The sequence below is a fragment of the Ranitomeya variabilis genome, chromosome 1 (genome assembly GCF_051348905.1).
Source record: "Ranitomeya variabilis isolate aRanVar5 chromosome 1, aRanVar5.hap1, whole genome shotgun sequence".
NCBI classification, from domain to species: Eukaryota; Metazoa; Chordata; class Amphibia; order Anura; family Dendrobatidae; genus Ranitomeya; species Ranitomeya variabilis.
The window spans coordinates 36,544,827-36,600,765 of record NC_135232.1 but is presented as its reverse complement, the minus strand read 5'-3'; the positions used below and the strand labels follow the sequence as shown (position 1 = coordinate 36,600,765).

Here is a 55,939-nt window from a genome sequence, read left to right as displayed (position 1 = left end):
TTTAATTTTTTTTATAGTTGCCAAAATCCTAATTTTGTAGCTTAGTAGCAAAGGTCATTGTGGGGGGAGGGAAGCCATTACCAGTACTGATTTTTTTGATCCAGAGATTTGTATCAAATAAATCAGAAGTTAACCTTTTCAAAATGAAGAGATTATTTTAAGATGTGTATGAATAAATAGTCAAGAGCGCAAAAGGAGATTAAAAAATGCATTAATAATAAATCGAAATGGAGATTAAAAAAAAATTAATAAAAATATCTGAAAAACAAGGTTTCCTTTTACCAAAAAACAAAGGGTCATGTTCATGGAAAGCGATGAGGTCTAAAGGCAGCATCGCTCCTATGGATAAATTGTGTCTGATGTCGCACTTCAGCCCCATTCGAGCGAATATAATCAATGGACTGTTAAAGGGGTTGTCCGGCGTTGGGGCTCAAGTCTGTAGTCACTCTATGTGAATCCTCAAAGCACGGACACTGAATGCTGTCAGGATTCTCTGGTGCCGGCACCAGGAGCGAGCAGTCAAGTGACCGCAAATATGTGATTTGCATACTTCAGGACACATTCCAACTAGACGTGTCAGGCCTCACTCCATTCGCTTGTATAGAGTGAGGCCGCACACTTCTAGTTGGCACCAACATCCCATTTCCGGCACCAACATCGGAGAATCCTGACAGCGCACATTGTATGTGATGTATCTGCAGTCACATAAATTGACTGCAGACTTCAGCCCAAAGCCGAAGGGTTATTAGTGCCGTCAGAGTAGACGCGGGATTGGAGGCGGGCAGTAGCTGTTACAAGGGGTGAGGACATTTAAGGAGGAGATGGGGGAGGAGTAAAGTTTATAAGGGATGGCCATGTGGGGTTGGGTAGCCATTTTAGGTTCCCGACAGACAGTAAGGATCTCCCACTCACCCTCCCTTCATTTATGTTATGAAAATGACTTATGGGTCATCGTATTGACGAGTGTTTGTTTAATTGTTTGCTTTGTTACTTTTGTAACATTGTCATGGCAGGAGGTCCTTGAAATTGTTGGATTTGATTAATGGTGGATCGGTGGCGGGGGGAACCTTAGGAGGTTCTGGATCCTTCTAGGTGGAATTAAGTGGTGATGGATGTTAAATCGATGGGAAGGGATTGGAGGCCTCGAAGACATTGACCTCTTAGATTATTGGCCTGGTTGTTCAATTGGTACCTCCGAATTGGTGCATAGAGGTTGAAGATGAAAGCAAACCTGGGCAGAGGCAACAAACCAGACCTAGTTTTTGTTAAGTTTGGGGATTCGAGGACCGTCCCTCTAGGAAGTTTCTTATAATGTTATATGTATTGTTAATAAAAGGATGCTGTGGCCAAATAGTCCCACAATCAGGGGTGGTGTGGTTATTTTGCCGAACCTTTATGGGAGGGCGAATGGGTGTCACTTGACTTGCTTATACCCATTGTCAAGCTAATATAACAGATGTGTGCAAAAAATCAGTACTGTTTGTGACACGCACACTTTGTACTACATGTAGAGTGTAAGTTTTTACCTTTCCGCAATATTCCTGGTTTGCTTCTGCATGAATGCGAAAACAAATATGATTGAACTGCAGGAACATTGGAATCACACTGATCAAGCTAGCAGGAGCAGCTCCCAGCCACGTGTCCCCCCAACATTGCCTAAGAGTTAGAGATGAGCGATCCCAAACTGTAACGTTCGGAACACGGACTTCTGCTGGAAGTCCATTTCACAATTCGAGAGTTCAGTGAGGAGACACAGAGATTTTCCACTTCCAAAATTAGGGTACGCATTGATTTGTATGGGATTCGTGTTCAGGTTGAGGTTCAGGTATGAATCTGGTACCCGAACTGATCTTTGGACAACAGTTTGTTCGAACCCGACGAATGCAAACTTCCACGGGTCCGCTCATCCCTACTTCCAATATATATCAGACACAGTGACTTTCGTATCTTTCTCTCTATCAATTCAATCTGTATAATTCTCTTTTCCTCACACACTCATTTTCCTCACTGCTGTGCTGTCACACACTATCTATACTGTTCCTTTTGTGTTTTATTGCTTACATTCCATATTTTTGTGGCTGTGAGCCTCTGAATTATCTAGATTCACCACAAAGTGCCTGCTGCATTCCCTGCCTTGGCTTTTATACAGGCTATGATAATCACTATTGATAGGCTGTGGTATACCATGTCATGTGATAGCTACAAGACCTTATGGGGAAAAAGCAAAGACAGAAAAATAATGACAAAATACCCTGCAGTAAGTAAACAGCATAGTGCATGAAAATAATATACGGTACTTAGTTACTATGTGTTTTTATGAAAAAAATGCAAAAGCCATCCCACCACTCCATAATTGGGACAGTCCTAACTCTAATATTAAAAAGCCACTTCATATTTTGTCTACCGATTGAGGATCCAGAACAAGGACACCTCATCATCATCATCCAAAAATTCCCTAAATATGATATATAAAAATACATTTTTTTTAAAGCCAGACTTTCTCTTTAAATTATACTACAACATTTTCTGTTTCTGCATAGAATTCTAACTTACGCTATACTATTATATATTATTCTAAACAATTCCCCATTTTCGGCACAGCAGAATACCCTAAGATTGCTCGGTTCCGTGATTTCGATTTTCCTAGAAATGAAAATTAAAATAGGTGAAGAGTCAAAGTGATCTTTAAAAATTTAGCAGAAGCTTTGACCCATGACATAAGCGTTAGCACAATGTCAGTCTTGAGACACCTCTGGTATAATCTTCAGAGATCTATTATATTCTAGTCTTCTCATAAATGTGATCTCTAGAATAAGACGAAAGTGCAACCGACAGAAAGAACTGCGTTCTTCATTACATGCAGAGATTGATTAATTAAAGATGTGCTGGAAATTACATTTTACGCTAAAAGAAAAAAACATTAAAATTTAACACCTTAACCATTATATTGTTTATTTGACTTTTTGTAGCATTTTCATCCAAATAGTAACATTATAAATACAGAACAGTGTAATTAGTGTTGCTTTAATCATACACAATGTTTCCGTTTTCTCCTCTTTTATTTTCAGTTGTCTCTGAGCTGGTGGGTGCAGACTAGCTGCTATGATGTCTCCCATACACAGAACACACAGACAAGAGTGATTCCTGCTCTCCTGTTTCCATGTGGTACATATTCAAAAGCAGGAGCAGGAGCAGCATGGAGAATATTATGCAGCAGTACTGATTCGTGTAGCTGTGATTCCAGCACTGGGGTAAGGTAAGACACTTAAAGGGAACCTGATGGCTTCCCCAGGTCCCCTAGAAAGTCATTGTGTATTTATTGTTAATACTCTCCTAACAATTAGTGTTGAGCGATACCGTCCGATACTTGAAAGTATCGGTATCGGAAAGTATCGTCCGATACCGGCAAAGTATCGGATCTAATCCGATACCGATACCCGATACCAATACAAGTCAATGGGACTCAAGTATCGGACGGTATTCCTGATGGTTCCCAGGGTCTGAAGGAGAGGAAACTCTCCTTCAGGTCCTGGGATCCATATTAATGTGTAAAATAAAGAATTAAAATAAAAAATATTGCTATACTCACCTCTCCGACGCAGCCTGGACCTCACCGAGGGAACCGGCAGCGTTCTTTGCTTAAAATGCGCGCGTTTCCTTCCTCCCGTGACGTCACGGCTTGTGATTGGTCGCATGCCGCCCATGTGGCCGCGACGCGACCAATCACAGCAAGCCGTGACATAATTTCAGGTCCTGAATGCCTATTACTGCATTCAGGACCTGAAATTACATCACGGCTTGCTGTGATTGGTCGCGTTGCGGTCACATGGGCGGCACGCAACCAATCACAAGCCGTGACGTAATTTTAAAATGCGCGCGTTTCCTGCCTCCCGTGACGTCACGGCTTGTGATTGGTCGCGTCGCCCATGTGACCGCGACGCGACCAATCACAAGCCGGAACGTAATTTTAAAATCCTGAATGCCTAGAATTCGGCATTCAGGACCTGAAAATTATGTCACGGCTTGCTGTGATTGGTCGCGTCGTGGCCACATGGGCGGCACGCGACCAATCACAAGCCGTGACGTCACAGGAGGAAGGAAACGCGCGCATTTTAAGCAAAGAACGCTGCCGGTTCCCTCGGTGAGGTCCAGGCTGCGTCGGAGAGGTGAGTATAGCAATATTTTTTATTTTAATTCTTTATTTTACACATTAATGTTGTTTCAATACCGATACCCGATACCACAAAAGTATCGGATCTCAGTATCGGAATTCCGATACCCGCAAGTATCGGCCAATACCCGATACTTGCGGTATCGGAATGCTCAACACTACTAACAATCCTTTTCTGTTGTCTAACTTGATTTCTAAAACAATTTTAAAACTGTGTTCATGATATGCTAATTAGTGGGTGACTAGTCATGGATACGTTGTGTTCTCAAGACTACCCATCCCTTTAATCAAATTATCACATCCCTCGGGGCCTGAGTAAGATGATTTGCAAGAGCAGCATCACTACTGGCTGGCTTCCACCCCTCAGTGTCTTAGGATGCAGTGATTGACAGATCAGTCATCCAGTCTAGTGCAGGGGCGTGCTGAGCTCTCTATGTTTTGATTGTCAACTTGGCTGTCCAATCTGAGACTGGGAGGTGCTGAGCTCTCATCAGGTGTTCCCTGTTCCCCTGATTCCTTAGATAGCTACCAACCATAGCTACAGCTCAGTGTGGTTTGTTTTCTCTGTGCCTAGTGCTTTACTTGTTGATCTATTGCTGCCTGATCTTGGACCATCCATTTGTTTAACCCCCTTTTTTCTGATCTGCCATCCTCCTAGTGTTTTGACCTTGAACCAGTACCTGATTATGTCTTTCATTCTTCTCTCTTTTTATGACCCTCCTGGCTATTGACCTTGGACTCATTGACTATCCCGACTCACGGCTTGTGACTCAGTGAAAATGTTTTTCCTCCATGACAATGTGCTGCATGTTGGGTGAATGCACCCCACTTTGCATGTCTAAGGAGGTTGCAGTGACGTAGGACACATCCAGCTGCAATCAGGGGTGTGATAACATGATTAGTGGGATAACTTGTGGGGAAAACAACATCCCTGTGACTAGTTACCCACTAAATAGCATTTCACCAGCACAGTTGTAACATAGTTTTTTGCCAAATGTAGAAATCAATTACCTAATAAAGGAGGCTTATTAGGCAGAGTATTAACAGAGCAATCAAAACATGGTGGCAGTTTGGGGGACCCGGAAAGCTGTAAGGTTCTTTTTAATAAAAAGTAGCAGCACCATTTGTCTCTGTGTGTCTTTTTGCATCTCTCTTTCACTCTGATTCTCTTCCCGCCCCCTCTCCATAGACTTCAATTAGCAGCTGTAATATGATCCCTCAGTGAGTTCACAGTCTGCTTTGCTTTGAACAATGATGAGTTCATTGGGAAATATTTAACTGATAAGATATATTATAAATGTTCTTATTAACATGTGTTACTCACCCCTCTAATTTCGAGGTTTGCTTCATTCCTCTATGGCTGGTTTTCTTTGTGCTAGTTCGCGCTAGGGTAACCTGGTAAGCATCTCTGATGTAAGCACCCATGGCATTTTAAGGCAACTATGCACTGCCTGGGAATTAAGTTGATGCAGTTCACTGCTACTACACAGTAGTCAGGTGTTTATCTTCACCTTTCCACTTGGTTCAGATCTCTCCAGGTGTCTAATTATCTTATGAGCTACTGGTGACTTCGAACCTATCACCAACGTTTATAACTAAGCTCAGTCCAGCTTCTGTAGGTATGGTTCACAATTCCAACACTGCTGAATCAAGATTTCAGATTGCCAAAATATTTCAACTATTCTTGGTGCTATTCACACCTTCATCTCTGCTATCAAGGTACCTGACGAGTCTCTGCTAGCAAGTTACGAGTTTTCCTATACATCTCCGCTATTTCTGTGTGCAACCGCACTTCTATTAGCAAAATACCAGTTTGACTATACATGCCTGGATGTCAAAGGCATCTGTATCCTCAGGATATAGATACAGTTGAATATAGTCATGGAGAAGGCAGCACATTGTGGAAACAGGGCTAGGTAAGTAACATTTAACTTATTTTGATATCACAACGTGTGAGGATTTGGGGGGCATGATACAGTATGGGGGTTGTGTGGGAATCATACTGTTTAGGTGGGCTGTGATGGGATTATAATGTATGGGGTGGCTGGGGGCATCCTACTGTGGGGGATCAAAGTGGGGATATAATATTGTGGGGGCCTCATAATCTGTGTGGGGGACTGCAGTAGCATCATAATGTGCTGGGTATACTGTATGGTGATCATATGGTGTTTGTGGGGGGTACTGTGAAAGCAAATTGTGGGGATTGGGTGGGTGTATCATACTGTATGTTGGGGGTATTTTCGAGGAACTGCATGGGGGACAGTAAAGGGGTAATGTGGATGAGTGCTGACAGATTCACTTTAAAATGAATAGGTCTGCAATCTTATACGCAACCTGTGCATTGGTCTTGCATCAGTTTTAGAAGAAAGTAGTTTGTCAGTCTGGACAGCCCCTTTAAGGCCCTCTTTGCTCCACGTGAAGCTTTATTATACTCAATGAATGATCTTTTCCGATTATGTTAATCTCGGAAAATGCAAAAACAGCAGAAAATATTTAAACGTATTCATGCATAAGAGAAAAGTAACATGACGAGTCCATTTTGTCAGATATAGCAGGGGAAGATGTGTTTTTGGATCAATTTTACATAGGACTGCTGGTATAGCTAATATCATATAATAGAAATGAGTATTGTATGAGTATGGCGAATTCTAACAATTTGCAATTCGAAAGGTGCAAATCACAAAAAAAATGCTACTGCCGAATTAGGGCTCGTCGGTGTCAGCAGTGATTTCTACTGGATGTGCGTCCTTGATTGCACATACAGTTGAAAACTATTGAGGAGCATAGAGACACTGTCTCCCTGACCAGCACCTGCTCTACAACTGAAGGACTATCGGAGGGCTGAAGCTACAGACCAACCCAGTGTCACGTCTCTTGTGGTACAATGAGGTCACTCACTGGGAGGTATTGCTTATGGCGGTAGAAAGTTAAAGACAAAGCTACTCGATGTGAGAGTGGGGACAGATCAGTGATGTGGTCGTTGTTATTTTTAATAGTTGTGTGAGGGCCAAAGGGGGAGACATTACACTGTATGTAGGCCAAATCAGCTCCATTACTACTGCATGGGGACCATAGATGAGGACATTATTACTGTATGGGGGCACTAAAGGAGGACATTAAGCTACATGGAGGCCACATAGAAGGACATTATTAGTATATGGGAGCCACATAGAAGAGCATTATCACCATATAAGTGCCACATAGGGGAACATTATTCCTGTATGGGGGCCCCAAAAATGACAAAAGAGAAAACGGAGATGTCACTAGTGAGCCTCTAGAGTAACCTGTACTGCATATACTGCTACCTTCCACTATATGGTTAATGCACGGGGTTAATATTAGTGCTAGTATGGCGGTTTGGATTAATACTCAGTATGGTGGTATTATTGGGTTACTCTTTAGTGATATTATATGGTTATAGTGGAACTTTATTTTTATTATTTGTAATATTAGTCCAATGCAAACTCAATCAACACCACCGGGGTCCATGCTGGTAGTGGGGGCTGCAGGTCCACATTTTGCCCTGGAGCCCATAGGACTTTAGTTATGCCATTCTCCATTAGTACTGTCCACTATAATAACCGCTTCCTTTTAGCGTCTTTCAACATTTACAAATGAAGCGGATCTATTTATTTCAGAAGGCAAACAGTCACTGATGGTCAGGAACAGAAGCGATGCGAGTGTCCTGAGCGTTTCGCCTTAATGCTTTCTCATATGATCAACAGGAAATGTCTTATTAATCCCTAATAGATCGATGTCATTGACAAATGGGGGCAAGCATTTCCTCTATATGAGCAGGTTAAGCTCAGAAAGAGAAATCTTTTTTTTTTTTTTTTGCAGAAACTCTGACGTAGGGAAGCACTGATGTAGCAGAGCCGAACTTGCCGCTTAACCGTTTCTTTTCCATATATTCGGAGACATGTGCTCGCTGAGTACGTCTATGAATGTGGACACTTTAATGCTAAATTGAAAACCTAAGAGGGTTGCAGAAATAGTCTGTCAATAGCACTTATCAGCTTCATTGAGAGCACTTAGATGGCTATTTTGTGCCTGACAGGCGCATTTAAAAGGATGAGGACACCTGGACGGGATTCACTGACTGATTTTAATTAAATGAATGTATTTTTGGATTAAGGGTATTTGTTCTGATTGGGTTTCATGATGCATTTTGCTCTGATTGCCTTTATCACCTTCTTTTGCTTCCCTTCACTTGTCAAGCAACAGGACGAGTTAAGTGAGAATCTGTCGGAGAGCTCAGTGTGACGCTTCTTTCTCATTTATCTTGTTCTGAAACTGACTTCGCCAATTGATGACCACTGAACACACGATATTTGAGCATAACATTAAAAAAAAAACCTGCTGAAAATGATAAACTACCCCAGTAGTTAGTGGCCATAAAGCAGCATAGTGAAGTTCAGAAAAAGACAGTTTCAAAAGGATTTTTAAAAGGATTTTTATCTGCGTTTCCTGCCAAGAGGTGCAGATTCTGTGCGGAAAATTCTGCAGACAAATCTGCAACGTGTGCACATACCCTAAAATGTTGCAAACTCCCCATCAGAAAAATTTCGCTTATAGATTCTCAGTTAACTCAGAGAGTTGTAAAAACCAAAGGTTTTATTAAACTATTACACCCAGCCCCACAACTTCCCAAAATCCCAGTCCAATTTTCATCTGTGAATCTCTGTCCATTTTCCCCTTAGGGCAAGAAAGTAAGGCACGCTCCTCCACACCTTTCTCAGGCCATAGGCCTCAGACGTTGCAGGATGAACCACTGAAATTCATCACGGCCGTCCTCATGCTGCTCCCTTTCCATCAGAATCCACGTGACCTTAAACCCTTTGGCCCCGAACACCTGCTGCTACAACTCTTACCTCCTTGAATCAGAACTATCCCCAACTCTATCCTATAGCTAAATCTTAACATATGTCCTAATCTTTCCCTTTCCCTATATCTAATACATTTATCAGAGCACATTGATTCATCCACACATTATAGCAATACATTAACCTTGCAGCTTGGTGCCTATAAGGTTCTATGCAGCATAAAACACTTTTTCGTATACACAGGTTATAGCCATTTTTCCAATCATTGGAGAAGCACATGACCGTCCCAGTCACCCTTTTACAGAGACACAAGTGCTGATTTTCCTAGGGGCACAAGGGACCTGACAGGATCCTTTTAAGGGATAAAGGTTAATATAAAACAATAATTAGTATAATTATTATTGGTTGTACTCTAGATTTTGTGCCTTTATTTCACTGAGTGCTGTGTGGCATTGATCACGTATTGATTATTTCACAGGGTGCTGTGTGGCATTGATCATGTATTGCTTATTTCACTGGACGTTATGTGGCATTGGTCACGTATTGATTATTTCTCTGGGCTCTGTGTGGCATTGATCATGTATTGATTATTTCACTGGGTGCTGTGTGGCATTGGTCACATATTGATTATTTCACTGGTTGCTGTGTGGCATTGATCACGTATTGATTATTTCACTGGTTGCTGTGTGGCATTGATCATATATTGATTATTTCACTGGGTGCTGTGTGGCATTGATCATGTATTGATTATTTCTCTGGGCTCTGTGTGGCATTGGTCACATATTGATTATTTCACAGGGTGCTGTGTGGCATTGATCACGTATAGATTATTTCACTGGGCGCTGTGTGGCATTGATCACGTATTGATCATTTCACTGGGTGCTGTGTGGCATTGATCATGTATTGATTATTTCACTGGGTGCTGTGTGGCATTGATCACGTATTGATTATTTCACTGGTTGCTGTGTGGCATTGATCACGTATTGATTATTTCACTGGGCGCTGTGTGGTATTGATCACGTATTGATTATTTCACTGGTTGCTGTGTGGCATTGATCACGTATTGATTATTTCACTGGGCGCTGTGTGGTATTGATCACGTATTGATTATTTCACTGGTTGCTGTGTGGCATTGATCATGTATTGATTATTTCACTGGGCGCTGTGTGGCCTTGATCATGTATTGATTATTTCACTGGGTGCTGTGTGGCATTGATCACGTATAGATTATTTCACTGGGCGCTGTGTGGTATTGATCACGTATTGATTATTTCACTGGGCGCTGTGTGGTATTGATCACGTATTGATTATTTCACTGGGTGCTGTGTGGTATTGATCACGTATAGATTATTTCACTGGGCGCTGTGTGGTATTGATCACGTATTGATTATTTCAGTGGGCGCTGTGTGGTATTGATCACGTATTGATTATTTCACTGGTTGCTGTGTGGCATTGATCATGTATTGATTATTTCACTGGGTGCTGTGTGGCCTTGATCATGTATTGATTATTTCACTGGGTGCTGTGTGGCATTGATCACGTATAGATTATTTCACTGGGTGCTGTGTGGCATTGATCATGTATTGATTATTTCACTGGGTGCTGTGTGGTATTGATCATATATTGATTATTTCACTGGGTGCTGTGTGGCATTGGTCACATATTGATTATTTCACAGGGTGCTGTGTGGCATTGATCACGTATAGATTATTTCACTGGGCGCTGTGTGGCATTGATCACGTATTGATTATTTCACTGGGTGCTGTGTGGCATTGATCATGTATTGATTATTTCACTGGGTGCTGTGTGGCATTGATCACGTATTGATTATTTCACTGGTTGCTGTGTGGCATTGATCACGTATTGATTATTTCACTGGGCGCTGTGTGGTATTGATCACGTATTGATTATTTCACTGGTTGCTGTGTGGCATTGATTACGTATTGATTATTTCACTGGGTGCTGTGTGGTATTGATCACGTATTGATTATTTCACTGGGTGCTGTGTGGCATTGATCACGTATAGATTATTTCACTGGGCGCTGTGTGGTATTGATCACGTATTGATTATTTCACTGGGTGCTGTGTGGTATTGATCACGTATTGATTATTTCACTGGGTGCTGTGTGGTATTGATCACGTATTGATTATTTCACTGGTTGCTGTGTGGCATTGATCATGTATTGATTATTTCACTGGGTGCTGTGTGGCATTGATCACGTATAGATTATTTCACTGGGTGCTGTGTGGCATTGATCATGTATTGATTATTTCACTGGGCGCTGTGTGGTATTGATCACGTATTGTTTATTTCACTGGGCGCTGTGTGGCATTGATCATGTATTGATTATTTCACTGGGCGCTGTGTGGCCTTGATCATGTATTGATTATTTCACTGGGTGCTGTGTGGCATTGATCACGTATAGATTATTTCACTGGGTGCTGTGTGGCATTGATCATGTATTGATTATTTCACTGGGTGCTGTGTGGCATTGATCACGCATTGATTATTTCACTGGGTGCTGTGTGGCATTGATCATGTATTGATTATTTCACTGGTCACTGTGTGGTATTGATCACGTATTGTTTATTTCACTGGTTGCTGTGTGGCATTGGTCACATATTGATTATTTCACTGAGCGCTGTGTGGCATTGATCATGTATTGATTATTTCACTGGGTGCTGTGTGGCATTGATCACGTATTGATTATTTCTCTGGGCGCTGTGTGGCCTTGATCATGTATTGATTATTTCACTGGGTGCTGTGTGGCATTGATCACGTATAGATTATTTCACTGGGCGCTGTGTGGTATTGATCACGTATTGATTATTTCAGTGGGCGCTGTGTGGTATTGATCACGTATTGATTATTTCACTGGGTGCTGTGTGGTATTGATCACGTATTGATTATTTCACTGGGTGCTGTGTGGTATTGATCACGTATTGATTATTTCACTGGTTGCTGTGTGGCATTGGTCACATATTGATTATTTCACAGGGTGCTGTGTGGCATTGATCACGTATAGATTATTTCACTGGGCGCTGTGTGGCATTGATCACGTATTGATTATTTCACTGGGTGCTGTGTGGCATTGATCATGTATTGATTATTTCACTGGGTGCTGTGTGGCATTGATCACGTATTGATTATTTCACTGGTTGCTGTGTGGCATTGATCACGTATTGATTATTTCACTGGGCGCTGTGTGGTATTGATCACGTATTGATTATTTCACTGGTTGCTGTGTGGCATTGATCACGTATTGATTATTTCACTGGGCGCTGTGTGGTATTGATCACGTATTGATTATTTCACTGGTTGCTGTGTGGCATTGATCACGTATTGATTATTTCACTGGTTGCTGTGTGGCATTGATCATGTATTGATTATTTCACTGGGCGCTGTGTGGCCTTGATCATGTATTGATTATTTCACTGGGTGCTGTGTGGCATTGATCACGTATAGATTATTTCACTGGGCGCTGTGTGGTATTGATCACGTATTGATTATTTCACTGGGCGCTGTGTGGTATTGATCACGTATTGATTATTTCACTGGTTGCTGTGTGGCATTGATCACGTATTGATTATTTCACTGGTTGCTGTGTGGCATTGATCATGTATTGATTATTTCACTGGGCGCTGTGTGGCCTTGATCATGTATTGATTATTTCACTGGGTGCTGTGTGGCATTGATCACGTATAGATTATTTCACTGGGCGCTGTGTGGTATTGATCACGTATTGATTATTTCACTGGGCGCTGTGTGGTATTGATCATGTATTGATTATTTCACTGGGTGCTGTGTGGTATTGATCACGTATAGATTATTTCACTGGGCGCTGTGTGGTATTGATCACGTATTGATTATTTCACTGGGTGCTGTGTGGTATTGATCACGTATTGATTATTTCACTGGTTGCTGTGTGGCATTGATCATGTATTGATTATTTCACTGGGTGCTGTGTGGCCTTGATCATGTATTGATTATTTCACTGGGTGCTGTGTGGCATTGATCACGTATAGATTATTTCACTGGGTGCTGTGTGGCATTGATCATGTATTGATTATTTCACTGGGTGCTGTGTGGTATTGATCATATATTGATTATTTCACTGGTTGCTGTGTGGCATTGATCACGTATTGATTATTTCACTGGTTGCTGTGTGGCATTGATCATGTATTGATTATTTCACTGGGCGCTTTGTGGCCTTGATCATGTATTGATTATTTCACTGGTTGCTGTGTGGCATTGATCACGTATTGATTATTTCACTGGTTGCTGTGTGGCATTGATCATGTATTGATTATTTCACTGGGCGCTGTGTGGCCTTGATCATGTATTGATTATTTCACTGGGTGCTGTGTGGCATTGATCATGTATTGATTATTTCACTGGGTGCTGTGTGGCATTGATCACGTATTGATTATTTCACTGGGTGCTGTGTGGCATTGATCATGTATTGATTATTTCACTGGGCGCTGTGTGGTATTGATCACGTATTGATTATTTCACTGGTTGCTGTGTGGCATTGATCACGTATTGATTATTTCACTGGTTGCTGTGTGGCATTGATCATGTATTGATTATTTCACTAGGCGCTGTGTGGCCTTGATCATGTATTGATTATTTCACTGGGTGCTGTGTGGCATTGATCACGTATAGATTATTTCACTGGGCGCTGTGTGGTATTGATCACGTATTGATTATTTCACTGGTTGCTGTGTGGCATTGATCACGTATAGATTATTTCACTGGGCGCTGTGTGGCCTTGATCATGTATTGATTATTTCACTGGGTGCTGTGTGGCATTGATCATGTATTGATTATTTCACTGGGTGCTGTGTGGCATTGATCACGTATAGATTATTTCACTGGGCGCTGTGTGGTATTGATCACGTATTGATTATTTCACTGGGCGCTGTGTGGTATTGATCACGTATTGATTATTTCACTGGGTGCTGTGTGGTATTGATCACGTATAGATTATTTCACTGGGCGCTGTGTGGTATTGATCACGTATTGATTATTTCACTGGGCGCTGTGTGGCATTGATCATGTATTGATTATTTCACTGGGCGCTGTGTGGCCTTGATCATGTATTGATTATTTCACTGGGTGCTGTGTGGCATTGATCACGTATAGATTATTTCACTGGGTGCTGTGTGGCATTGATCATGTATTGATTATTTCACTGGGTGCTGTGTGGCATTGATCACGCATTGATTATTTCACTGGGTGCTGTGTGGCATTGATCATGTATTGATTATTTCACTGGTCACTGTGTGGTATTGATCACGTATTGTTTATTTCACTGGTTGCTGTGTGGCATTGGTCACATATTGATTATTTCACTGAGCGCTGTGTGGCATTGATCATGTATTGATTATTTCACTGGGTGCTGTGTGGCATTGATCACGTATTGATTATTTCTCTGGGCGCTGTGTGGCCTTGATCATGTATTGATTATTTCACTGGGTGCTGTGTGGCATTGATCACGTATAGATTATTTCACTGGGCGCTGTGTGGTATTGATCACGTATTGATTATTTCAGTGGGCGCTGTGTGGTATTGATCACGTATTGATTATTTCACTGGGTGCTGTGTGGTATTGATCACGTATTGATTATTTCACTGGGTGCTGTGTGGTATTGATCACGTATTGATTATTTCACTGGTTGCTGTGTGGCATTGGTCACATATTGATTATTTCACAGGGTGCTGTGTGGCATTGATCACGTATAGATTATTTCACTGGGCGCTGTGTGGCATTGATCACGTATTGATTATTTCACTGGGTGCTGTGTGGCATTGATCATGTATTGATTATTTCACTGGGTGCTGTGTGGCATTGATCACGTATTGATTATTTCACTGGTTGCTGTGTGGCATTGATCACGTATTGATTATTTCACTGGGCGCTGTGTGGTATTGATCACGTATTGATTATTTCACTGGTTGCTGTGTGGCATTGATCACGTATTGATTATTTCACTGGGCGCTGTGTGGTATTGATCACGTATTGATTATTTCACTGGTTGCTGTGTGGCATTGATCACGTATTGATTATTTCACTGGTTGCTGTGTGGCATTGATCATGTATTGATTATTTCACTGGGCGCTGTGTGGCCTTGATCATGTATTGATTATTTCACTGGGTGCTGTGTGGCATTGATCACGTATAGATTATTTCACTGGGCGCTGTGTGGTATTGATCACGTATTGATTATTTCACTGGGCGCTGTGTGGTATTGATCACGTATTGATTATTTCACTGGTTGCTGTGTGGCATTGATCACGTATTGATTATTTCACTGGTTGCTGTGTGGCATTGATCATGTATTGATTATTTCACTGGGCGCTGTGTGGCCTTGATCATGTATTGATTATTTCACTGGGTGCTGTGTGGCATTGATCACGTATAGATTATTTCACTGGGCGCTGTGTGGTATTGATCACGTATTGATTATTTCACTGGGCGCTGTGTGGTATTGATCATGTATTGATTATTTCACTGGGTGCTGTGTGGTATTGATCACGTATAGATTATTTCACTGGGCGCTGTGTGGTATTGATCACGTATTGATTATTTCACTGGGTGCTGTGTGGTATTGATCACGTATTGATTATTTCACTGGTTGCTGTGTGGCATTGATCATGTATTGATTATTTCACTGGGTGCTGTGTGGCCTTGATCATGTATTGATTATTTCACTGGGTGCTGTGTGGCATTGATCACGTATAGATTATTTCACTGGGTGCTGTGTGGCATTGATCATGTATTGATTATTTCACTGGGTGCTGTGTGGTATTGATCATATATTGATTATTTCACTGGTTGCTGTGTGGCATTGATCACGTATTGATTATTTCACTGGTTGCTGTGTGGCATTGATCATGTATTGATTATTTCACTGGGCGCTTTGTGGCCTTGATCATGTATTGATTATTTCACTGGTTGCTGTGTGGCATTGATCACGTATTGATTATTTCACTGGTTGCTGTGTGGCATTGATCATGTATTGATTATTTCACTGGGCGCTGTGTGGCCTTGATCATGTATTGATTATTTCACTGGGTGCTGTGTGGCATTGATCATGTATTGATTATTTCACTGGGTGCTGTGTGGCATTGATCACGTATTGATTATTTCACTGGGTGCTGTGTGGCATTGATCATGTATTGATTATTTCACTGGGCGCTGTGTGGTATTGATCACGTATTGATTATTTCACTGGTTGCTGTGTGGCATTGATCACGTATTGATTATTTCACTGGTTGCTGTGTGGCATTGATCATGTATTGATTATTTCACTAGGCGCTGTGTGGCCTTGATCATGTATTGATTATTTCACTGGGTGCTGTGTGGCATTGATCACGTATAGATTATTTCACTGGGCGCTGTGTGGTATTGATCACGTATTGATTATTTCACTGGTTGCTGTGTGGCATTGATCACGTATAGATTATTTCACTGGGCGCTGTGTGGCCTTGATCATGTATTGATTATTTCACTGGGTGCTGTGTGGCATTGATCATGTATTGATTATTTCACTGGGTGCTGTGTGGCATTGATCACGTATAGATTATTTCACTGGGCGCTGTGTGGTATTGATCACGTATTGATTATTTCACTGGGCGCTGTGTGGTATTGATCACGTATTGATTATTTCACTGGGTGCTGTGTGGTATTGATCACGTATAGATTATTTCACTGGGCGCTGTGTGGTATTGATCACGTATTGATTATTTTACTGGGTGCTGTGTGGTATTGATCACGTATTGATTATTTCACTGGTTGCTGTGTGGCATTGATCATGTATTGATTATTTCACTGGTTGCTGTGTGGCATTGATCACGTATTGATTATTTCACTGGGCGCTGTGTGGCATTGATCACGTATTGATTATTTCACTGGGTGCTGTGTGGCATTGATCATGTATTGATTATTTCACTGGGTGCTGTGTGGCATTGATCACGTATTGATTATTTCACTGGTTGCTGTGTGGCATTGATCACGTATTGATTATTTCACTGGGCGCTGTGTGGTATTGATCACGTATTGATTATTTCACTGGTTGCTGTGTGGCATTGATCACGTATTGATTATTTCACTGGGCGCTGTGTGGTATTGATCACGTATTGATTATTTCACTGGTTGCTGTGTGGCATTGATCACGTATTGATTATTTCACTGGTTGCTGTGTGGCATTGATCATGTATTGATTATTTCACTGGGCGCTGTGTGGCCTTGATCATGTATTGATTATTTCACTGGGTGCTGTGTGGCATTGATCACGTATAGATTATTTCACTGGGCGCTGTGTGGTATTGATCACGTATTGATTATTTCACTGGGCGCTGTGTGGTATTGATCATGTATTGATTATTTCACTGGGTGCTGTGTGGTATTGATCACGTATAGATTATTTCACTGGGCGCTGTGTGGTATTGATCACGTATTGATTATTTCACTGGGTGCTGTGTGGTATTGATCACGTATTGATTATTTCACTGGTTGCTGTGTGGCATTGATCATGTATTGATTATTTCACTGGGTGCTGTGTGGCCTTGATCATGTATTGATTATTTCACTGGGTGCTGTGTGGCATTGATCACGTATAGATTATTTCACTGGGTGCTGTGTGGCATTGATCATGTATTGATTATTTCACTGGGTGCTGTGTGGCATTGATCATGTATTGATTATTTCACTGGGTGCTGTGTGGCATTGATCACGTATTGATTATTTCACTGGGTGCTGTGTGGCATTGATCATGTATTGATTATTTCACTGGGCGCTGTGTGGTATTGATCACGTATTGATTATTTCACTGGTTGCTGTGTGGCATTGATCACGTATTGATTATTTCACTGGTTGCTGTGTGGCATTGATCATGTATTGATTATTTCACTAGGCGCTGTGTGGCCTTGATCATGTATTGATTATTTCACTGGGTGCTGTGTGGCATTGATCACGTATAGATTATTTCACTGGGCGCTGTGTGGTATTGATCACGTATTGATTATTTCACTGGTTGCTGTGTGGCATTGATCACGTATAGATTATTTCACTGGGCGCTGTGTGGCCTTGATCATGTATTGATTATTTCACTGGGTGCTGTGTGGCATTGATCATGTATTGATTATTTCACTGGGTGCTGTGTGGCATTGATCACGTATAGATTATTTCACTGGGCGCTGTGTGGTATTGATCACGTATTGATTATTTCACTGGGCGCTGTGTGGTATTGATCACGTATTGATTATTTCACTGGGTGCTGTGTGGTATTGATCACGTATAGATTATTTCACTGGGCGCTGTGTGGTATTGATCACGTATTGATTATTTTACTGGGTGCTGTGTGGTATTGATCACGTATTGATTATTTCACTGGTTGCTGTGTGGCATTGATCATGTATTGATTATTTCACTGGTTGCTGTGTGGCATTGATCACGTATTGATTATTTCACTGGGCGCTGTGTGGCATTGATCACGTATTGATTATTTCACTGGGTGCTGTGTGGCATTGATCATGTATTGATTATTTCACTGGGTGCTGTGTGGCATTGATCACGTATTGATTATTTCACTGGTTGCTGTGTGGCATTGATCACGTATTGATTATTTCACTGGGCGCTGTGTGGTATTGATCACGTATTGATTATTTCACTGGTTGCTGTGTGGCATTGATCACGTATTGATTATTTCACTGGGCGCTGTGTGGTATTGATCACGTATTGATTATTTCACTGGTTGCTGTGTGGCATTGATCACGTATTGATTATTTCACTGGTTGCTGTGTGGCATTGATCATGTATTGATTATTTCACTGGGCGCTGTGTGGCCTTGATCATGTATTGATTATTTCACTGGGTGCTGTGTGGCATTGATCACGTATAGATTATTTCACTGGGCGCTGTGTGGTATTGATCACGTATTGATTATTTCACTGGGCGCTGTGTGGTATTGATCATGTATTGATTATTTCACTGGGTGCTGTGTGGTATTGATCACGTATAGATTATTTCACTGGGCGCTGTGTGGTATTGATCACGTATTGATTATTTCACTGGGTGCTGTGTGGTATTGATCACGTATTGATTATTTCACTGGTTGCTGTGTGGCATTGATCATGTATTGATTATTTCACTGGGTGCTGTGTGGCCTTGATCATGTATTGATTATTTCACTGGGTGCTGTGTGGCATTGATCACGTATAGATTATTTCACTGGGTGCTGTGTGGCATTGATCATGTATTGATTATTTCACTGGGTGCTGTGTGGTATTGATCATATATTGATTATTTCACTGGTTGCTGTGTGGCATTGATCACGTATTGATTATTTCACTGGTTGCTGTGTGGCATTGATCATGTATTGATTATTTCACTGGGCGCTTTGTGGCCTTGATCATGTATTGATTATTTCACTGGTTGCTGTGTGGCATTGATCACGTATTGATTATTTCACTGGTTGCTGTGTGGCATTGATCATGTATTGATTATTTCACTGGGCGCTGTGTGGCCTTGATCATGTATTGATTATTTCACTGGGTGCTGTGTGGCATTGATCATGTATTGATTATTTCACTGGGTGCTGTGTGGCATTGATCACGTATTGATTATTTCACTGGGTGCTGTGTGGCATTGATCATGTATTGATTATTTCACTGGGCGCTGTGTGGTATTGATCACGTATTGATTATTTCACTGGTTGCTGTGTGGCATTGATCACGTATTGATTATTTCACTGGTTGCTGTGTGGCATTGATCATGTATTGATTATTTCACTAGGCGCTGTGTGGCCTTGATCATGTATTGATTATTTCACTGGGTGCTGTGTGGCATTGATCACGTATAGATTATTTCACTGGGCGCTGTGTGGTATTGATCACGTATTGATTATTTCACTGGTTGCTGTGTGGCATTGATCACGTATAGATTATTTCACTGGGCGCTGTGTGGCCTTGATCATGTATTGATTATTTCACTGGGTGCTGTGTGGCATTGATCATGTATTGATTATTTCACTGGGTGCTGTGTGGCATTGATCACGTATAGATTATTTCACTGGGCGCTGTGTGGTATTGATCACGTATTGATTATTTCACTGGGCGCTGTGTGGTATTGATCACGTATTGATTATTTCACTGGGTGCTGTGTGGTATTGATCACGTATAGATTATTTCACTGGGCGCTGTGTGGTATTGATCACGTATTGATTATTTTACTGGGTGCTGTGTGGTATTGATCACGTATTGATTATTTCACTGGTTGCTGTGTGGCATTGATCATGTATTGATTATTTCACTGGGTGCTGTGTGGCATTGATCACGTATAGATTATTTCACTGGGTGCTGTGTGGCATTGATCATGTATTGATTATTTCACTGGGCGCTGTGTGGTATTGATCACGTATTGTTTATTTCACTGGGCGCTGTGTGGCATTGATCATGTATTGATTATTTCACTGGGCGCTGTGTGGCCTTGATCATGTATTGATTATTTCACTGGTTGCTGTGTGGCATTGATCATGTATTGATTATTTCACTGGGCGCTGTGTGGCATTGATCATGTATTGATTATTTCACTGGGTGCTGTGTGGCATTGATCACGTATTGATTATTTCACTGGGTGCTGTGTGGCATTGATCATGTATTGATTATTTCACTGGGCGCTGTGTGGTATTGATCACGTATTGATTATTTCACTGGTTGCTGTGTGGCATTGATCACGTATTGATTATTTCACTGGTTGCTGTGTGGCATTGATCATGTATTGATTATTTCACTGGGCGCTGTGTGGCCTTGATCATGTATTGATTATTTCACTGGGTGCTGTGTGGCATTGATCACGTATAGATTATTTCACTGGGCGCTGTGTGGTATTGATCACGTATTGATTATTTCACTGGTTGCTGTGTGGCATTGATCACGTATTGATTATTTCACTGGGCGCTGTGTGGCCTTGATCATGTATTGATTATTTCACTGGGCGCTGTGTGGCCTTGATCACGTATAGATTATTTCACTGGGCGCTGTGTGGTATTGATCACGTATTGATTATTTCACTGGGCGCTGTGTGGTATTGATTACGTATTGATTATTTCACTGGGTGCTGTGTGGTATTGATCACGTATTGATTATTTCACAGGGTGCTGTGTGGCATTGATCACGTATAGATTATTTCACTGGGCGCTGTGTGGTATTGATCACGTATTGATTATTTCACTGGGTGCTGTGTGGTATTGATCACGTATTGATTATTTCACTGGGTGCTGTGTGGTATTGATCACGTATTGATTATTTCACTGGTTGCTGTGTGGCATTGATCATGTATTGATTATTTCACTGGGTGCTGTGTGGCATTGATCACGTATAGATTATTTCACTGGGTGCTGTGTGGCATTGATCATGTATTGATTATTTCACTGGGCGCTGTGTGGTATTGATCACGTATTGTTTATTTCACTGGGCGCTGTGTGGCATTGATCATGTATTGATTATTTCACTGGGCGCTGTGTGGCCTTGATCATGTATTGATTATTTCACTGGGTGCTGTGTGGCATTGATCACGTATAGATTATTTCACTGGGTGCTGTGTGGCATTGATCATGTATTGATTATTTCACTGGGTGCTGTGTGGCATTGATCACGCATTGATTATTTCACTGGGTGCTGTATGGCATTGATCATGTATTGATTATTTCACTGGGCGCTGTGTGGTATTGATCACGTATTGTTTATTTCACTGGTTGCTGTGTGGCATTGGTCACATATTGATTATTTCACTGAGCGCTGTGTGGCATTGATCATGTATTGATTATTTTACTGGGTGCTGTGTGGCATTGATCACGTATTGATTATTTCTCTGGGCGCTGTGTGGCCTTGATCATGTATTGATTATTTCACTGGGTGCTGTGTGGCATTGATCACGTATAGATTATTTCACTGGGCGCTGTGTGGTATTGATCACGTATTGATTATTTCAGTGGGCGCTGTGTGGTATTGATCACGTATTGATTATTTCACTGGGTGCTGTGTGGTATTGATCACGTATTGATTATTTCACTGGGTGCTGTGTGGCATTGATCACGTATAGATTATTTCACTGGGCGCTGTGTGGTATTGATCACGTATTGATTATTTCACTGGGTGCTGTGTGGTATTGATCACGTATTGATTATTTCACGGGGTGCTGTGTGGTATTGATCACGTATAGATTATTTCACTGGGCGCTGTGTGGTATTGATCACGTATTGATTATTTCACTGGGCGCTGTGTGGCATTGATCACGTATTGATTATTTCACTGGGCGCTGTGTGGCCTTGATCATGTATTGATTATTTCACTGGGTGCTGTGTGGCATTGATCACGTATAGATTATTTCACTGGGCGCTGTGTGGTATTGATCACGTATTGATTATTTCACTGGGCGCTGTGTGGCATTGATCACGTATTGATTATTTCACTGGGCGCTGTGTGGCCTTGATCATGTATTGATTATTTCACTGGGTGCTGTGTGGCATTGATCACGTATAGATTATTTCACTGGTTGCTGTGTGGCATTGATCATGTATTGATTATTTCACTGGGCGCTGTGTGGTATTGATCACGTATTGTTTATTTCACTGGGCGCTGTGTGGCATTGATCATGTATTGATTATTTCACTGGGCGCTGTGTGGCCTTGATCATGTATTGATTATTTCACTGGGTGCTGTGTGGCATTGATCACGTATTGATTATTTCACTGGGTGCTGTGTGGCATTGATCATGTATTGATTATTTCACTGGGCGCTGTGTGGTATTGATCACGTATTGTTTATTTCACTGGTTGCTGTGTGGCATTGATCATGTATTGATTATTTCACTGGGCGCTGTGTGGTATTGATCACGTATTGTTTATTTCACTGGGCGCTGTGTGGCATTGATCATGTATTGATTATTTCACTGGGCGCTGTGTGGCCTTGATCATGTATTGATTATTTCACTGGTTGCTGTGTGGCATTGGTCACATATTGATTATTTCACTGAGCGCTGTGTGGCATTGATCATGTATTGATTATTTCTCTGGGCGCTGTGTGACATTGATCACGTATTGATTATTTCACTGGGTGCTGTGTGACATTGATCACATATTGATTATTTCACTGGTTGCTGTGTGGCATTGATCATGTATTGATTATTTATCTGGGCTCTGCAGGTCACAGGCATTATTTGGGCACTGTGCAGCTTTTTTTTGCTTCTTTGGCACTACCTATGTGACGTTTGTACATTTTGCACAGAATTAATCAGCGTTCTGTACCTTAGAAATAATAATTCCTATTTTACCATTCCGTTTCCCTGGGTTTTGCTCCACTTTAAGTGATGTTTCACTTCCATATCTAAAAGCCTTTCATCTCCTCCAGTAATTGTGCCAGTTTTAATGACGCTTTATGCAGTTTTACCCACAGACCGCATTAACCATTTTTTCATCCCGTGCGTTGCCATTTGCGAGTGAGTGCAACCACCTAATGTGCAACGTTCCTCCGCTAAACCCAACCATTATCATATGAAAGGGAACGGAGTTGATTTTTTTTTTATGTGCATTATATCCAGTTGTAAAGAAACATCAATCCCAAAAGAATGGAATATTTTTTAGGTTTTTAGAAAGTCGAAAGGTGGCTTTCATCTTGGTGGGAGGTTGAATAAGAAAAGACCTCTCTATCAAACAGTGAATGTCATCGACTTGAAGGGCACTTGGAGGAATAAGTGAGATTGTATCGGGGTAGGGAATATGCAGCAATGCAAGTTTATTAAATTGCTTGATCGGGCTATTAAAGCACAGCAGAAAGCTAGTGTATGAGAAAATTACAATCCGTGCTAGGATCTGACAGTCTTTCATCGAGGGAAGCGGAGCTCCGAGAAATACACTTTGGAGGAATTAATCCAGATGCCTTTGAAACCCAAAAGAAAAAAAATCTTCCCATGAGCCTTTAAAGTGTGTCCTTTCACCGCGTCTACTGTCCATACATGAGATGGGTCATGTGTATCGCACAACATTGATAAGTATGGCTGAGTTGAAAGATCCCTCAATCCACTTTGTCCATGAGAGGAGAGGTTACAAGTTCGCTTGCGCTTGCGGTAGTCCATCATCACCCATCCCTTCTACTAGCATTACGGAAACATCTGAGCAAACGTATACTGAAATATACTGTAAAAGTCTGAGAAGGAATACCTCCTTAAGGCATATAGCTAAACTATGCTTCTTCATGTGAGTTCTTGCTGTGTGTTTCGCACTAACAGCTTACCCAGAGGGTAAATGGACCCAACTTAAGGGACAATGTGATTAAAACTTGACTTTTATTGTAATTAATTAATATGATCTAACAGATAACGATTACAATAACTCAGGTGGTATTGCTGTGTAGCATTTCTTTGGGACTCATCTATGGGATATCACTGTCCTAAAGCTAATATATCTCCTACCTAGATTAATGGCTGCAGTCCACTAGCTAGGATAGCTTTTCTCAGGACAATTATAGATGTCAGCTGCAAGACCACTGGAGCTGATTAAGTTTCCTTCATAGCATTTCCGACATGTTTCGCCATGAGTGGCTTCATCAGGAGTGTGAGGGCTAGACCTCTCCTGTTGTATGTTTGACTCCTGTTGGACACAGCTCACTTAAAAGGAATCTTTCAGCAGGTGTAGGCTATGTAAGGCCGCTTTCACATTTGCGGTTGTGTCCGCAGCGTTTCTTCCGCAAATATCTGCATGCGTTGTGTATTCCTATCTTTAACATTATCGACGCATGCGTTTTTCTATGTTCGCGTTTTGCCGCGTTTGACGACGCATGCGTCGTCTAGCCGTCTGCGTCTTGGCGCGGAAATGCAACATGTAGTAATTTTTAGAGGCGTCAATTTGCCGCCTGGAAACGCATGCGGCTGATTGCGCAAGGTTTGCGCCCAAAAAACGCATTGTAGTCTATGTAAACGCATGCGTTTTCCAGTACATGCGTTTGCTTGCGTTTGCCGACGCATGCGTCTCAATTGAGAAAAACATGTCTAGACACTGATAAGCCACCCCCCACATAGAAGGTGATAAAGGGAGGAAGTGGACATTTGCAGGTCACTAGTCAGCAGACTGCCTTGCAGACGAGACGCCCCACAGCCCCTTGGATCAGCAAACAAGCCTCAGAACTATGTGAGTATATCCTATCCAAAGCATTTCTTTTCTATAATCTGTGTCTATGTGCCCTAATTTCTGTCATTCCTTTCTTTCTGCACACATCAGAATGTCTTCTGCTTCTGATGAGGAAACGCCTGGGCCTGCACAAGGGGAACATGTCAGCGAAGTGAGTATTCACCTCCTCAGATTGTATTCACTGTCACATCTACACATATGACAATGTATATTTTCCCTTTTTCAGACCACTTCTTCTACAGCGGAAGACACTGAGCAGGAGACTGGGCAGGAGCAGCGTAGTCACGGCCGGGCAACACGGCGGCATCGTGTAAGTATAGCTGGCTGAATGTGTATTGTATCCTCACTTTATAATTCTGGAATCTTCATTTCTTTCTACTTCTCTCTTTCTTTCCCTTTGGCTTCAGCACCAGTGTTTTTTTTTTATTTCAATATTCATGCCATTCCTCTGATTCTGTTTTCTGTCTTCCGTATGTGAATGCCTCCAATATTAATGTCCTTTTTGTTGTTAGGTTCCAGAGGAGGATGAGGACCTAATTGAGAATGAACACCTCATCTCCCTGGTTCACGAGCGAGTCGCATTGTGGGACACCAGGGATCCACTGCACGCCAACAATGTGACGATCCGGAGGCTTTGGAATGAGGTGGCCGCAGCGTTGTGGGATGGCTGGGCCAATGCCCCGGCTCGGGTCCGTTCTGCATTTGGTAAGTATCGCAATGCAGTGTGATGTAGTCAATACCTTGGCCATGCTCACACAACTGTGTATGATGTCAGAAAGTCATTACTTTTTCACAGCACATACAGTTGTGTGACCATGGTCAAAAGACCATTGTCCTAACTATTATGTTTTGTTTTGCCAACAGTGTCAAAAGTGAAAACACGTTGGAGATCGATGAAGGACCGCTTCAACAAGGACCTGCGCCAAGAGAGCCGGCTTCCAAGTGGTTCTGCAGCAAGGATACGCAAATACAAGTACCACCGCATCCTTGCGTTTTTGAGACCAGTCCTTGCACGAAGAACGTAAGTATATTGGTTAAAAAAGAAAAAAAAATGGTGTATAATGCAATTTGTTGTTGGTCATTATTTCCCATCAGTATTTGTAATCCGAAACCTTGATTGATTGATAGATGCAGCAGTGGGGTACGTGTTCTTTGAATACTTTCCCTCACATAGTTCCTCTCCAGGTTTTGGCATACCAATACTGATTTGAAATACTGATCAAATACTGAGAGTGTGATGGCAGCCTGCACAACAGATCTATACTCAGCAAGTTAGGTGTCAGAAATAATGAATTCAGGATGCCAATGGCTCATCAATTCATTTTTCCTGACACTTGTCCTGGTGAGTATACAGGTGGCTTGTATGTCCTCTGTCGTCAATTCGTATTTCCCATCAGTATTTGTAATCCGAAACCTTGATTGATTGATAGATGCAGCAGTGGGGTACGTGTTCTTTGAATACTTTCCCTCACATAGTTCCTCTCCAGGTTTTGGCTTACCAATACCTTGTATAGAGATATGGCTTGTATTGCCTCCATCGTCTCTTCATAGTTTACATCAGTTTTTGTAATCCCCAAGGACTGGTCGATGCATGCAGAAGTATAGCATGTTGTTTTATGAAACTTTTATTCCTACTGTTGAACTCCTGGCTTGAAAATTCTGATGTAAAATTCACTACAAATAGTAGTGTGACCTTTCCCTATCTGAATGTGTATCTAAACTGTTCAGTTATCTTTTTGTAAATGTTTTGTAATATATATATTTTTTTTTTCCACAGCACTTGGAGCTCCACTGTTGGCCCAGGTTCTGGAGCGGTCCTTCATCAGTCAGCCACGGACCCGTCCCAGCCATCCTCCAGCGCTGCAGCAAGTGGGCCTGCCACACAACCTGGAGACCAGGAAGCTGGTCCATCAGATGTTCCCCTTCCCCAGTCCTCTGCCTCTAGCCAATTTTTTATGGGCTCCTCCCGGCAGCGGCAGAGGGCCGCGGACAGGTCACTCATGCCCGAGTTTTTGCACTTGAGCTCGGTCTTCCATGAGGGACTCAAGGCGATGGGTGACCGACTGGATACTGCCATTCGTCATATGAGCACATGTATCCAGGAGGTAACCACAGCCCTTGCCCAAGTGAAAGCCGACCTCCAGAGGCCAGCACATCATTTTTTTAATCAGATAGAACAGGGCATGTCGGAACACCTTAGTCCTGAGCTCCAGATTACTATTATGCAGGCCTGCAATGCTGCTTACGTGCAGGCTATGCAGCAGAGTCGGTATTTTCAGCAGACAGTGGGGGCATTTCCAACAGTGCCCACACTGTCACGCTTTACATCAATGCCGACATCTGCTGCATACCACTGCACGGCCACCTCCATTCCAAACACTTCCGGACCGTATTATAGCACCACCACCATGCCCAGTGCAGTGGGTCAGCCCACCGCCACCACCATGACAACTGCTGCTCCTGCTTGGGCCTCCTCCACTGCCACCAGCATGCTGCCGCCGCCGGACCCTGCCCTGGTGTTTCCTGGCACCACCACTACCAGACTGCCGCCGCCGGACCCTGCCCTGGTGTTTCCTGGCACCACCACTACCAGACTGCCGCCGCCGGACCCTGCCCTGGTGTTTCCTGGCACCACCACTACCAGACTGCCGCCGCCGGACCCTGCCCTGGTGTTTCCTGGCACCACCACTACCAGACTGCCGCCGCCGGACCCTGCCCTGGCGTTCTCTGGCACCACCACTACCAGACTGCTGTTGCCGGACCCTGCCCTGGCGTTCTCTGGCACCACCACTACCAGACTGCCATTGCCGGACACTGCCCTGGCGTTCTCTGGCACCACCACTACCAGACTGCCATTGCCGGACCCTGCCCTGGCGTTTCCTGGCACCACCACCACCAGACTGCCGTTGACGGACCCTGCCCTGGCGTTTCCTGGCACCACCACCACCAGACTGCCGTTGACGGACCCTGCCCTGGCGTTCCCTGCCACCACGACAACGTGCCCGCGCAAAACAAGAAAGGGGAAAGGCAAAAAAAAACAAAAAACCATAGCTATCCCTCCCCCCTCACCTCCCAATGTGTCTGTAATGTCTGGTTTGTCTCACCCTTCCAGTGTGTCTCAACCCTCTCATGTGTCTAGCCCTATCCCTGAATATCCTGACCCCAGTAGTTTCATAGCGCCTTCTCCTGCCACCCCTATGTCGGCTACAGTAATAAGCCAGACCTCACTACTCAACACCCCACAATATCGGCACTCAACCCCAAGCAGGCGCAGTTAATTTTTTGGTTTGTGTGTGTTTAATAAACCTGTGTTTTTTGCCCCAATAAGGTTTGGTTAATTGTGTATTTCGCCACCGTCACCACACAGCCTGCGCCAATAACAAATTATGCGTCAAACACATTTTTGGGGGCCACCTCCAACCTCCAGTACCTACTTAGCAGAACACTGAAGCTTGGTGTGTTTGGTTGAGAGATATGAGGTTGCCCCCAAAAATAACACTTGTATTTTCTCCAAAAACAGTTCTTTCTGTTTACTCCGTGACTTTTGGTCGCACACAGAAGACAAAATGGTGGTAATACACAGCACAACTATACTCAACAGGTCCTTTCTTATCCGAAACATTATTTATGACCCCTGACCTGCTGATTTTAGAAATGCATTGTATTACCTCCATTTTATCTTATTGGTACATATACATATATTTCACACAAAGTGAAGGAACAATGTACATGGCATATCTATACTCACCCGGACAAGTGTCAGGAAAAATGAATTCAAGAGCAAATAGCATCATGAATTCATTAGTTCAGACACGTGACTTGATGACTATAGATCTCTGGTGTAGGCTGCCATCACACTGTCAGTATTCGCTCTGTATTTTACAGCACTATTTGTAAGCCTAAACCTGGAGTGGAACTATGTGAGGAAAAGTACATTAAACAGATATGCACCACTAAAAGCATTTAACTACCGCTCCTGGTTTAGGCTTACAAATACTGATGTTAAGTACTGGACAAATACTGCGACAATAACGGACATCGTCTATACAGTCTGCGGCAAAAAGCTAATGGTGAACCAAGATAGGACTCACGTCAACAACCTAAGCCCAAAAACCCAAAGTGGTTTGTTAAGGAAATAGATAGGAGACATGGTGAAGAAAGTAAAACACAATTATTTTATTTGAAAAAACATTAACATTCCAAACATAAATTTGCAGACCCGAAACCAGCAGTACATTTTACACCATATTGTCCTGCCATGGCACACGTCCAATGTCAGAATCAAAAAACGCTGCAAATTGGTCCCGCATGTGGCCTACTTCAACTGTTGACCGCAGCGGATGATGACGGTAATCAGGCAAAGGGTTGGCAACAGGTTCATCAAGTTCTATGGTGGGTCGCTCCTTAGCCAGAATGAAATTGTGGAGAACCACACAGGCTTTAACTACCTCATCCACTGTCTCCATTTTTAGATTTATTGCAGTTGCTAGAATGCGCCATTTGGACACCATAATCCCAAAGGCACACTCTACTGTTCTGCGTGCCCTGGTTAGTCTGTAGTTGTAGATCCGTTTTGTGCGGTTCAAGTCCCGACTTGAATAGGGCTTCAGGAGATTTTCACTCATCTGAAAGGCCTCATCCCCAACCATTACAAATGGCAGCGGTGGGCCTTGAGTGTAGGGGAGTGGTCGTGGCTGTGGGAAATTAAAATTTTTGCCATAAACACGTCGGCCCATATCAGAGGTTTTAAAAGTCTGTGAATCATTGCCACGGCCAAAAGCACCAATGTCCACAGCAATGAAGCGACAGTCCGCATCGGCTATTGCCATAAGAACTACAGAAAAATATTTTTTGTAGTTGAAGAACTGTGATCCCGTTCTGGCTGGTTTGGTAATCCGGATGTGCTTCCCATCCACCGCACCCAAACAGTTGGGAAAATCACAAACAGTCCAAAATTTGTCAGCAATTTCTTTCCACATGTCCTCCGTGGGTATGGGTATAAATTCCTCACGGAGAATGGTCCATAAAGCCCGGCAGGTTTCAAAAACAATTCCGGAGAGCGTGGAAATCCCAAGGCGGTACTGGAAATGAAGGGATGACAAGCTCTCTCCAGTTGCAAGAAATCTGTAGTAAGAATAAATAAATAAATTACAAAATAGGCAAAAAAACATCAGACCTGCAAAAAATTTTGGTTAGCTTTTGTTTAGAATTATTACGTACCTTAAGGTAACCAGGAGACGTTCCGCTGGTGGAATGGCTCTACGGAGCTGTGTGTCCTGTCTCCGGATGGCTCCTTGGACACGATCAAGCAAATCCCGGAAAGAGTCTTGTGACATCCTGGTATATTCTGGGAATTTTTCTGGGTTCTCATTGAGCTCGCCATACAGGGTGTGATATGTACCACGGCTCTCCCGCAGTTCTACAATGGGGTGTTGCCAAAACCGCCTACGCCTTGTCCTTCTCTGTCTTTCCCGGTTTCGGTGTTGCTCCCAAGCAAACGCACATGCCAGAAAAATCTTGATGCTCAGATCCAGTTTAAAGTAATAGCTATCCATGTGAAGATCCATCTTCTCACAGGACACAGGAGCAAAATCTGAAGATTTCAGCTGTCCTAGGGTCTATATATAGATTTCACATAATACACGCCCTCTGTAGTCCCATTGGCTGGTTCTTGCATCTAGAATTTTTCTCTGGTGAAATTTTGCGCCATGCGCACAAAAAACGCAAACGCATAGAAAACGCAAGCAAAAGCATGTAAACGCTGCGTTTTAATGACGCATGCGGTAACCGTAAGCGTTTTAAAAACGCTGCGTTTACACGCGTTTTCATGCGTTTTTCGTGTCCTTCCGTTTGCGGATTAAACGCTGCAGATTCAAACGCTAATGTGAAAGTAGCCTAACTCTGTTCTACAGCCAAATTGGTTTAAATTAATGTTATGATGCTGAAAACGAATATGATGCTCAAATTTGCTGATCGGCTCTAAGTTTCAAGACCCAGAGGAGGCTGCAATTACTTATGACACCTTACATGCAGTTTATAGAAACATTGCGTCTCTTTATTATTTCCTCCTCATCATTGCACTGTTAGGAGCTCATCTATTACATCATCTATTTAGTCTATGGAGCTTTCAGTCTTCTGTCATCTTAGGGCGACCGATCATAAAACACCTACTCAGCTCAGATGACGTAATCCTAATTACAGTTTCATCACTTACTGTAGAAATGCTCTCTGTGTAAGGTATACAGGATTAGGATGTCTTAGCTTGGTTCCTTAGCATATTGACATGCTTCTATATGTTTTTTTCAGATATGCCTTGTTTCTGATTGAACAAAAGCAGATAGTTTTTGCAACATTTGTGGAGAGGTCATTTTTTCATCTCAAAGGCGAAACTTGGCTACCATGATCAGGAAAGCCTATAACCTGTATTTTGGCAGCAGAATAGGAGATCAGGACAAGAGTTGGGCTCCACACATAGGCTGCAGTAGACTTCCATTACATCTCACCCAGTGGTTGCATGGGAAGAGGCAATCTATGCCTTGTGCAGTCCCAATGATCTGGAGAAAGTCAACCGATCACACTACCAACTGCTGTTTCTGCATGGTGCCCCCATTAGGAAAGCAATTTCAAAGAAGAAGTGGACTTTACAGTATCCAAACATTCCATCTGTACCACATGCAGAAGAACTGCTGGTTCCAAAAGCACCAGAAACATCTTTCTTTCATGACCCAGACTTTCTGTCAGCAACCTCATGAGAACCAGAACTTATAACACAAAGTCAACTAAACCATCTTTTTAGAGATTTGGATCTGCCCAAGAGTAAGGCTGAGCTCTTAGGTTCTGGTTACAGCAATGGAATCTCCTAGCGGGCAATGTTGGCATTTCGTTGTTCCTTAACCATGATAAAGATCTTGTCCAATACTTATTCATGAAGGTTGATATTGTGGCATGCAACAACATCAACAGTTTAATGGAAGTTCTGAAGTTAAGTCATAATTAGTGTTGAGCATTCCGATGCTGCAAGTATCGGGTATCGGCCGATACTTGCTGTATCGGAATTCCGATACCGGGATTCCGATACTCTTGTGGTATCGGGTATCGGGTATCGGAACAACATTAATGTTAAAATGTGTAAAATAGAGAATTAAAATAAAAAATATCGCTATACTCACCTGTCCGACGCAGCCGGGACCTCAGCGCAGGAACCGGCAGCGTTGTTTGTTTAAAATTCCCGCTTTTACATGGTTACGCGAAGTCCCGGCTTGTGATTGGTCAGGGCGGCCATGTTGCCGGGCCGCGGACCAATCACAGCAAGCCGTGACGAAAATACGTCACGGCTTGCTGTGATTGGTCCGCGTCCCGGCAACATGGCCGCCATTAACCAATCACAAGCCGTGACGTCACGGGAGGCTGGAAACGCGCTCATTTTAAAAAGGGCGCGTGTCCAGCCTCCCGTGACGTCACGGCTTGTGATTGGTTGCGTCGCGGTCAACCAATCACAAGCCGGGAGGCTGGACACGCGCCCATTTCAAAATGAGCGCGTCCAGCCTCCCGGCTTGTGATTGGTTGATCGCGGCGCAACCAATCACAAGCCGTGACGTCACGGGAGGCTGGACACGCGCCCATTTCAAAATGAGCGCGTCCAGCCTCCCGGCTTGTGATTGGTTGATCGCGGCGCAACCAATCACAAGCCGTGACGTCACGGGAGGCTGGACACGCGCCCATTTTAAAATGAGCGCGTGTCCAGCCTCCCGTGACGTCCCGGCTTGTGATTGGTCAGGGCGGCCATATTGCCGGGACGCGGACCAATCACAGCAAGCCGTGACGTAATTTCGTCACGGCTTGCTGTGATTGGTCCGCGTCCCGGCAACATGGCCGACCTGACCAATCACAAGCCGGGAATTCACGTAACCAAGTAATAGCGCGATTTTTAAACAAACAACGCTGCCGGTTCCCTCGCTGAAGTCCCGGCTGCGTCGGACAGGTGAGTATAGCGATATTTTTTATTTTAATTCTTTCTTTTACACATTTATATGGTTCCCAGGGCCTGAAGGAGAGTTTCCTCTCCTTCAGACCCTGGGAACCATCAGGGATACCGTCCGATACATGAGTCCCATTGACTTGTATTGGTATCGGGTATCGGTATCGGATTGGATTCCGATACTGTGACGGTATCGGCCGATACTTTCCGATACCGATACTTTCAAGTATCGGATGGTATCGCTCAACACTAGTCATAATCCAAAGGAATGGAGGCTCCTCATCGATTCGTCCAAAACAAACCTAAAAGCCGTCTTGCTGCATAATGACAATGTGCTGCTGTGATGACACAGCATTTATTCTTAATTATACCAAACATATAATTAGTAGGCTGGAGGACATGAGCTATTGTTCATGAGTCTGAATGCTGACTCTTGTAGGTAATTGAATTGATGTTTGCGAATTGTTGAATGGCCTGCTGTTTACCTTTTATATCAGCTCCAACAGTTTATTGTGTTGCTATCTCTGGAGGGCAGGGATACATGGTAATTGAACAATCGATGTTTGCTAAAATGTTAATTACTCATTGTATAAGTACATTTCACTTGTTGATCTGCAAACAGTGAAGGACAAACTAGCAGATTGATTGAATACTCAAACAATGAGAGTTAACCTCATCTCAACTTCCCCCTTACCTGTGAATGATGGCTTGAAGGACAGTTGTGAACTATACAAGGGGGATCTGCCTCTATTCCCAGAGAGACTTGACAGAACAACAGCCAGGCACCATAGCCCCAGCCAGAGGAATATATATATATATATATATATATATATATATATATATATATATATATATATATATATATATATATATATAATCCACTGCTCATCACTGATTCCATGGAGATGTTTGGGGCACCTAGGTTGGGACAATCAGGTCATCCGGCCACAAACCTCAATGAACTGTCAGCTTCCTAAGCTTGCTGCTTCCTCCTTTCGGTGGGTGCCCATCAAAAGCAAGGTAACACTAGTTGGGGTAGTAGGACCTGGAAGATGCAACTTCTCCAATCCCAATGAGCCAGCAAAAGGGTGAGACTTTGTAATTTGCACTATCTTGCATATTTGCTGGGACTGTACTATATGTAATTGTCTGCTGGAGGGAAAGTGTGGTCTTTCTAAAGACAGCCAGACCAGCAGATGAGAGCACCCACTGACCCCTGTGTCTCCACAGCTACCTTAAACTCCAGTTGATTATGCCGTCCACATGAAAGAAACCTATGAACCTATAACAACATGACACAGCTGTTGAGGTGCCTGAACTATGACCAACATTTGTTGTCCTTCTGTGGTGACTTTGCAGGGGGGGGTGGGCTATGCTTCATGTACCTGCCATCCCGGTACCATTATGTTATGGTTATATCCACTTGTGTACAAGATATTGTATAATAAATAGATAATGTTGTTCTTTGATATGTCACGTAAAAATGCTAGAGATTGGTACTGTTAGGCTGGTTTCACACTTGCGTTTTTATCTGCATGCGTTTTTAAAAAAAACGCATGTGTGAAAAACGCATGTAAACGCGGTAAAACGCATGCGTTTTTTAGACGCATGCGTTTTCATAGAAAAACACAAGAAAACACAAGAAAACACAAGAAAAAACAAGAAAACCCTAACCCTACCGCTGAAATACGTGGCACTGAAATACATGGCACTGAAATACGTGCAACTGAAATACGTGGCACTTAAATACGTGGCACTGAAATACGTGATACATGGCACTGAAATACGTGATACGTGGCACTTAAATATGTGGCACTTAAATACGTGGCACTGAAATACGTGATACGTGGCACTTAAATACGTGGCACTATGACTGTCAGAAAATGTTCATTAAACGGTTAGGGGTGAGGTTAGGGGTAGAGTTAGGGTTAGGGTTTGGATCCCTTTATCACCTTGATGGTGGTGGGTGGCTTTTCAGTGTGTTTTCTGTTTTTTTTCTAAAAAAAACGCATGTGTTTTTAACGCAAACAAACGCATGTGCTTAAAAACGCATGCGTTTACATAGACAGCAATGCATTTTTTGCCGCGAAAAAACGCATGCGTTTTTTCGCGGCAAAAAAAACGCGCAAGAAAATGCTACAGGTTGCATTTTTCAAAAAAAGGACCCCTGCAGAAAAAAAACGCATGCATTTGAAAACGCGACCAAAAAAATGCATGCGTTTTCAATGTTAAATATAGGGAACAAAACGCATGCGTTTTTTGTGCAAAAAACGCTGCAGACAAAAACGCAAGTGTGAAACCATCCTTACACGAACATGTGCATTACCTCTATTCCCCATTGGTCCTGCTACACAAATCAGTGTATTACCACTTTGTAAACTGTATATATCTGTAATTGATTTACTGTTGTACTCACTATGATAGGGTAAGTGTAGTTAGTTACTATTGTGGCCACTAGATGGGGGCACTATATTATGTGTAGTATAATTGGTGACATAGTGTAAGTAAATGGTTAACTGTAGGAGTGGCTGCTGTGTGGTAAGCTAGGAACATTCCCTTAGGTAGTCAGAAGGGCCTAGGCGCCCAAAACCGTCCACATGGGCACTAAGCCCAGGACACCGCAGCAGTCACGCAACATTTGAAAGGAGAACCCAGCCATTGAGAGTCCTATAGGGACAGAAGGACAGTGTACAGAAGCAGAGTCACAGCAGCTTGGAGTGGAGGAAAGGAAGTGGTCCAGGAAAGTACAGGGCGCAGATGGTTCAAGATGTGGCAGATCATTGCATGGGCAGATGCTCTCAGATACGGGGAGAAACGAATGAGCAAAACCCCAGAAATAGTGAGTCTGGACAAGGAGAATGCTGCGGTACTGCCTAAGGCGTTATTACCCCATAATGTACTGAAGGACTTGGAACTGAGTACAGGGAAGATGCAGGATGTGTACTCTATGGAGCCTGATGTTATTGCGGATTCTGACAAGAATGTGCTGCAAAGTGTATTGAGTAAAGTTCTTTGTTTGGCATTTGAACCGGACTGTGTCTTATTTCTTGTGAAGTTGATTACAGAAAGTCCCCACCACCGCAGAGGAGTTCCTGATGGTGTGGTGAGAAGACACAGGTATGCTGATAGAAGATTGTTATTTATCTGTGAGAGGAGCCCAGGACACAAAGGCCCCGGAGTCCTCGGCCATGACTACGATCCTGGCCGAACCTTACAACTTAAAGGTGGTTGTCCTCTTACTTGGTCCCCAGGGTGGATACACAAGGTACTGCTGTTTTCTGTATGAGTGGGATAGTCGTGTAAGAAAATCACTACAATAAAAGAGACTAGGACAGTCACTTCAACATTCACGTCAGTCAGGGAAAAAAAGGTCCGGCATCCAGCACTTGTCGACCCACATAAGATCTTATTGCCACCATTGCATCCAGTTGGGCAGCTTTATGTGTACACTGTACATTGAAAGGAAGCTGACAATCAGTAGTGTGGGTGTGGTCAGACTAAAAGGCATGCAACACCTAGTCCGCTAGTGATAATCCCCTGCTGATAAAACATTGATTGTATTGAAACAGCAACACACAGCCCGGTAAGTGACACGTCACTGAAATCAGGGTCTCATCCCCTACATCATGCTGCTGACAGATTCCCTTTAAGTGCCCTTTGATTTATCTCATATACTAAGCTCTGCTATATCACATGGTTACGTTAAGAGTAACCTTCGTTTTATTTATGTGTGCTATAAATCAACAGCACACATGAAAATAAAAAAAACTTAGCATTATATATTACTAGATAAATGCACTTTTTTTCCTCCTGGACTGATCCCCTCCATCTTACCTTCTTACTAAACTGATATAAATTTTTGTTATCTCCAATCCCTCTCATCTTTGGTCCATCTACGAACATTGTTACGCCAGCAATTATGTTGACTTTTCAGAATAAGTTTGTCCTGTCTGCTTATATGAGAAATAACACTATTTTTGCTCACTATATGACTTTTATTGATGTTGTTTTTTTCACCTCTGCAGGCTTCATCTACACATTTTGTTGTCTCTGAGCTAGTGGGTGGAGAATAACGGATATGATCTCCCATACATTGCACACACATACATGAGAGAGTCATGCTCTCCTATCTCCATGTAGCACATGCTCAGAAGTAGCAGCAGCATGGAGGAAATTATACAGTAGTCCTGAGCAATGTAGCTGTGAATCCAGCTCTACAGTAAAATAAATCACTTCCTAGAAAGCTTCAGCACAGTTCTATGTGTGACTCTGATTCTATATCTAATTTACTGCTGTCACTGAGCTAGTAGGTGCAGACACGCAGCTATGATATCTCCCATTCACTGCAAAAACAAACATGAGAAATTCCTGCTTTCCTGTCTCTATGTAGCACATGCTCAGAAGTAGCAGCAGCATGGAGGAAATTATACAGTAGTACTGAGCAGTGTAGCTGTGGGTCTAGCTCTAGAGTAAAATAAATCACTTCCTGCAAAGCTTCAGCACAGTTCTATGCGTGACTTTGATTCTATATCTAATTTACTGCTGTCACTAACCTAGTAGGTGCAGACAAGTAGCTGTGATATCTCCCATTCACTGCAAAAACAGACATGAGGGATTCCTGCTTTCCTGTATCTATGTAGCACATGAACAGTAGCAGCATGGAAGATATTATATAGTAGTACTGAGCAGTGTAGCTGTAAATCCAGCTCTAAAGTGTGATAAATCACTTCCTAGAAAGCTGTAGCACAGTCGTATATGTGACTTTGCTTCTATCTTTAATTTTCTGTTGGCTCAGAGCTAGAAGGTGGAAACTAGCTGCTATGATCTCTCCCATAAACAGCACACATAAACATAAGGGATTTCTTCTCCACTGTCTTTTAGTGACTCATGCTCAGGAGCAGCAGGGACATCATACAGCAGTACTGTAACGAGAAAGCGTTGTGACCGTCTATTAATATTTCTCGCTCTCTCTCTGCTCCTTCGCCTCCTCTTTTTTGGATAAATTTGATAAAAAGCAGCTGTAATCTGATCCCTCAGTAAGCTGTCAGTCAATATTGTTCAGGCAAAGACGAATGTAGCAGTTTTTTCAGAGTGAACGATGATATTCAAAAGGCAGGGGGAAGGAAGAAGTGGCTCATAAGTGTTGAAAGAAACATATTTTTCTGGTGAGCTATATTGGAACGTTTTGTTATATTCACTAATGCTAATTAGTTGCAACGACAGTGAACATTTGACCACTGTACCAGCACCTAAATTTGAGTAAATCAAACCAATAGTAAAGTATTGGGAAAGACGTATTTGATATAAGTGAAATTGCGCCATCCGCATAAGAATCAGGCTGCTACATGGTTAGGTTAAGGTCATTAACAGGTTAAAATATAGCAGATTTTTTTTTTTTTTACATTTCATGACTTGATTTCAGCTGTTTTGATGCAAGCGACGGTAAATTGAGACATAAAACCTGGATAAATAATACTTCCATCTAGTTTTTCAACACAATGAAATTGTCAGTCTGCGTGTTATTTGTTACTTACCGCGAGCCGCTCTTTACTCCTCCCGTGAATTCCGAGACAAAATGAACACCTGCGCTCAGTAAAATCTTCATACATTTGCCAAGCAGCAAATTACAGTGTTTACAGTCGTAAAACAGAAACGTCTGTGAGTGATCACTTATCACACCGTACATCAAAGTATACATAGAGCAATCTACAATTTTCCACTGCCGATTGTGCTCGAGCAGCGGCCTGATGCTTCCTGCAGACGTTGGGAAGGATCAATAGAATTTAACATTTCAAATGATCTGCTGCTATGATGTGTAATAAGCAGAAAACATTAATACAGGAAAGCCGTGCCAATATTGTATCCGACGGACCGCAGCCAGCTGCAAAACTCATCAACTGCTTTACGCCCACGTGAAAACACCAGGGAGAGGCTCCAAAAGGGAAAAACCAGGCACTACTCCGAGAGTTGTTTCTGCAGGGAGACAACTGAGGAAAGAAAAGTAGCCCTGTGCTTCCTGCTTAAATTTTTCTTCCTACCGGTTACACCTAGGATGTACTATGATGGAAGATGACTGGTCAAGATGTCGTTCTTCAGCTTGAGATGAGTACACTAAAAAAGGAGAGCAAGATTGGAGAAGGAAGGAAATGGACATGAATAGAAAAAGAGAGGGATGAAAGAGGGAAGGAAATGGACAGGAATAGAAAAAGAGAGGGATGAAAGAAGGAAGGAAATGGACATGAATAGAAAAGGAGAGGGATGGAAGAAGGAAGGAATTGGACATGAAAAGAGAGGGATGGAAGAAGGAAGGAAATGGACATGATTAGAAAAGGAGAGGCATGGAAGAAGGAAGGAAATGGATATGAAAAGAAAAGGAGAAGGGTGGAAAAAGGAAGGAAGGAAATGGACATGAAAAGGAGATGGATGGAAGAAGGAAGGAAATGGATATGAAAAGCAGAGGGATGGAAGAACGAAGGAAATTGACGTGAAAAGGAGAGGAATGGAAGAAGAAAGGAAATGGACATGAAAAGGAGATGGATGGAAGAAGGAAGAAAATGGGTATGAAAAGAAAAGGAGAAGGATGGAAGTAGGAAGGAAATGGGTATGGAAAGAAAAGGAGAGGTATGAAAGAAGGAAGGAAGGTAATGGACATGAAAAGTAAAGGAGAAGGGTGGAAGAAGGAAGGAAATGGACATTAACAGAACAGGAGATGGATGGAAGAAGGAAGGAAGGAAATGGACATGAAAAGAACAGGAGATGGATGGATGAAGGAAGGAAGGAAATGGACATGAAAAGAAAAGGGAGGGAGGAAGGAAGGAAGGAAGGAAGGAAGGAAGGAAGGAAGGAAGGAAGGAAGGAAGGATTGGGAAATAGTAAAAGAAAAGGAAAGCACAAAGGTAATAAAGAAGGGAAAGGAAGGAAAATGGAACTGAAAGCAAACTTATACATTGAAAGAAAGGAATGAAGAAATGATGGAAATACATTTGAAGTAGGGAGAAAAGAAGATAAAAGCACAGTAGCTCCGTGCTTTCTGCTTAAATTCTTTATCCTCTACTTCCTCCCAGTTACACCTAAGATGAACTATGATGGAAATGATGGGTCAAGATGTTGTCCTTCAGCTTGAGATAACAACACCAAAAAACAGATAGAGATTGGGGAAGGAAGGAGACATGAAAAGAAAAGGCGAGGGATGGAAGAAGGAAAGAAATGGACATGAAAAGGAGAGGGATGGAAGGAAGGAAATGGACATGAAAAGAAAAGGAAAGGGATAGAAGAAGGAAGGAAGAAAATGGACATGAAAAGAAAAGAAGGGGGCATGTAGGAAGGAAGGAAATGGACATTAAAAGGACAGGAGAGGGAGAAAAAAATAAAGAAAGGATGGAAAAATTGGAAATTATCTAGTGGATAATCATAAATAATAAAATAAAGATATAGACTTTAATTAAAAATTAATGGAAATGGAGGAAATAAGATAGAAAGGTGGGAAGATGAAATAAGGACTCATATTAACGAAGGAGGGAAAGGAAAGAAAAGGAGGGGAAGGTAAAGAAAAAAGAAAACAAAAAGAAGAAAACGTTAAAAGGAAGGAATGAAGAATGGGAGGAAAGAAACATGAGCAGATAGAAAAGAAAATGAAAATATAGAAAGAAAGGTAAGAATTTGAAACAATCCACTAATTCATTACACATATTGAAAAGAAAAAATAAACAAAGAAAAGATTGAAGGAAATAGAGGGAAATAAGATAGAAAGGAGGAGTAGAAGGAAGGAAGAAAGAGAAGAGAATAAAGAAAATGAAGTAATAATAGAAATAATCTAGAGAAACATGATAAGAAATGCCTATGGATGACATGCATTTCTCAGTTTACATGAGACCTCAGAAGTCCCTTATATTTACAGCTTCACTTCACATCCTTTAAGTTGAAGTTTATCATTAGCTATTTCTTCATTTCTGTTCTATCCTTTCCCAAATAATTGGATGTTTTTGTAGAATATGAGATCATTTAGAAACATATCTGAGGACTGTACGTGCAGATATCAAGTGGGTACTTAGAGCTTACGACTATTAGGCGATATTACCACCAGGTCACCACAAACGGAAAAAAAAAAGAAGAGTGGAGCTGCCCATATGTTGAGTAAGAATCCCATTACTTGCCACCTCTATTGGTGTAAAGGATTGTTTTCTTAAGTCGTTGGCGCCCAGTGATGCCATTACTGCGCTTCTCCCACGCCCATCCACTAGAACACGCATTTAGCAGGTCGCCCTATAGATACTTGTGCTATCCCTCTCTTCTATGCCCATTCCACTGTCTTATTACTAAATTGAACTCTTCTGATTGATACACCGGCACATTCCAAACTACTTATTACTTGTGACAGAAAGCTTTTACTTTGCAATTGTCTGTGTATTTACGGCAATTTTTATGAAGTCAGCTTTAAAAGGCCATTCTCTCCATGAATCATAAACTCAAGTCTCGCTTGCCTTACATGCACAGTTAAACATCTGCTCTTCACACTGTAAACCCTAATTATATATTTGTTCCACCGGTGAAAGAGTTCGTTAACTTAGAGGCAAAAAGACTTAACACGTTAGTGGCCAAGTGTCTTTTCGACCAGAATGACAAAGCCGTATCTCAAGTTTTTACAAATTTTTTTAGGTGCTGAAGACACATGACCGAGGTTGTCCTACGAGAATCTACTCAGTCTTATCGTAATACTGTAAGGGACTCATGGACCAAGGTGATCTATCATGACCCCAGGCACCAGTGACATGGATTCCTCTGAGTGTGTGATACTATTCACCTTAAATCTTTCCATCTCTGGTTGAAGACCCTCAGATGACTCAGGAACCCCAGATATGATGCATTAACATGGAAGGAACGAGTCAATTTAATACGAATAATGTGATATTTCCTGTTGGAACTGGTGAAACATACAGTATGTGATCTGGTGATGGAAACTGTTAATGTGTGATTGGTGAGAATGTGGTGCAGAAGTGGAGATTTTTAAGAGAGGGCTGTGAGACTGTGAACGATTGAGTGGAGTCTTAATGGGGCCTCAAAAATTTTGCCAGTATGGTGCCCCAAATTTCCTAGTGGCAGCCATGTACTGGGCAAATGTATGACTAAACACAATTGTTTTTGCTTACCTTTAGCTGATAACTTTTGGACTTGTTTGACCAAAAAGTGGTGGAAACCTCACAACCAGCAGTTGACAGGATTGGATCTCTATCCTCTTCGGAACACCAGCACAGACACAGAGTTGGGATGGTGACCTAGGACACCATTAAAGTAGGTACAATTTATGGACAAAACTAAAACTATTAATTCCTTCCCAATGTAGCCATTTTTGTTTTACTCATTTTAAGTTTTTTCATCCCTGCCTTTGCCTTCCAAGAGCCAAACCTTTTATAATTTCAGCCCAACATATTCATATTAAATCTTGTCGTTCACAGGATGAATCGTATTTTTTCACATTAAAGAGAATCTGCCAGCAGAATTTCACACCTCAAAGAATTTATAGTTATGGCCGAAAGTGTTGGTACCCTGAAATAGTTCCAGGAGATGAAGTATTTCTCCCAGAAAAGTTTGCAATTACACATGGTTAGAGATTAGCAAATTTGCTAGATTTTGTCCCCGAATCTGATTTTGACTTATTCGAGCCATATTCGAACACTATTCGGGCCTAATGTTACATATTCGGTAATTTCTACTCCCATTGACTCTAATAATGTTAGGCTGTGATCAACGAATATTGCAAAAACAAATTCACTCATCTTTACACATGGTTTGTTATATGTATGGGAGCAATACAGAAAAACAGAAGAAAAAAAGGCAAATTGGACATAATTTCAAACAAAACCCAAAAATTGAGCCGGGCAAATTTGTTTGCACCTTTGTTGTGGGTAAACAACTTTGATTCAAGGATGTGATGCTTGTTGAGACTAAACTGTGGCAAATAACAGGTGTGAGCAATATAAAAATAACACTTGAAGCCAGATCAAAAAGTCTACAACCCATGGCACTGTAGCTCATCTCCTTGACGTGGATTGCAGAAAACAAAGGATGAAAAGTTGCAACGCAGGATAGTCCAAATGGTGTGTAATGCAGATACCTGGATACAACGAAAAGAGACCACGAGGCGGAAACAGTCAGGGGTTGATATATTGGTATTTTTATACAACAATAACTTTTAAACAATTAGGGTTAGTTGGTCTGCAATTTAACAGTATAGGGGATCACAACAGGTTACGAATAAGCAAGAAAGTCTCTCACTACTTAACATTAGTGGTGTCCCCAGTCTTGGGACTCACACGTGAGTTCTCACTTGAAGCTCTGGCCCTAGTGGGGGTTTTCCCGCTAGGTCACAAGTCTCTTCCTGATGTAGTCTATTAATGCCGGGTGAGCCTACCACACACCAACCAGCCCCCTCCCAACCTGCAATCCTATTCCCAGCCGACCCCGGTACCGTAGGTGATAGTTGGAAGTGACTGCCCTGCTCACTCGCACTGCTCCTCCTCTTTCGTAGGCGTGCCTCTCCTGTTGTAGTCGCCGCATGGTTCTTCTCAGCTTGACCATCGGCAGAAGTCTCTCAGGCTCAGGGCCTCAGCTCTTTACAACCGTAGTCTTACCTTGGAGGCTTGACCAGAGCAGGGCGCAGATTCCGGCTTTGACCGGCATAAGCCATACTCGGGGATATCTTCCAGGGGATCCGGACCTTGCCAGGTGGTGACCATCACCTGGGTAGCACAGACTCCCCGCTGAGGCCTGTCTTGCTGGTCTCAGCATTGTCTCTGGAGCAGGTCTGCCCTGCTCTCTTCCCTGACTCCAAATCTCCTCCTGTTTGGGGGCACAGGGCTTTTATATCAGGGAAGTCTTTACTGAGGGTCATCTAATTCAACACAGCACACAAGGTCCCAAGGGCGGACTGGGACTGAAATTCAGCCCTGGCATTTGAAATCACACAGGCCCATGCTGTCACTGGGATATATTACTAATATTAACCTGCCTGAAGAAAAGCAAGATTTTCTAAAAGATCAATACTTCTAATAATGCCAATAATATTGCTATATAAGATTAAATAACCATAATATCAAAATAATAAGATTGCAATAATACAAATACCAACAAACCACAATAAAATATTGATAATACTGCCATACTGATCGTTAAAGAAGTTGAGGTTAAAGTCTATATAACATCAGACTTCTGAATCCTCATAGCGCACACCGTGAGGATTCTTTGGTGCCGGCATTGGGTGCAGCTCATCAAGAGAATGCCAAGAGTGTGCAAAGCAGTCATCAAAGCAAAAGGTGGCTACTTTGAAGAGCCTAGACTATAAGACATATTTTCAATTGTTTCACACTTTTTTGTTAAGTGTATAATTCCACATGTGTTAATTCATAGTTTTGATGCCTTCAGTGTGAATTTACAATTTCCATAGTCATGAAAATACAGAAAAATCTTTAAATGAGAAGGTGTGTCCAAACTTTTGGTCTGTACTGTATATGGGGGCAAAAAAATGTATACCTGTAGTAATGGTAATGAACCAATTCACAATGTAAAATACATGTCCACCTATATATATATGTATAAGATAGAACTTTATGCAGTAGTCATGGAATGACCATCAGACGTTTAAAGACAGGAAATTCCTTTCCTAATCAGATTGTGCACTACTCATGCTTGCAACAGTGTAACACTAAATAGAAGGAATAAGTATAATACCTGAGATGGCCGTGTGATAATCCCCTGGTGTCCCTCCGCCTCGACGCGCGTTTCTCTGTGCTTCTTCAGGAGACATCATTACCATTAATACAGGTATACTTTTTTTTGTGTGTAAATATGTCATGTACCCTATGCCTTACCTGACTATGCTATTTAGCACATTCATTATTGTTTGGCCTTGTTTTTGTGTTTCCCTATGACACATTGGTCCCTCTTTCATTGAACTCAGCACGTTTTTTCTATTGTCTTCAATTTCATTTTTTTTATGCACTGGTTTTAATAGTTACATCAATAAAATTACTATTTTTTAAGCACTATTCTTTTGGGATCATTATTCACTTTTAGTCACCATTGCAGGGATATATTGTTATCTGAGCAGGTCTGTTGATATTTTGTTTTCATGGTGTCATTATTTGTATGCTGCCGGAGCTTTAAGTCCTATATGTTGGTCAGTACTGATGACATCACGTGCACTTGATTAATTGCTGTTTTACATGTTGCACTATATTTTGCACTTTTGGTCCAGCTGGACAATATTTGTCTATGGTTTTATTAGCTTCTTTTGATTTAAAGTTAAGTTTTATCTTCCACTAATTGCTTCCTTACAATTTTTCCTAGTGGTCTACAATCTAACTCATTGCTTATTGCCTAATGGTAGACCACTCTTGCCAGCGATTCAGCTGCCTCGGATGACATTACGTTGACAAAGTGGTGGATTCTTTTCCGCTCTGCTCTGTCAACAGGGCAGGACTTCCGATGTCATTCTGATTGACAACAGGATTCCTGCTGCCTAACTGTCCTGCCTCGTTAGCAGTGTGACGTGGATAAGAATCCACTGCTCTGTCAATGTGACATCAGCAGAGGCAGCTGAATCTCCGACAGGAGGGGTCTATGACCGCTCTATGTCAGGGAAGAATTCTGCCAGGCACAACAAGCAGGTAAATAACAACTACCTGCCTGTTAGTGCTTAGGCAAATTTTTTTCATACATACCATACATATCATACAAATCATACATATCGGTTTCCCTTTATCAATAATATTTAAATTCCATTAGGGCATCTGCCAAATGATGGAAATTTTATTAAAATTAAACAGCGCCCACTATAGTTAAGTCAAAATAGTTTCATATGGGGAAGAGTGAATCTTCATTTCTCTTTAGCAACGGGGACAGGCTTTGGCAGCAGAAGCCGACTCCTGCCTCCTGTCACCGGCTTGCTGCTCCGCTGGCACCGGGGGCCACCATAGCAGATGCGTGGTGTGAAGCTAATAGTGACACGCCACTAGCTGGGTGCCCCTGGAGCAGTGGGGGGCCCTAGGAAGCTGCTGGCCCTGTATACCAGCAGTTGTCAGTGCCTGGGCCCACCAGAAAATCCTCCAGTTCTCCGGTGGGCCAGTCTGACCCTGCATCTGGTAGAGAAGAACTTGTGTGGAGGCTTGAGAATTTGGTGTCTGTTTGCGCATAAACGTGCCATGGTCATGATTGGGTCCTTATTGATTAGTTTGTGGCTGTCCTGAAAGCTTATGTCAGGTAGAACTTTCCGGTATATTATCAGATAGCACTAGGCCCAATGTTCTACCATGGGGCAGTGCAGATCTGCTGTATTTTTCTCATACTAATTCGGCATGAGAAAAAAAATTGCAGCAATGCCAACTGGCCACCTTCTGATGGGCACCATCAAGAATGTTCGTGAAGTGACCAGATAAAGTCCATTCTCATCCTTCACCTTGGTTCAGCTGGACGTGGCTCTTCTTTAGTACATCATGTCCACAAAGGAGTCACAAAAGGTTTTTTTTTTAACTAAGCAGATATTCTATTTCTTGTTCAAATTGTTTTTATTGAAAATGTTCTAATTATTTTACAAAATGGAGTTAAACAATATGAAGGAAAAGAAAAGGAAAAATATGGAGATACAAGGGAAAATAAAGGAAAATGGGAGAAGGAACTATCGCAAAGCAATAACAGTTATTCTATCTCTGATACTTGTACCAAAAGATATTAACATCAAGGGTAAGACAATGGAATTATCCTTTCTTGCACAGTATCTCACCATTTTGATAATGAAACTATCAGATATTATGTAAGCTAGCAATGTTCCTGATCAGGGCTGCCAAAAGGAATTTCAGGGCCCATACTGGCAACATTTTCGGGCTCCCTTGAGACTCCATCCAGACTCCATCCCAGTTCTGCCTCCACCCAAGACCTGCCTACACCCCTCGAAGTTTCCACAGTCCCACCGCCCCACTCTTGGAAAAACTCTTCTGCCCCGTCCTCACCAATCACATAGTAACAGTTCCCATGGATCCATATCACATACATAACCATCAGCTTTTGTTTTGACCAACAGATTTGTTAAGCCTGCCGCCACGACAAGGTAGACTCTTTTGGCAGGGCCCTACTCTACTCTATCCTATTAAGCATTTCTTAAAATATCCAATAATCTTTTTATGTATCTTTTTTATTTATTTTTCTTTAAGAGAATGTGTCACATACATTAAACTAATTGAAATCCTAATGTTATAATCTTTTGCATAATCTGTATTTCTGATTGCAGATTATTGTATTTTGCTTCCTGAACATTTATGGAAGCTGCTCTCCTGCCTGTTTGGAGATACGGACATTAGACATCTATGTATCACTAGATTGTGGCCCGATTCTAACGCATCGGGTATTCTAGAATATGCATGTCTCCGTAGTATATGGACAATGATGATTCCAGAATTCGCGGCAGACTGTGCCCGTCGCTGATTGGTCGAGGCAACCTTTATGACATCATCGTCGCCATGCTGTTCCCTTCGCTGATTGGTCGAGGCCTGGCGGCCTCGACCAATCAGAGATGCGGGATTTCCAAGACAGACAGACAGACAGACAAACCCTTAGACAATTGTATATATAGATAAGACATTATAGGGGACTCTATTTCCTTTGTTTTCTATTCATGTTCTCGTGTTTGGTTACATGTAAGTGTCATTGTGAAGAAAGGGGAAGAGGTGAGCTGTGACACTACCTACTGATAATGGTGGATTCTGTTATCTCTGCTTGTTATGATAATGAGGTGACTGCTAATAAGGGATCTCTTCTGGACATTCCAGTCTATTAGAAAAGTTGTTTCTGTTTATTTTTTTTTTTTATTATATAAGGGGGGATATTATTTTATGATATAAGGGGTGACATACTTTAAAGTTAATTCTTGCAAAACTTTTACGCCTTAATCCCCGGAACTTTTTTTCGGTTTTGCGTCTTTGTTTTTTGCTCCCCTCCTTCCCAGAGCCATAACTTTTTAAATTTTCCATCAATATGGACATGAAGGGCTTATTTTGTGCGTGACAAGTTGTAATTTTGAATGTCACTATTGGCTTTGCCAAGTCATGTACTAGAAAACGGGAAAAAAATTCCAAGTGCGGTGAAATTGCAAAAAAAGTACAATCCCACACTTGTTTTTTGTTTGGCTTTTTGCTAGGTTCACTAAATGCTAAAACTGACCGGCCATTATGATTCTCCAGGTCATTACGAGTTTATAGACATCAAACATATCTAGGCTCTTTTTCTACCTAAGTGGTGGAAAAAAATTCCAAAGTTTGCTGAAGAAAATAATTGTGCAATTTTCCAATACCCGTAGCGTCTCCATTTTTTGTCATCTGGGGATGGGTGAGGGCTTAATTTTTTTGTGCCAAGCTGACGTTTCTGATGATACTACTTTGCTGCAGATACATTCTTTTGATCGCCTGTTATTGCATTTTAATGCAATGTTGTGGCGAACAAAAAAGCGTAATTCTGGCTTTTTGACATTTTTTATCGCTACGCCCTCTAGCAATCAGGTTAATCCTTTTTTATTATTGTGAGATCTGTTGAGTTTTAACGTGGCAATACCAAGTATGTGTAGGTTTGATTTTTTTTTTTATTATTGTTTTATTTTGAATGGGGGGTGACTTGAACTTTCATATATATATTTTTTTTTCATATTTTTAAAAACATTTTTTTTGCCATGCTTCAATAGCCTTCATGGGCCTTCAGAAGCTGCCACAACGTTATCAGCTCTGCTACATAGAGGCGATGCTCAGATTGCCTCTATGTAGCAGAATTACAGACTTGCTATAAGCGCTGACCATAGAGTGGCGCTCACAGCAATCTGGCATCAACAACCATAGAGGAGACCCTCTGGTTGTCATGCCAATGCACCGATGACCCCTGATCATGTGACGGGGGTCACTGTTACGCACATTTCCGGCCAGACGGCTAGAAGCGCTTGTTAAATATCGCTGTCAGAGTTTGACAGCAGCATTTAACTAGTTATTAGGCACAGGTGGATAGCGATTCCACCCGTGCCTATTGCGAGCACATGACAGCTGTTCAAAACAGCTGACATTTCCCGGCTTTGAGGGGGGCTCACCGCCGAGGTCCACATCAATGCGAGGGATACTGCCATCGGCGTAATAGTATGTCCAATGGCAGAAAGGGGTTAAACTATGACTAAAAGGATTGGCCATGTTCTGGTTATTGTTGACGAATGTGTTTGAGATGATAGGGCTCTTACTAATATGACCTTTCTGGAATTTCAGCACTAAATATGAAATATGGGAAATAGAAATATGGGTGACGCAGAATTTCTGCACAAAATGTTTTTTAATCATCTCACATACACATTGGATAACCATAACCAGAGAGTGGTCAATGCCCAAAGCATAAAAGCTTCATAATAACACATACCCACTAAATATTTTGCAAACAAAATCTATTTTCACAAGAGTCATTTAGTTAAATCCTTTGGTCAATTACATAAAGTGCAAAATTACAGCGCTAATAACAAAAGAGAAAACAACCACAGGAAACAAAAACAACACATAATCAATCAATACAATGAAAATAAGGTCATTTTGTGAGATCAGCGAAACATAATATAAAAACAACAAAAGCATTGCGCATGATCTAAGGAACTGAACCATGTCCGACACCCCTGGAAGAAATCATTAACATAAAGACAGAATATAACACTTCTCCACAACAAGACCATTAATATGAGGCATACAGTTAGGACTAGCTTAACATTTCTGTTACCTGTATGCCCATATTAATAGGTTATATACGTCTCCAGGGGTGACAGATTCCCTTTAAAGCATTAACACACAAATATTAATTCTTATGTATCTACTAGGATGACGACAGATGTCCAAACCTGCATCCCACCACAAGAACCACACTAGAGTAATCCCTGGAGAATGCTATCATCCTCAGTGACACAGAGAGGGACTATGCGCACCCTTCTGCTCTCAGGCTATTTCATCGTCTTTGAGTGATGCTCAAACTGTTGGGGTGCAGCTGTGGGACCCAATTTTCAGAGATGATGTTCTCCACCCAAGTCTCAAAAAGCTGAAAGGTTCTTCAGAAGAGGTGGGTAGTTGAGCTAGGCTATCAGACTGTCACCTCTGTAGCTGTAGTGTCATCCTTCCTATGGTTACATTCAGGGGCAGAAAAGGGTTGGACATGTTGTTGGTACAACTTGTGCAACAGCACACACGCCTAGACGTAGGGGGACCCATTTCCACCTTAAAAGCAGATTAAATTTTGCATTACAACGAGTTATTGGGCTGAGCATTAGCATAAAGACACACTATAAAATTTCTCCACAACAAGACCATTAATATGAGACTTACAGATAGGACTAGCTTAACATTTCTATTACCTGTATGCCCATATTAATAGGTCATATAAGTCTCAGGAGGTGACAGATTCCCTTTAAAGCATAAACACACATATATTAATTCTTATCTTTCTAATAGGATGACGACAGCTGTCCAGACCTGCATCTCACCACAAGAACCACTCTAGAGTAATCTTTGGAGAATGCTATCATCCTCATTGACACAGTGAGAGCTTTGCTCCCCCTTCTGCTCTCAGGTTATTTACTCATCTTTGAGTGATGCTCAAACTGTTGGGGTACAGCTGTGGGACCCTATTTTCAGAGATGATGTCCTCCACCCAAGTCTCAAAAAGCTGAAAGGGTCTTCAGGAGAGGTGGGTAGTCGAGCTAGGCTATCAGACGGTCACCTCTGTAGCTGTAGTTTCATCTTTCCTATGGTTACATTCAGGGGTGGACAGGGACAGACATGTGACTGGTGCAACTTGTGCAACTGCACACGGGCCAAGAGGAAAGGGGACCCATTTCTACCTTCAAAGCAGATGAAATTGTGCGTCATGACGAGCTATTGGGCTCATCATTAGCATAATGACCAAATATAAAATTTATTCACAACAAGACCATTAATATGAGGCATACAGATAGGACTAGCTTAACATTTCTATTACCTGTATGCCCATCTTAATAGGTCATATAAGTCCCGGAAGGTGACAGAATCTCTTTAAAACATAAACACATATATATTAATTCTTATCTTTCTAATAGGATGACGACAGCTGTCCAGACCTGCATCCCACCACAAGAACCACTCTAGAGTAATCTTTGGAGAATGATATCATCCTCACTGACACAGTGAGGGGTTATGCACCCCCTTCTGCTCTCAGGCTATTTACTCATCTTTGAGTGATGCTCAAACTGTTGGGGTGCAGCTGTGGGACCCTATTTTCAGAGATGATGTCCTCCACCCAAGTCTCAAAAAGCTGAAAGGGTCTTCAGGAGAGGTGGGTAGTCGAGCTAGGCTATCAGACGGTCACCTCTGTAGCTGTAGTTTCATCTTTCCTATGGTTACATTCAGGGGTGGACAGGGACGGACATGTGATTGGTGCAACTTGTGCAACTGCACACGGGCCAAGAGGAAAGGGGACCCATTTCTACCTTCAAAGCAGATGAAATTGTGCGTCATGACGAGGTATTGGGCTCATCATTAGCATAATGACCGAATATAAAATTTATTCACAACAAGACCATTAATATGAGGCATACAGAAGGACTAGCTTAACATTTCTTTTACCTGTATGACCATCTTAATAGGTCATATAAGTCCCGGGAGGTGACAGAATCTCTTTAAAACATAAACACATATATATTAATTCTTATCTTTCTAATAGGATGACGACAGCTGTCCAGACCTGCATCCCACCACAAGAACCACTCTAGAGTAATCTTTGGAGAATGATATCATCCTCACTGACACAGTGAGGGGTTACGCACCCCCTTCTGCTCTCAGGCTATTTACTCATCTTTGAGTGATGCTCAAACTGTTGGGGTGCAGCTGTGGGACCCTATTTTCAGAGATGATGTCCTCCACCCAAGTCTCAAAAAGCTGAAAGGGTCTTCAGGAGAGGTGGGTAGCCGAGCTAGGCTATCAGACGGTCACCTCTGTAGCTGTAGTTTCATCTTTCCTATGGTTACATTCAGGGGTGGACAGGGACGGACATGTGATTGGTGCAACTTGTGCAACTGCACACGGGCCAAGAGAAAAAAAGGGGACCCATTTCAACCTTCAAAGCCGATGAAATTGTGCATCATGATGAGCTATTGGGCTCATGATTAGCATAATGACCGAATATAAAATTTATTCACAACAAGACCATTAAAGGGAACCTGTCACCCCCAAAATGGCTAGTGAGGTAAGCTCACCGGCATCAGGGGCTTATCTACAGCATTCTGTAATGCTGTAGATAAGCCCCCGATGTAACCTGAAAGAGGAGAAAAAGACGTTAGGTTATACTCACCCAGGGGCGGTCCTGGTGCGGTCAGGTTGGATGGGTGTCTCCGGTCCGCTCCGGCGCCTCCCATCTTCATTCAATGACGTCCTCTTCGGGTCTTTATGCCGCGGCTCCGGCTCCGGCGTACTTTGTCTGCCCTGTTGAGGGCAGAGCACAGTACTGCAGTGCGCAGGCGCCGGAAAGGTCAGAGAGCCCCGGCGCCTGCGCACTGCAGTGCTTTGCTCTGCCCTCAACAGGGCAGACAAAGTACGCCTGCGCTGGAGCCGTGGCATAAAGACCCGAAGAGGACGTCATTGAATGAAGATGGGAGGCGCCGGAGCGGACCGAAGACACCCATCCGACCTGACCGCACCGGGACCTCCCCTGGGTGAGTATAATCTAACATCTTTTTCTCCTCTTTCAGGTTACATCGGGGGCTTATCTACAGCATTACAGAATGCTGTAGATAAGCCCCTGATGCCGGTGAGTTTACCTCACCAGCCATTTTGGGGGTGACAGGTTCCCTTTAATATGAGGCATACAGATAGGACTAGCTTAACATTTCTATTACCTGTATGCCCATCTTAATAGGTCATATAAGTCCCGGGAGGTGACAGAATCTCTTTAAAACATAAACACATATATATTAATTCTTACCTTTCTAATAGGATGACGACAGCTGTCCAGACCTGCATCCCACCACAAGAACCACTCTAGAGTAATCTTTGGAGAATGATATCATCCTCACTGACACAGTGAGGGGTTACGCACCCCCTTCTGCTCTCAGGCTATTTACTCATCTTTGAGTGATGGTCTAACTGTTGGGGTGCAGCTGTGGGACCCTATTTTCAGAGATGATGTCCTCCACCCAAGTCTCAAAAAGCTGAAAGGGTCTTCAGGAGAGGTGGGTAGTCGAGCTAGGCTATCAGACGGTCACCTCTGTAGCTGTAGTTTCATCTTTCCTATGGTTACATTCAGGGGTGGACAGGGACGGACATGTGATTGGTGCAACTTGTGCGACTGCTCACGGGCCAAGAGGAAAGGGGAACCATTTCTACCTTCAAAGCAGATGACATTGTGCGTCATGATGAGCTATTGGGCTCATCATTAGCATAATGACCGAATATAACATTTATTCACAACAAGACCATTAATATGAGGCATACATATAGGACTAGCTTAACATTTCTATTACCTGTATGCCTATCTTAATAGCTCATATAAGTCCCGGGAGGTGACATATTCTCTTTAAAACATAAACACTTATATTTTAATTCTTATCTTTCTAATAGGATGACAACAGCTGTCCAGACCTGCATCCCACCACAAGAACCACTCTAGAGTAATCTGTGGAGAATGATATCTGTTGTGAACTCTGTTCTTGGACTCCCTCTTGTGGTCACAAGTGGTACTGTGTGAGTGCTGTCTTTGGGCTCCCTCTGGTGGCTCTTTTTGTCATTCTGCAGGTCTGTGGCTAGGATCAGCTGTCTTGTTATTTGCTAGTTGGTTTCCTATTTAGCTCACCTGGACCTTCAGTTGTTGCCTGCTGTCGATGTATTCAGTGCTATTCTGATCTCTCCTGACTACTTTCGTTATCAGTCTCTCCAAGAGAAGCTAAGTTTCTGTTTGTTCATTTTTTGCTAATCAGTGTTCAATATGTTTCTTGGTTTATGATTAGTTTTGTCCAGCTTGCTAATATGTGATTTCCTCGCTTGCTGGTAGCTCTAGGGGGCTGAGTTTCTCCCCTCACACCATTAAATGGTGTGGGGGTTCTTGAACTCTCAGCGTGGATTTGTTGTATAGGGTTTTCTACTGACCGCACAGCTTCCTATCTATCTTCTGCTATCTAGTGATTAGCGGGCCTCATTTGCTAAATCTGTTTCATTTCCACGTTTGTATTTTCCCCTTAACTCACCGTTATTATTTGTGGGGGGCTTTCTATATCTTTGGGGTTATTTCTCTGAGGCAAGTGAGGTCTTTGCTTTCTCTCTAGGGGTAGCTAGTTTCTCAGGCTCAGTCGAGACGTCTAGGAATTCTAGGCACGTTCACCGGCTACCTTTAGTGTGTGCGGTTAGGATCAGGATTGCGGTCAGTCCAGTTACCACCTCCCTAGAGCTCGTCCTATGTTCAGTTACTTAGCTGGTCAGTTCTGTGATCCTCAGCCACTAAGGATCATAACAGTACAGCAGGCCAAAAAGTGTTTAATGCATCGCAGAAGTGGGATAAGAGAAGTCCTGAGTGCAAATGTTTTTTTTCCTTTGCTGCAGTCTGTCCAGCTTCTCTCCTCCCCTTAATCTCTGGGTGGCTTTGAGTTCAGCTGCAGACATGGATATTCAGAGTCTGACTTCTAGTATGGATCATCTTGCTGCAAGGGTACAAAGCATTCAGGATTTTGTTGTTCACAGTCCTATGTCAGAGCCAAAAATACCTATTCCTGAGTTGTTTTCTGGAGATAGATCTAGGTTTCTGAATTTTAAGAATAATTGTAAATTATTTCTTTCTTTGAGAACTCGTTCCTCTGGTGATTCCGCTCAGCAAGTTAAAATTGTTATCTCCTTGTTACGTGGTGACCCTCAAGATTGGGCATTCTCCCTGGCGCCAGGAGATCCTGCATTGCTGAATGTGGATGCGTTTTTTCTGGCGCTTGGACTGCTTTATGAGGAACCTAGTCTTGAGAACCAGGCAGAAAAGGCTTTGCTGGCCCTCTCTCAGAGTCAGGATAAAGCAGAGGTGTATTGTCAAAAATTTAGGAAATGGTCGGTGCTTACTCAATGGAATGAGTGTCCCCTGGCTGCAAATTTCAGAAAAGGTCTTTCTGAAGCCATTAAGAATGTTATGGTGGGGTTCCCCACGCCTGCGGGTCTGAATGAGTCCATGGCTTTGGCCATTCAGATTGATCGGCGTTTGCGGGAGCGCAAACCTGCGCACCATCTGGCGGTGTTTCCTGAACAGAAACCTGAGTCTATGCAATGTGACAGAATTCTGACCAGAATTGAACGGCAAAATCATAGACGTCAAAATGGGTTGTGCTTTTACTGTGGTGATTCTGCTCATGTTATCTCAGCATGCTCTAAGCGCTTAAAAAAAATCGCTAAATCTGTCACCGTTGGTACTATGCAGCCTAAATTCATTTTGTCTGTTACTTTAATTTGCTCTCTGTCATCCTACTCGGTTATGGCTTTTGTGGATTCAGGTGCTGCCCTGAATCTGATGGATTTGTCGTTTGCCAGGCGCTGTGGTTTTATCTTGGAGCCTTTAAAATTCCCTATTCCACTAAGGGGAATTGATGCTACACCATTGGCTGAGAATAAGCCTCAGTATTGGACTCAAGTGACCATGTGCATGACTCCTGTACATCAGGAGGTGATTCGCTTTCTTGTGCTACATAATTTGCATGATGTTGTCGTGTTGGGTCTGCCATGGTTGCAGACT

At 42.4% G+C, this 55,939-nt stretch overlaps 1 protein-coding gene across 1 annotated transcript; it reads left to right on the top strand.

Moving 5' to 3' along the window:
- The first annotated feature begins 25,936 nt into the window (after positions 1–25,936).
- On the top strand, positions 25,937–31,509 carry LOC143793462 (uncharacterized). Its single transcript, XM_077280457.1, has 3 exons — positions 25,937–26,203; positions 26,960–27,851; positions 31,489–31,509. Exons 1-3 carry the CDS (start codon positions 26,076–26,078, stop codon positions 31,507–31,509), a joined length of 1,041 nt encoding a protein of 346 aa, XP_077136572.1. The 5' UTR covers positions 25,937–26,075.
- Positions 31,510–55,939: the final 24,430 nt, after the last annotated feature.

Bases quoted from the DNA above. Each gene is read 5' to 3' on its own strand.
- LOC143793462 (XM_077280457.1), top strand. From the start codon at position 26,076: ATGAAGGACCGCTTCAACAAGGACCTGCGCCAAGAGAGCCGGCTTCCA. The intron at 26,204-26,959 runs GTAAGTATATTG...TTTTTTCCACAG, and splicing joins CCAGTCCTTGCACGAAGAAC to CACTTGGAGCTCCACTGTTG. The intron at 27,852-31,488 runs GTGTTTCCTGGC...TGTTTTTTTCAG, and splicing joins CGCCGCCGGACCCTGCCCTG to ATATGCCTTGTTTCTGATTG.